This window comes from Adiantum capillus-veneris, chromosome 12, assembly GCF_014529385.1.
Source record: "Adiantum capillus-veneris isolate H3 chromosome 12, ASM1452938v2, whole genome shotgun sequence".
Taxonomy (NCBI): Eukaryota; Viridiplantae; Streptophyta; class Polypodiopsida; order Polypodiales; family Pteridaceae; genus Adiantum; species Adiantum capillus-veneris.
In genome coordinates, this window is record NC_140942.1 from 104,104,472 (window position 1) to 104,176,560 (window position 72,089).

Sequence of the window (72,089 nt, forward strand, 5' to 3'; positions counted from 1 at the left end):
AAAGCTTTATATAGGTTGAAGCACTCTCCTCATGTGTGGTATAAGAAAGTTGACAATCATTTATTTAAACAAGGCTTTCGCAATAGTCCAACTTAAAGTACTCTGTATGTCAAACGTGAGGGTGATGTGTTTCTGTTCATCATTTTGTATGTAGATGATTTGCTAATTACTTGTTTGAATGAGACACACATTGTTGAATTCAAAGCTAAATTGAATGCCACTTTCAAAATCAAAGATTTAGGTGCTTTTCATTAGTACTTGGGCATACACTTTAAGCAGTGTGATGGAGGTATTGCTTTGTGTCAAGCAAGATACCTAAAAACATTACTATGTAAGTTTGAACTTAAAGACCGCAAAACTATTGCTATTCCAATGGAAACACATTTGAAATTGGAGATTGCTAGCCTATTGTTACTCATTGAAATAGGTTAAATATTGAGTCTTCGTGATGGTGGAGATCTTGTTGATGTAACTCTTTATCATACTACTATTGGATGTCTTATTTACGTATGTAATACGAGGCCGGATATTTAGTTTGCAGTCCCATAAGTCAGCAGATTTATGCATAGGCCATGGTCTAATCATTGGGCAGGCTATTAAAAGTATCTTTCACTACTTGAGTGACACTTTATATCTTGATTTTCTTTATCCCAAGGGGAGATCATTGCCGCCACATTTGCAAGCTTTTTTTGACTCAAATTGGACAGGCTATTATGACACATGAGTGTCCACAAGTATTTTTTGTTCATGATCAACATTTCATGCGTATCATGGTTGAGCAAGAAGCAACCTCCTGTGGACACTTTCAATTATGAAGCTCAGTACAAGGCTATCTTCACAACTACCATTGAGTGTGTATAGCTTAGACACCTTATGGGTGATTTGGGTGTCGGACAAGACACTACCAACATCATCTACACTGATAGTTAGAGCGCATTGGCAGTTGCTTTTTTCATGGTCACACAAAGCACATTGAGGTGCATTATCACTATGTCAAGGAGAGACTCTTAGTAGGAGAGATTATGTGCCAACACAAGACGACCTTGGGGATCTATTGACAAAGGCATTGCCTCGTGAGAAGTTTGAATATTTTCACAAAGCTTTGGGCTTGTATCCCTTTGTGGATTCATTGTGTCCTTGGGGCATGGCACTTCCCTATACACTATGTGTCATCTCTCATTCATTGCATCACTCCTAGGGGGGATTTATTACCATATATGTGGTGGTGATTGTTGTGAGCACACTTCGGAGTGTCGGAGACCTTTTCCCTCACTTGGATATTTTTTTCCGCGTGAGTATATATGCACATCACTCTATGACTAACTTATCTTTCTATTTGTGCACTAAGAAATACTCTCTGTGTTGTGTGCCTTGAGCTTCTTTATCTTCTCCAAGTTGTGTGTGCATCTCTGCAACCCTAATTCCAACATGCTCTAAAGAGACGGGTTTAAGCTCACAAGATGGTTTTGATGCCTTGCTGCCTCTTTTCAGTGGTAGGAATACAAACGTGAATCCAAACGAGACAAATATTTAGCCTAGTCAGATTTCAAGTGATGTCACAAATCGATCTATTTTTGATGCAGATGTAAGTGATGTAGTTGATGAGGACAGGACTGAAAATGAGGAAGCAATTTGTATGAAATATGTGTAGCTGATGTATATCTTATCGTTGTTGCGTATGTAACAAATTTATTGCTCATTGGTCCAAATGAGATATATATTACTGAATTTAATGTTGATATGACTACCACATTTGAGACATTAGGTTTGGAGCTTTTGAATCATTATTAGCAAATTTAGTTTAAGCAACGTAATGAAGGTATTGCATTATGTCAAGTACGTGCAAATTTTGCTAAGCATATTTATAGGCGCAAACTTAAGAGGATCTCTCGGCATGCAAATAAGAGGTCTAAGCATCAACATGCAATTAAGAGGATCTCTCGCTACTTGAGTGGAACTCTTAGGACAACTGAGCACTTTTTTCCCTCAGAATGAGACTTTTCTCTCCATGCTCTATATATCCAATTTATGGCTTACTTATTTTGTATTCAAACGCTTAGTAGTAATACATTCTCTGTTGTGTGCCTTGAGTTTCTTCTCCATCTCCAACTTGTGTGTGCATTCGTGCAATGCTAACTCCAATACATATTCTCCACAACCATAGCTTTAGGCCTTGCCCCTAGGAACTTTGCGCTTACCACTCTTTTTCAACCACTAAAAAGTAGAGGTGTATGTTTAGCATACTTTAAGATCTTATTCTTACTCGAGGTGGTCTTGCGCTAACATTCCCCTTTTACAACCAACTACAATTAAGCATAACATCTGGCAAAAAACCACCTGGTACAAGAGCAAAAGCCCCCCCTCCCCCAAGACAACAACAAAGGGTGTGTATACTTCACAAAGTGGGACATTTAAACCACAAGAACCACACCGAGTGCACAAGCATAAAAGGATGATCCAAAAAGACACAAAGTTATCCTAACAACAAGTCACCTAGAGACATAAATAGACTGACAAGGTGGTCTAACCTCATGCACAAGCATGGGCATTGTTTATACCGGTTGAGGTCTTGTATGCCAAAAAGGACCTTGGCCAAACCTAAACAAGAGAGCAGCATGCAGAAGGATTATGCCGATGACAATGAGCTGAAGGTCAAGGCTTTGTCAAAAACTAATCAGCATGCCAAAGCACCGTTGTTAAGCAGGCTGTCATGTTGCCTTCTCCTCTCTGAAAGCGGTTATTCCCGCACAGCAGAACTTGTCAAGGCTATATGTAGGTTGAAGTCGAAAGGACCGTGTTGGAGAATACATGGCAAGTGGGCAGATTGCCACATGATAGAGTGAGCTAATAGTTTTCACACACACACCATGGATTTTGGGTTCAAAATAAAATCCCTCTTTTGGACAATTACACTGAACTAATTACTCTGGAAATTCATTGCAAGTGAGAATGGGTGAGAATGATGTCAGTTTTACAAACACTTGGTTCATGAAGCAGTTCGGCTGCCCATCAAACAAAATCCTGACTTCTAAAGCAACCATTTTTCAAATGCTCTTAAATTCCTTTGGATAGTCTTTTACTGAGAACAGGCTCCATGGAATCTTCACAAGTACATATGGGAACTCGGATTAACCCAGAAAGAAATGTGTGCATGGGCTTGTTAGAGGGTAAGTGTGCGAGCAGATTAGCCCATGCAATGTGCACGCACACATCATGTGTAATGAGGATTCAGCATCACCTTCTTGCACTGCCATTTGTCCCTGCTAATGCTTATGTTCTTTTGCTATTCCTCTTCTCAATTATGGTAATTAGTCCAAGATGCTAATCATTACCCCATTAATCTTTACTATTTGCAGAAACAATATTGTAATCTAAGTTACATTAGCTCAGCTTCTTGAATCTTAGTTCACATAAATCAATGAAAGGGTAAGCCCATGGAGAATGAGATGTGCCTTGTTAGGAGCTCCACATTGTTAGTGCCAGCCACCGGCAGACGTGAACGACAATGCAGCTTCACCTAAGTTTGTCTCGCATATGAAGTTCTCACAAATGTGCACTATAACAGCAGCATTCAGTGGCGCCACCATAGGCGTCTAGACACTTAGTCCCCCACAACCTTCAATCGCTAGCAGAGGGATTTACACACACGATTTGCACCACCACTACTTGAAGCGCCTCCTTGTCTGACCATTCAAGGAAGCAATTGAACCTATGCTAACGTCATTATAAGAATGGTACAAGTGCAAAGGCCCAGAAATTCCTCTGAGGCCAGGGCTTCGTTGAGGACCCTGTTGTCTTCCCGATGACTTCAATGGCCCTGAGCTGCCAATTAATGACCCCGATATTGGGTATGACAACCGCTTCTTCACTGTCACTGTCACGTTCTCTCTTTCCGGTGTTGTAGAGCGTTGTTTTGGTGTGCTTTGAGAACGACTCCTTGCTTGTGCAGATTTCGTGGAGGCCATGTAGCTCGGCACCGGACGAAATTCATCATCATCGTGTGCTGAAGAGCTTGTTGTACTTTGCTTTGAGCTTCCTTTGGAGGCCACAGGGACCAATCCAGAGCTCCTTGTCTTAAGGAATTCACCATCTTTTTTGTCTGCAGGTGTGAAGTTTTGGGAACGAAGTAAATGAGCCGGTGGGCCCTTGGCAGAGATGGCAGGCCTGGAATACTGATGTGCCGACGAAGGAGGCGGAGCATAAGAAAGAGGCTTCGAAATTCTTGATCTGGCCGGACTCATCGGAACAGGAGTTGAAGAAGGTTGCCACTTTTGGGTGCTTGTATGTGTGTAAGCACTATCAGGTTGCAGCTCTTCATGACTCTTAAGAGAAGATACATCAGGTATTTCCTTGGTTACAGCATGACCGTCCCATGACCTTCCTGCCATCCACTTCTCCAACCAGTTCCAATCCCAATGGCCATTATCATGCTCAGCTGCAAGAAGCATAGACTCTGGGATTGCCCCCGACTTCCAAAGCTTCACAAGTACTTACAGAAATTAGTGACCCAACAAGAAACAACAGTTGACTTCGACAAGTGAATATAACTTGAGAGACCTGGTGAGAGTAAGCATATGCCAATGCTCTTTCCCTCCTTGCCATTGCCTCCTCCTTAAACTGGAGCTTTGCCTGAACTTCATCAGCAGAATGCACACTACCATCCCAGCCATCCAGATGGCTAGCATCTGACTGCAAGATCAAATTTACAATTGATGAGAGGTGGATGTTCAGCAAAGTATGGGTATTCACGAGGGACATGTCGAGGCAACGAATTGTGACGTTTCCTTTCACATTAGGTGTCTGTTGACATCTATGCTTAGCATCGAACAAAAGGTGACTGTCAAGGCTTAATAATGTGATATAGCCTCAACATGTTCCTCATGTTGAGTTGTATGCTTAGCATTGAAAGGCTCAAAATGAGTTACATGGTGAAGTCATGGGGTCTATGCTTGGCATTCAAAGGACAAGAAAACTGTTAAGGTGCTTTAGTGTGGGATATGGCTTCAACAGTAGGTACTGTATCAGCACTCCTTGTAAAAGCAGCCACATGGAAAAAGCACCTCAAAACAATATTATTTTAGTAAAATCAATGCTAACATTAGCACCAAGAAGTCATGGATGAAACAAATGTGTAGTTAAGCAAACCGAGGGAAGCATAGAATTGAGGAAAGGCTACACCTACCAAGGATCTTTTGGAAATAGCATCTTGGTGCTGTGATTCTTGCCATGAAAAACCTTTCTCCAAATGCTGCTGCTCTTCAGACTTCCGATTTCTTCTTTCGCGAACTTGCGTTTGTACTCTAACAAGAGATTGCATGCATCTTAAAGTTACAGTAGCTTGGCGACTCACTGTATGGCCCCGTACAAGAGCTTGCAGCCTCATCAATCCCTTCAAAGCTCGAAAGGCACGACGGGCCTGAAAAAAACACAGTCAAAAATCATCATATGCATCTAGATCCCTACCAAGAAAAATCAGCCAGCCAGAACCTCTGGAAGGACTAAAACAACAGCTGCAACTCCCTCTAATTGATCAAGGTATGGTGAAAATCGTTAATGACACAAATCCACCGACACGAATGGAAGGTTACATATAGGGATTGTCAGATTGTTTGAACCTGTCAATGCACAGCACACAATATATGGCTGATTTTGAATTTTGACAATTGAATACCTTCTGTTTTTGAACCTAAGAAACATGTTTTGTCCTCCTGTTTTGGCTTTGTTTCAAACCGTTTTGAGCATTCTGTGCTTCGTTTCATTGTGAGGGGACAAAATGCGCTTTCATGTGGCACTGGTGAGGACGTGGCATGACCTTGACCTGAAAACGGCACCCAGAAAACCCGCCGGAAATCGCGTCGGAATTCCCATTGTGATTTGCCCCACGAATCGTGGACTGACATGACAGCTTTTACGACATCAATTATGAAAACAAGTGACAGTGAGAGCCTCTGGGCGCCCTGTTTTAAGCCATCTGCTTTTGGGTACCATGCTTTTGTATTAGTTGCTTTTGTGAAGGAACAATATTCAACTTATCCTTTTCCAACAAAACCTAATCTCATAATGTCCTAAAAGAGGAGGTTTTCATCGAATTTTCACGTTTAAGTAGACCACCTTCGTAGGAAAGGATGAGGTTCCAATCCTAAAGTGAGGATCAATTAACTTTTAACACTTAAGGTAGATTTGTGGAAGCTCATCACCAAACAAAGAGTTATTTATGCTAAGGAGATCATCCATAAACCCAAAAGTCTGATTAAAAAGATAAACCTTGTTAACTGACTAAACGGAGGAGAGGTGTTTTTTGTACCATTTATACTCAAAGCAAGATACAAGTTGCACATCGCAGGAGAGCAAGAAAAGCCCATTTGTATGCCCAAGAGTTGCATAAAAAGTGAACTACCTGTTTAAATTAAGCTATGCTCAAGAAGCAACAAAATGAGCTTAATTAGATCCAACTGATCTAAGTGATATGGGTTCCTTTCGAAGTTTTTATCCATTTGGGTTCTTGGACTATGAAATTTTTTTGAAGCTAGCTTCTAATTTAGAATAGAAGGTAATATTAATCCGTGCCACATTGACCTCTCAAGGGAATATTCTCATAGCACTGAGTGATATCTATTGTAAACAGGGAGTAGATTTGAGGAGATAAATTAATCAAGACTTCCCAAGCATTCTTAACTAGCCATATATTGTTAATAGAGACGTTTAGAAATCTCTTAGAAAACTCTTGGTTATCAATTGCTTACTATTAAGTATTGCATACAAGTTCAGTCAAGACTAAATTCACACATGCCGTTGTGAGCGGGATGGAAACACACAGAACGCCTCTATAATGACCCGACACACACTCTTGGAATGATACACACACACACTATGGGGCACCACTCGGCTTACACAATCCACCTGGCCGAGACAGGGAACACACCAATGGAGTGAGAGGAGAGAGACTTCCCACTTGCCCACTCAACACAGACACACACACACACACACACACACACACACACACACCCCCAAAAACTCGGCTCAAAAGAGGAGAATTTCTGATGTTTAGGTACAAATGAGCTTGGGCCAACACCAATGGGGCAAATAGTTTACACAGTATTTGAGAAATACACCAGATACAACCACAAAGTTAAGCAGAGGCTTCACTCACCGAAGAAGATTACACAGAAAAACAGCAGAAAAAGAGTGAGGAATTTGGCAAAATGGACAGCGCCATCACGTCCGGAACGGCCCAAAACCCCAGTCTACAATGTCAAAGTGCTCAAATCCGACCTCAGATGAGCAATTTACGACCAAAACAGGCTCCAAAAACCCCAAAAACACACTTGCGACTGTTCCTCCTCTCTTCTCCACGTTTTTTCTGGTCTTCTCTCTATTTTTTTAGTTCCCACACTTAGCTTTATTACTTGGGCACCCTTGGCCTTTTAGATGACCTCAACGGACCCCGAACAAGCCAAAAACTGACCTCGCAGTGCATAGTTGTCACCTTTTTGCATCATCCGCACACCTGGCACTCAGCTTTTTCCAATAATGCGTCTCGCAACCACGTGAAGTGGCCCCAAAATATGGTCCTCGTGATGACCTTTCTGCATAATTATCACAAGAAAACATCCACATTGTGTCCGTACTCATCCACGTGCAAATATTGATCCCATTCGACCTCCTGACGCCACTAGATGCCATCTGACGCACCTGCTTACCTCATGTCGTCGGCCCGCGGATAGCTTCCTCGAGAAGTTTTACGCGCTACCAACTCCTCATTATTATAGAAAAAACACACTGGTATAGGTGATAGTGAAAATCGATGCACTATGTACATACTGTCCTACCTGTACACATGTGGGCCCCACGTAACCACCTGGCTCTGAAAAATGGGCAATTCTTTATTTGATATACCATGCATGTGTATGTACATATGTGCAATCCCTTGCTCCAAAAAACTCTTGACATAATTTGTCCATACCCTAGCCTGCTAGATCATTCATGATCAGCAGGAGCAAAAAGAGACATGACTCCGCGTCACAGGTCTCCTCATCCCTCACAGACATTACTTGTTCTGCAGACAACTCATCTTGCTCCACCATCATTAACCTGGCATGATATAATTTAAGACGCAATCCATTTACCCTTGACTTATGTAAAATCCCATCCAGGTTAGCCAACTGATATGTACCATTTGGAAAACACTCCACTACCTTGAAAGGGCCTTCCCACTTAATTTGAAACTTCTTTTGGAAGGTGTTGTCTAGCTTACTGTTGTAGCGCAAAACCAAGCCATGCTTCTTGATACCCTTACTTTTGACCTTTTCATTTATCTTTGCCAAAGCCTTATCCTGCATCTGCCCATAATGCTCCAATGCACTCATCCTATCCAACTGAACCTCTTGTAACTGTAATAGCCTCTCTTTGAACGCATCACTAGGCGGCCCAAGCAACTTCTCTAGCATCTTTACTGCAAGCAACTCTACCTCCACAGGCAATAGTGCTTCCTTTCCATACACCAAATGAAATGGAGTAAACCCTGTACCTGTCTTCACCGAAGTACGGTAAGCCCATAATGCACTAGGCAATTCCAAATCCCAATTCTTTCCTTGGTGCTCTGTCACTTTCGAAAGAATTTGTACCAACTCACCATTGAACCTTTCATTTAAGCCATTACATTGCGGGTAATAAGGAGTGGTATGCTGGTGCTTAATCTTCATCTTCACGCATAAGAAGTCTAGCAGTTTAGCTCTAAAGCCTGGCCCCTTATCTGAAAGTAGCTCCAGTGGCACCCCAAACTTGCAACATATTTCATCATACACAAATTTTGCCACATCCTTTGCAGTGATCTGTTTTACTGCTATAGCCTCTGCCCATCTAGGGAGATAGTCCACTGCAGTCAAAATATAGCTTTTGCCCCTGCTTGTAATAGGTAATGGGCCTATTGCATCAATCCCCCACTTTTCAAACACATCAAATGCCATAATGGTTTTTCGTAGCTCTGGCTTCAACACTCTCTTCCCAAATGCTTGACACCTATTGCAAGACCTACACCAATGGTGAACATCCTTGTGCAAACTAGGCCGGACATACCCCTCTTGCAAGATCTTATGCAAGGTGATCTTTAGAGCAAAATGGCCGCCACATGCGCCTTCATGATTCTCTTCCAACACTCTATAAAGCTCCTCCCGCCAAGGTACACGTCTCAACACGAGATCAGCCCCTTTCATGTATAAGACATCACCAATCAATTTGTACCTATATGCTCTACGCACAAAACCATACTTCTTACACTTCTGAAACTCCTTTGGAATGATTCCTGTTAGCAAAAACTCCTCTTCTTGAGCCAAACTTTCTCGGCCATGATAAAGAGGTAAAGTGGTCCTCAACACAAATAGCTCCCCAATCATGCTTTGAGCTGCTTCATGTGCCTCTCCATTTAGAGCATGTTCAATGTGTCTGATGCTCCATGCTTCAAACTTTTTTAACAGACCTTTAATTCTGAAACACATTTCCTTCAATGAGCTGTTCTTGCTCTTCCACACACCCAGCACTTGCTTCCACTAACAAGACATCACCTTTTATGCTCAACCTTCGAACCCCGTGCTTCAAACAAATGTGTAATCCGGCTTCCAGAGTAGCATATTCAACCTCATTGTTACTATGAGCATCCAATTTGAACCCCCTCTTGCATACTAGCTTCCCCTCTGGATCATAAAGTGCTATACCCCCTAAAGCTGCATCATGGCTCTTTCTGTATGAACCATCAAAGAACAACACATGTGCATTGTTGATCTGTGGCAATTCTTCAACTACCTTTCTCACCACCTCTTCCTTAACAATAAGGGGATTCTCCTTGTAGGTCAACAAATCAGCTAGGGTAGCCCTTGTACTGTCTTCCACTAGAAAAGAGAACTCAAACTCTTGCAGCTCAATTACCCATTTCTTCACCATATTTGACATGTTAGTACCATTAATTAACTGTGGCAAAAAGACAACTCGTCAAGAAAACAAAAGGTCGTGGTAGCAAGTAATGACGAAATCGTCGACAAGCAAATATTACACTGGCCATCACTAGCTCTACTTCCGAGAACTTTCTCTCTGCTACCAACTTCACTCGGCTTGCACAATACACTAGCCTCATATAATGGCTGCCCTTCCCCTTTTGCAATAGCATGGCTTCAATGGCATCATCCCCTACTGATAGATTTACATAAAACACTTTCTCCCAATCAGGAGAATGCATGGCTGACAACCCCCCTAACACCTCTTGAAACACTTCTTCACACTTGTCATCCCATTGCAATGGATCATGCTTTGCCACTTGCTGTAATGGATAAAGAAGCGACAATGGAATAAACCGTGCCATGTACTTCACTTTGTGTATAAAGGTTGCCAATTGCTTCGTACTCGTAGGTGATGGAAGAAAAATAATAGACTTAACCTTATCTGGATCAGCTTCAATGCCATTTTCTGACACCATATGGCCCAATAACTTCACCCTTGGCTGTGCTAGATGACATTTCTTGGGATTTAGTTGTCCTCCACATTCATCATATCGAGCCAATACCATCTGCAGCTTCTCATGATGTTCAGCCCTACTGCTATAGACACAAAAGTCGTCCATAAAAGCTTTAACACAACTACCAATGAATGGTTTAAATACCCAATTTGCTCTCTCTTGATAGAAAGATGGTCCATTTGACAACCCAAATAGCAATACCGTGTAGCAATAACAGCCCCAAGGCGTAATAAAAGTTGTCTTTGTGCGGTCTTTAAGAGCAATCTTCAATTGAAAATAGCCTGAAAAACCATCACACACACTATACCTCTCATAACCTGCCACGGAATCCAAGATCTGATCAATGAATGGAAGAGGATATGGGTTCTTCTTAGTGGCTGCATTTAAGGGTTTAAAATCTACACAAATCCTCCACTTCCCATCCTTCTTTAGACTGACTACTAATGGACTCGCCCATTCCGTGGTCTCCACTGGGACTATGAACCCTGCCTTCAATAACTTGTCCACCTCTTCCCGCAAGGCTTCCATTTGCTCTTGACCCATCCGTCTTAGCCTTTGTCGCACTGGCTTAGCACCTTCTTTCAGCTCTATATGCATCTCTTCACCCTTGAACCCTCTGATCTCTTCATATGAAGTAATGAACAAATCACGAAAACTAGCCAACATGTGCAAATATATCTCCTTCTCCATAGCTGAGAGGTCTCCACTTATCATTTGTGTCATCAATTCCTGCTTCTTTGACAACTCAACCTTGGTTTGCATCAGCCCTTCAATCACGTCATAAGGCCCTTCACTTTCATCTTCAACCTTATTTGTAAATGCGACTACACCAAACTCCTGGATTCCTTTGTCCATCAAAAGAAATGCAACATCAGCATCCTCATCACTGCTGGTAGTACTATCACTGTCCTCATCAGACACTGTGGAATAGTCTTCATCACTAGACCCATTCTCATCTTCATAAAGCTCCTCTAATCGTTTCCTTGTGTCCATATTATAAAGCTTCTTGGCACCTGTCTTTCCATAGAGGCTAATTGTACCACGTCGCCAATCTTGAACAGCTCCCACTGCACGTAACCATGGCCTGCCCAGTATGATAGGATATGCTCCCAACCCCGCTGGCATCACATGAAAATCAACCACCGCCTTTGCATCATACGCATCCACTTCTAAGCTCTTTACAACACCTAAACATTTTACTTTTTGATGGTTTGTCAATCTGATCCGGAAGCCTGACACCCTGGTCACTGTAAGACCCATCTTCTCAACGCATGAGTGTGTTATGACACATATTTGGGCTCCGCCATCAGCATAGCCATATCCCAGATTTTTTCTTTTATGCCACACATCTACTATTGGACAAATGTCTAGTAGCTCATCCATCGCCAACACCTTTACTGAACCTCTCTCTGGCTCTTTCTCCATTGGGTTAACCATTCTCTTCCACTGTCGCTTTAGCTTAGGCACCATCTCTATAAGCTGCCCAAAAGTAACATCTGCCTTCCTGCTTGTCAGTTCCTCCTTCAAGTCATAGCTTAATTGCCCATCCCCTAGTGGAAAATCTGAAACATGAAACTTGCGACGAGCCCTCCTTTTCCTCTTGGACTTGACAGCCTCGCCTTCATGGCTCTTTCCCTTCTTCTTGCTAGGACCTGGGGCACTTCTTCCTTCCTTTTCCTCTGTGGTCCTCTTCCCAATAGGCATCACTAATGTATCCTCTAGCTTTGATGCCTTCTCCAACGTGACTACACTTAGCACTTTTGTCTTTCCCTTTTCCTCCTAGGTTAATCCACTGGTTCCTTCATCTCCCTTAATTTCGATGCCATAATCACTGGACCTAGTTAACACCTGTCTTGGCAATGGATACATGTCTCCCCCCATCCTTGGTGGCTTATCACATTGCGGGCTGATGTGGCCCAACTCTCCACAACTATAACATGTGGACGTCTGCCTCCAAAACCTACCATTGCTTTGTCCAACACCATTCCTAGGTCTTTCTTCACCTCTTGGCTGATTTGCAAACCTCCCTCGACCTCGATTATTTCCCACTTGACCTAGCATGTTTAGGCTGAGATTCTTCATTAAATCTACCACTTGCCTCATGTCTTGCCTTAGCCCATCATCTTGCACTGCTGTAGTGACCACTGTTGGCATAACCTGAGGAGTAACAGAAACCATCGGTTCATGATGAACCCCTAGCATGCGACCTTGTAAAGAGTCCATAGGCTGAAATTCAGATCTCATGGGCAAAGACTCCACCCCTAACTGGCTCATTTTCCTCAGCTTCCACTCTTTGTTCCTTGCTACCTCTAGTGCATCTTCATATGTCCTAGGCTTCTTTAGCTCCACTCTCCAACGTATATTCAGCCAAGAACCTATCCTTCTTCATCATGTCAAGTGGAGGTACCTGTGGTGCTAAGGCCTTGCACATCCTCTCCCATGCCAATGAGAACTTACGTATGTACGCATCTACTAGCTCACCTTCCTTTTGCACTAAAGCCTGTACTTCTTGCCACACTTTGTCAGGATCTTCTATCTTCACAAACTCCACTTTCAATCCATGCCGTAGATTGTCCCAACTCAATCTTACAGGTGGATCAGCCACACGCAACTCCTCTTCAAATGCTTTGGACCAAACTCGTGCATCACTCTTCAAACAGATTTGGAGAAGACGTAGCATTTGTGCCGGGTCATGAATCTGATTGCTAATGCAGGCAACCTCCATCTTTTCCAAAAAGTCTTTCACATCTTCATCACTTCTTCCATGAAACTCCGGATAAGAGAAAGCCATGGCTACCCAAGTTACGATGCTTTGAGAACCCCTTCGAACACACGTGCAAGAACCTAAAACTTTTCACTACCCAATCCCCAGAAACTTCAATGGAGCTCAGCTTTAGATAAGGACAAACACATGCACATCAACTGAGTTTTCATAGTTAATCATTGGAATTTCAACAGGCAAAGGACATTCCAAGATCTCTCTTACTCTTCTTGGCCCGAACATAAAGACTATGCGCTGCTGGAAAAAAATCTTCCTGGACACATGAACATTTATCTGGATTCTCTGAGTTAAATGAAAAGGAGTGAATTGAGGGCCATTTTGATCATCCATTAAAGTCAACCATGCAGCTTCCAAGAAGGCACACCTGACTTATCCTTTGATTTTGCCAAAATTTCAGCAACATAACAACATAAATGGCTTAAAAGACCAAAAGACCAACCATCATAACTTGGAAAAATTTTGACAGAGTTTCCCAGAAGTAGAGCAGTAAGAACCCAAAATATAGACTGTATATGTATGCATAAACTGCCAACAATAGAACCCGAGCATCAAGTAGGAATCACTAGTACATAGCCTATTGGCGAGGTCACAAAAAGGGTGCTCCAGCTACCTGTATCACCGAAAAGATCTCCACATTTGAGAATCCCACAGCTCAATAAAACCTCACGTTATCGACCCTCACAGGAAGCCTTATGCAAATCTCGTATAGTCAAGTCTCAGAAATGACTATCTTCCAGACCTAAGTTTCAGAAATGGCTGGGACTGCCAAATAAAACCAAGTATGGCTCCACAAAGGCGTACAATGGCAGTTTCCACAAGTAACGTACAATCTAGCAGACAATGCGCTCAAACAGGCGCCAAGTGATGCATACCCACAACAACTGCAAGTGACTCCACTGCTAGTATATCACTGTACTCCAGCTACCTGTACCTGTCTTAATCACCTGTACCTGTACCTGTCCCTGTAACCTGTAGTCTGCAACCTGTAATCCCGAATCTCGAAGCTTAAAGCTCGAAGCAGAAGGTACTCGAAGAAGATCCTCCGTGGGAGCGCCAAAAGAATGTGAGCGGGATGGAAACACACAGAACGCCTCTATAATGACCCGACACACACTCTTGGAATGATACACACACACTATGGGACACCACTCGGCTTACACAATCCACCTAGCCGAGACAGGGAACACACCAATGGAGTGAGAGGAGAGAGACTTCCCACTTACCCACTTGCCCACTCAACACAAAGACACACACACACACACACACACAAAAACTCGGCTCAAAAGAGGAGAATTTCTGATGTTTAGGTACAAATGAGCTTGGGCCAACACCAATGGGACAAATAGTTTACACAGTATTTGAGAAATACACCAGATACAACCACAAGTTAAGCAGAGGCTTCACTCACCGAAGAAGATTACACAGAAAAACAGCAGAAAAAGAGCGAGGAATTTGGCAAAATGGACAGCGCCATCGCGTCCGGAACGGCCCAAAACCCCAGTCTACAATGTCAAAGTGCTCAAATCCGACCTCGGATAAGCAATTTACGGCCAAAACAGGCTCCAAAAATCCCAAAAACACACTTGCGGCTGTTCCTCCTCTCTTCTCCGCGTTTTTTATGATCTTCTCTCTGTTTTTTTAGTTCCCACACTTAGCTTTATTACTTGGACACCCTTGGCCTTTTAAATGACCTCAAACGGACCCCGAACAGGCCAAAAACTGACCTCGCAGTGCATAGTTGTCACCTTTTTGCATCATCCGCACACCTGGCACTCAGCTTTTTCCAATAATGCGTCTCGCAACCACGTGAAGTGGCCCCAAAATATGGTCCTCATGATGACCTTTCTGCATAATTATCACAAGAAAACATCCACATTGTGTCCGTACTCATCCACGTGCAAATATTGACCCCATTCGACCTCCTGACGCCACTAGATGCCATCTGACGCACCTGCTTACCTCATGTCGTCGGCCCGCGGATAGCTTCCTCGAGAAGTTTCACGCGCTACCAACTCCTCATTATTATAGAAAAAACACACTGGTATAGGTGATAGTGAAAATCGATACACTATGTACATGTTGTTCTACATGTACACATGTGGGCCCCACGTAACCACCTGGCTCTGGAAAATGGGCAATTCTTTATTTGATGCACCATGCATGTGTATGTACATATGTGCAATCCCTTGCTCCAAAAAACTCCTGACACCGTTATACATTTTGTGATTTTTGTGACAGGTCCGTCCAAAAGTGCAATAACTCACCCACTTTTTGAGAAAAAATTTCATAGATTGTGTGAGCTATGTCATGTTTTACATCTTCCTCCAATTGAAGTAATCCTGCCAAATCAGTAAAACCATCAAGGCAAAACCATCAAGGCAGCAATAGCCAAGTGAGGATTTAGGTGTTTCTTTGGGATATGGTTTAAGCCTTGTGAGATCGGAGTCCGTATGAACTCATTTTCAACAAAGTTGAATCCTTTGTGCAAACGTGGGATTCAAGTGACCCAAAGTCCTTGCAGACTCTTATTATTAATCGTACACAAGAATTGTCTAACCTTAAGAACTCTGTTCTCGTAAAAAGATTCCCAAATACTTCCACCCAAGAAGTATATTGTTGAGAACACTTGTTTCCAAACTTTATATTATTTGTACTCAAATACCGTCCAATATTTGTCGACCGCATATCATCACTTCTTGCATGTGCAATGGTATAAAACTTTGTACCTACATCTCCCTCAATGACCATATTCTCTTCATCTTCATACCTTGCTTTAGATAGCAGATCTACCATTGGATTATCCTTCCCTACTATATATTTGAACTCCAGATTGTGATTGCTTTTCAGGCTAAGGGCCTTTAAATATAAGGCTAGGGCTCATTCTCTGGCATGCTTCCTGGAGAAGATGCAGAGTCTCGAGTACCAGCTTGTACTTTGATGATGCAATATAAAAAAATACCGAAAGCGGCGCCAAGGTTTGGGGCCAATACTCTCTGGGGTGGAATTCCTCCACTCCGTGTCGCGTGTCGTCTCTCTCTCTCAATTCAGTTGTTATTGAAGTGCTAAAAGTCTGTTTCAATCTGTTCTTTTCTATTGGCACGTGGTGCCCGCCTTGTGACACGTACTCTTGAACATCATGATGTAAGCCCGGCCAATAAAATTGCCGTCGAACTAAGGCATACGTCTTACAAATACCTGGATGACCAGCACTTGGACTATCGTGACACTCAAATAAGATTGGCGACTAGTGTCTGAGTCCTTTGGCACACATACTCTACCTTTGTGGAGTAAGTAGCCATCATCGATGGAAAAATTCTTCCATCGCTTAAGCTCTTCTTGAGTAGGAGTGGAGCTCTGTGTGTTGGAGTTTCTATCTGCGCGTACGGAGACATGTTGATCTCGCTGTTCAGAGACATGTGAGTGTGAGGGATCCCTTTTTAAAACTGCACTCTACACTTTAGCATATGATTGATCTTGTGCACACTTGCCACGTAATGCCTCCAAAAATCCACTCTTTAGATCCGTGAAAGCAAGTGAATTAATCTAAGGTATCCAACTTAATGCATCCGCTTCAACATTATATCGCCCCTTGCGATATCGTAGCTTACAATCATAATCTTGAAGGATTTCTGCCCATCTAGCTTTACGGCCCTTCAAGTCTGTTTGAGTAGTAAACCATTTGATACTCTTATGGTCAAAAATACTTCAAACTCGGCACCATATAAATAGTGTCGTCACTTTCGTAAAGCGTGAATTATGGCATAGAGCTCTCTCTCATAAACAAAATAATTCTGTTGAGCTCTATCTAACTTTTTACTTTCAAAGGCTATAGGTCTTCCTTCCTGGAGAAGTACCGCACCAATGGCTTTATCACTAGCATCAGTCTCTACCACAAACGGCTTAAGTGGGTCGACGATTGCTAGGATGGGAGCAGTGGCTATAGCTACCTTGAGTTGTTCGAAACTACGTTTTTGGGCTTCTTCCCAAGAAAAGGTCTTACCTTTTGCATTAAGTTCATCCGTCATAGGACCAGTGATCTTGGCATAGTCACGGATATACTGTCGATAAAATCCAGCCATGCCTAAAAATATTTGAAGCTCCTCAACTGTGTTGGGATGTGGCCATCGAAGAATGATAGCGACCTTGTCAGTGTCCATCTTGATGCCAGAATAAGAGATCACATGACCGAGGTAATGTATCTCTGTTTTAAAGAAATCGCACTTGCTTTGCTTAGCATACAGCGTGTGAGCTCGTAGCTGTTCGAACATTAATCGTAAGTGTTCTATGTGTTCATCTTCAGTCTTACTGTAAATGAGAATGTCATCAAGGAAAACCACAACAAATTTTCCAAGATAGGGACGTAAGAAACTATCCATGAGTGTCATAAATGTAGCTGGAGCATTGGTTAGACCAAAAGGCATAACCAAAAATTCAAAATGCCCGTACCATGTTCTAAAGGAAATTTTGAAGATATCTTGTAAAAGGATACGCACCTGGTGGTATCCTGAACGATCTATCTTTGTATAGTATCTTGCCTCATGGAGTTGATCAAACAACTCATCTACTCTTGGCAGAGGATACTTGTTCTTGATGGTTATGGCGTCTAATCCGTGAGAATCTACGCACATTCGCCTAGTACCATCTTTCCTTTTCACCAATAGAATTGGTGATGCCCAAGGCGAAGTGCTAGGTCTAATGAAACCACGGGCGAGGTAGTCAGCCAACTGACTCTCAACCTCCTTGACTTCTTTAGCACTCATACGATAAGGTGGTTTACTCACCGGTTTAGTGCCTGGCAAGACATCTATGCCATGCTACACATCACGTGTAGGGGGTGAACCCGGTGGTAAATCACTTGAGAACATGTCACTATACTCCGTGAGTAAGTGAGTCAACTTTTGCCGTGCAAAAGGAGAAAGTAAACTAGAGTTATGCTGGGATGGAGAATCTTGTAATTCCTGTAATGTTTGTTTTACAACAGTTGCACGTTGCTCTATAGAATTAAAATTGAGAGAACTTTGCTCGTTAGATTTGTTAACACTTTGTTTATCAGTAGAATTCATTGTACTTTGCATACCATTACTAGAATTCACCGCACTCTGCTCTTGAGAATTCACAAGACTTGGAGACAAGCAGTAACACAAAAGGACTTCATCTATTAAATCTGCTTTCTGCAAAATAGAAAGTTCGGCTGTACATATAAGTGGTGCAGATGGTATATTTTTCTCACCAAGCAAAAGCACATGTTTACCATTGGCCATAAAGGATAAGCAGTTGTGTTCATAACTAGTGTGCAATGTGTTTCCTAAACCATGCAGCCACTCCCGTCCTAAAACTACATCAGCATGGTCCATGTTCATAACTTGGAAGTCAAGGGTCAGCGTATGATCTTGAACAATAAGCTCAACCCCTTGAACTACCGTGTCCCATAGTTCTTTATCATTCCCAGACATCTGCTCCACCACATACTTGTGAGAGCAGGGAGTTTGTGTAAGCTTCAATTTCTTGACTAGCTTATAGTTCAAGAGGTTATGACTTGCACCATCATCCACTAAAATACAAACACGTTGTCCGTTAATAGTGCCATGCATGCGAATCAAATCTAAGGGGTCAAAGGTGGGCTGCCACATTGAAGCAGGCACACAACACTTGTGCTTTTCTTCCATATGAAGAACCTCTACAGCACAATATTTAGGAGATGAATCTAATGTGAGGCGTTGCACCGTGTGCATGGCCTTTCTTTGCCTTGCAAAAGAGGACAATCTTTCTTGTTATATTGATCCGAAAGACATCTAAAACACAAATTGTGTTTCTTGGCAGGCTAAAAATCGGCAGTGCTGAGAGACCACTATCTCGTGAGTGCTTAGGCTTCTTAGCCTCTTGTGGGCGTGGAGAGGTAGATTGTCTCTTATTCCTCTTGGAACGTGTGGGAGATCTACCTCGCCATTGTCTCTTAGCAAAATTATTCTTAAGTGTAGGGAACATTTCCTTTCCTCTCTTGGTCATCATCATATCTTTGGGCATGACTGATGTCTTCTTCCAAAGTTTTTGGATGTTGAGTCTTGACATGAAGACGATAGTCTTTGTCAAGACCCCTAATAAAACCCAGTATCTTTTGGAATTCATCTAGACCTCTAGTTTTAATATGATTTCCCGATACTTTGAAAGGTACTATGTGAGAGAGAGGCCAGACATGCGGCATGCATCCCATGCTAACCAATTCTTATCTTCTTCATTGGAGTCCAAAAACGCTTTGGAGAAAGAAGCTTGAAACGCAACCCAAGACGGAGGACGAGCATCTATTGGAAATGTCATCCACCACTTATAGGCCTTGCCTTTAAGAGAGAGACTTGTTTCCACAACCGTCTTTATATCCGGGGTGTGTCTCAATCGATGAATATCACTCCATTTGTGTAAGAACGTATTGACCGCATCTTTGTTGCGATCACGCTCTTCCCCGTGAAATTCAAGAATGGTGATATTCTTAAGTAATGCATTGCTACCTTCTGCATCTTCTGCAGCATTTGTCTCTTAGACTCCTTGAGTCGTGCGAGCTTGGTTCCCTTGAACCGTGCCGCTTGTGGCTCCTTGAGTCGTCTGTGAATTCATAAATTTCACAAGTAACTCCGTAAGATTGGTAACATTTGCATGAAGTGCAGAGAGGTTGCGTTCAAGTACACTTTGGCGATTTTCCAAAGTCTTGAAAGCAGCCATATCTACAAGGCCATGATCTCCTAGATCATCGTCATCATGCATATTAGTGTCAGCCGCATCCGTGGTGCCCTGATTTTGATCTACGTGCTCAAAATCAAACGTGTGTGTAGGTGGGATATCCTCACTGGCCATGGTAAACACACACTAATGCAAAGAGAGAAACAAAAACGACAAGTTGTACAATAATTTGAAGTCTTTGTGTTTTGTATGCTCCGCAATTTGCGTTGCATGCGAACCTCGCCTTGCGAGAATTTGAGCGCTTCACTTGTCGTTCGTTGAAAGAACACCTTTGTTGATTCTTCACAGAAACCCGTCGTTTTTGTGAAGGCTTTAGTTTACTTTGAAGCTACCTCCTTGAGAAAAAAAGAATTTTTGGAGGGAAACTTGCCTTCCTCCACGAAGTGAAAAGGAAGGGTGAAGCTACTTCCTTGAAGTTTGAAGCTTTCCCTTTCCTTCTAGTTTTTCTTTCAACACAAGTAGGCTATCTTTCCTTGTTATACACAACAAGAGTCAATAGCTTGATGGTAAAGTGTTGGCCTCTTACCCTCATGGGGTACGTTCAACCCTCCTTCATGCAAGGGTTAAGCGGGCCTTCCTACGCGCGCAGCCAACGGCGCCAACAAAAGCCTTCGGAGCCTCGGTGCCGTCGAGTTTGCCTTGGTCGCCCGTCTTAGTCGTGCATTGTGGAAGGCGTAAATGGGACGGTCGGGATCGCAGTCGGCTGTCACTGTGTGTCCGCACGATGCGCACAGGAAAGCGTGCCCCTGTCTTCTTTTGTTGCACAATGGAGACGTCGCTGTTTGCGGAACGTGGGAGAGAAACAGAACGTCGCACGCACATGCAACCCGCTTTTCGCCTCCTCCCAAAAATAGCTCGGATACCAGTGAAAGGGCAATGGTAATGCGTGTGCTAGTCTCCACCCAACCGTGCCTCCTCCTAGCGTACACACTGTCCGGCCGTGCCAATGGCCTTTCCCATAGGACCCATGTCCTTACAAAAAACATCCTTAAAATCAATCATGATTCCTCAGATAGGATTGGATTTGTCAAAATCCTAAAGTTCAACAGAAGAACATAAAACATTTTTACAAAATTTAGTGACAAAAGTACCAAGCACTAATGAGTCAAACCAAGTAGATGGTATCCACTAATAAAAGTCAACATCGAAAGACTTTGTATCCTTAAACATTTCCAAAGCAATAACAATTGGTATTGCAGAACCATTATTTACAAAAATCTGATTACAAAGCAAAACACATACATGAGGCATGTCCTGTTTAACAAAAACAAGAGTGATGTACATAGTCTATATACAACATGTCTTGTTTATCATAAAACCATGGAATTCCTAAAATACAATATGCTCTATCTATGTGCATGATGTGGAAATCCAGGTTCTCTTTGTCATCAGCTAGCTCAAGCGTCAAATCAGGAACCATACATCTATATCCTTGCCACGAACCATCTTCACGCGACACTCATGGTCACTGTCCCACGTCTGCTGCAGACGCAGTTTCTACACAAATTTTGCATCCACAAAATTGTGTGAGCTTCCATTATCAAGAAGCACGGTCATGTCGTAACCATTGATCTTCCCGAAGAAACGGAGAAGATCGTGCTTATCAAACACTTTGGTGTTGAAAGTACAATTAGTGCATGAACTATGCGCTAGGTGATGGATTTCAACTTGAACATCTGAGTTACCTGAGATCTAGTGAATCTGAACCCAAGACGAAGAACCCAAGGACGACCTTGCAATTTCTTAGGCTTCTTCTTTTGCTCGAATCAAGGTCGCTTCCTCGAAGTGCCTTCGCCGGACTGGTGATCTGAAGTTCTTTTCTTCTCATAATTCGCTCCATTTATCAAATGGAACATTCTGGCCTTTGCCACATCGTCATCGACGTCAGTCGGGGCTTTATCTTTGATCAAGGCCAATGATAGTCTTTATGCAAACCCAACAGATACATGTGCACAACATGCGTGAAATCCACCTTGAGCGCTTCTTTGAAAGCTGTCGTGTATTTATCAAAAGACAGAGTTTTCTTCGCAATTTTGTGTAAGCTTTCAAAGGGTCCATTTTGGCAAAGTCTTTCTTGAAATTCACACAAAAATCAGCCCACGTCGTAGGCTTCTCTATCACGTCGCCCCACCCGATAAGTGCCTAACTGCGCAGATAAGAGAGAAATCGTCTGAATCCTCTGTTCATCATGCTCCCCGTGGAGATCAAAATTGTAACTAAATCAGACTTTGTAAATAATTAATTTATTTACGAGAAAAGAATTATCTAATTAGTTGTGTGCACATCAGAATAGATTTAGCAATTTTTGGGGCCTCAGGTGCGCCCAAGTTTGGACCAGAGCACCTCAGGGAGACCCTAGCAGAAAAATACCCTGAAGCCCTAGTGATTGGGAAATCGGGTCTTCAATAAAGGGGTAGATAGTAGCCTCAGATTTCAGGCTCAAAAAATTACGCGCGCTAGTGCAAGCACAAGAATGAGATGGGGTCCTTAGAATAATAACCCTAAGACCTGATTATTTTACGGCCTTAGGATAAGTTAGTTAAAGAATTCTTAAATGATTTGCGCTGGACCAAATGGCCGGACAAGTGCGAACAGGTAATGCCAGAGCAGTGTCGATACGGCATTGGGCTAGGGAGCAGCTAACAATTTAATTGGTTGCATCTATGTGTGCAGTTGTGCACTTAATTGCACATTTCATTAACTAGCATAGGATTTTTAAAGTCAAAAGTTGAATGGTTTTTAAATTTTAAAGTAAGTGTGCCACTTGGCACACTTTCCCATGCAATCTCTCTCTCTCTCTCTCTCTCTCTCTCTCTCTCTCTCTCTCTCTCTCTCTCTTCATGCTAGCGCCCCCTCTTCTGGGAGGCTATAAGAGAGCAGCCACTCCCCCTCTTGCCAGGTTGGCAATGCACTACCCTCCCTAAGTCGAACGTCCTCTACGCGGTGAAGCTCTCCATTGAAGCTTGAGAGCAGCACCTTGTGGTGTATGTGGAGCCTCTGTGCACCCATCACATAGAACAAGGCCTCTCATGGTCATAGGCAGCCGTGGGAGAAGTTTCATCGCGTAAAGTAGTAGAAAACTCTTTTTCTCTCTCTACTAGCTGCTGCAAATTCTCTGTTTTCAGCCCCTAATCACCTGTATTAGGGTGAATTTCAGCAAAGCTTTAGTAGGAAACTATTCCTCTCTACTTACTATACACACACACAAAGTTTGGAGCGTTTCCGTCGCGAAAAGGACCTCCGTTTCGGCATTGGAACGCGCTCAGGTAACAATTTCTGGTTATGTGCAGAAAATTACAGCAAGCGTGTGTGAGTGTGTTTTGCATGTTTCCTTCGTGGGTTGACTGCAGGAATGATTATGTCCGAAGAGACATAGTTAGCGGAAGATAGACTCTCGTTTTTGAGAGCTTCCAATGAGTTTTGTGGAAGATAGACTCTCATCTACGAGAGCTTCCCAAAATCTCACAGAAGAGGAAAGATCCTCTTAGTAGTCAGGAGAGCAGTTCTTCTACTCTCTCAGTCAGAAGAAGAAGAAGGACAAGAAAGAAAAGAGGACGGGCTTTCGCCCCGTTCCTGTGCTTGTAAAAGAATTCTCCCTTAGTAATAAAGATATTCTCTTTATGGGGGGGGACCAGCCCATCTTCTGGTCCCCAATGATGTGTCAAGCTTTCTCTCTTTCTCTCCAAAGTCTCTTGAGTATAATATTGCATTTAACAGTCAGTTTTCGCTTCCGTATTTTTGTGACAATGGTATCAGAGCAAGGTCATCTCTCTCTTCCTTAAGGGATTGATGACTCTTGGCAGACTGCAGAAATGGGAGGACGCGAGATAGAGTTCTCTCTCCTTCAACAGCAGGTGGAAGAGTTGCAAAAAACTCTCTCCCATCCAGAAGTCCAAAAGATTCTCCATACTCTTGAGAAAGGGAAGGAGAAAATGCCGATGGGGTCGAGAGAAATCCCGCAGAACCCAAAGGTGCCAGCACCAAGGAAAGATTCTTTGATTGGAACCTCCCGCATGCACGAGAGGCAGAGGAAACCTCCAGAACGTCATGTGCGGTTTAACCCAAAGATTCAAGAGCAGGATCCCTCAGTTCTCTTTCATGAAGGATCTGGATGACATTGTTGCTCCGGAAGACATGTTTCTTGACGATCCGTTGCAGCAAGAAGTGCATTCAAGGGAAAAGACTCCTGTCCATAAGGAGTCTAAGCATAGAAAGAAGGAGCACCATAAGAGGAAGCACCACAGGCAGAAAACATTCAAGTCGGGAGACAAAGATGTGAAATTCGACACCTACAATGGACGGCGTGATAATGACAAAGCTTTGGCTTTCATCCGCCAATTCGAAGTTGCATTTTTTGAAGGGAATTTCAAAGAAAGATCCAAGCTTCGCCATGTCAGTATGTACCTGAAAGGCACCGCCAGCAGTTGGTGGTTAACCCTTATCCTGGAAGATCGCAAACCCCAAGATTGGACTGCTTTCAAGAAGGAGTTCTACGCACAGTTCCTTCCTCCAGACTATGAGGAAGAGGTAAAGAAAGAATGGGATCGACTTTCACAGTCGGAGAACGAAACTGTTTCACGCTATGTGGATAGGTTTTGGGACATTCTCTTGAAAGTCGCTCCATTCAAGAAGATTGACGATTCGGAAAACATGCGCAAGTTTAAAGCACGATTGCATGAAGCCTTGCAAAAGGCTATGAAGCTTTACCCTCGAGGTAACTTGCAGATACTTATGGAATCAGCCCGCATAGCTGATGGAATACATGACAAGGGTGGGTACTCCCAGGAAGATGGAGCAAAGCACTTACCATGCCAAGCAGAAGGCTCTCCATGAGCAGCCTACCCCTACTTCTTCTTTCAAAGCCAAATCAGCCCAAGAAAGGGAGATCTCTCTCTCCTGCTGAGTTGCGAACTTACATTAGTGAAGGAAGATGCTTCAAGTGTGGACAAGTTGGTCATATGAAGGGTGACTATCCTACCAAACCTCCACAACCACCCTCTTCCAATGCAGTCCCAGATGTACAGGGAAATACAACCAAGGATGGAAAAGAAAGAGCTCTTCTCAAAGCATGGGGTAGTATCAACAACCAACGGGCTCTTATTTTGTTTGACCCTGGTAGTACAGACAACTTCATCTCTATCAAGCTAGCTGACGACCTGAACTTGCAGCCCAATCGTTTTGGAGTTTCTATTCAAGCACAATCCGCTTTCAAAGGGCAGAACTCAAACTCGACTCCAATCATAGGGAAGTTGAATCTAAAGGTCAACGACTACAAAGATCAAGAGTCTTTCTTACTAGCTTCACTTGAAGGATGCGATGTTATCTTGGGAATGCCTTGGCACTACAAGATGCATCCCATTCCTGACTATGTTCAGAAACCTTATCCTTTGCTCATAAAGGAAAGGAGTATCTTGTACTTGCAGATGCAGGTGATTGGCGTATTCCTATCGCCAATCACATTGCCATCAAGAAAGAAATGAAGAAGTGTGTTTCAACGTACTTGATTTTTGCAAGAGAGAGAGATGTGTCTGTTTCACAACTTTCTTCCTCTTTAGAGCAAAAAAGACTTAAGATATTAGAAAGTTATAAAGATTGCTTTGCAGATGAACTTCACAAATGAACTCCCACCTTCGCGACCTGAGGATCATACAATTGATTTGATCCCAGGAAGTTCTCCTCCAAATCAGCCCCCTCATCGAGTTAGTCTAATGCAACAAGAGGAAATTCTCAAGCAGGTTAACGAACTTTTGGAGAAGGGCTTAATAAGGCCTAGTACTTCTCCATATTGTTCACCTGTCTTGCTAGTACAAAAAAAGGATGGCACATTCCGCATGTGCATAGACTATAGATCTCTAAACAAGATCACAATCAAGAATCGATTTCCAATCCCTCGGATTGACGACATTCTTGACAAGTTACAAGGAGCAAGTGTTTTTAGTCGTATAGACTTGAAGAGCGATTATCATCAAATCCGCATAGCTCCTCACGATGTGCATAAGACTTCATTTAAAACAACCTTCGGGTTGTATGAATTCTTAGTGATGCCTTTTGGACTCACTAATGCACCAGCTACATTCAACAGAATGATGGATAGAATCTTCCACTCATATAGAAGTTTTACAGGCGTTTTCTTTTATGACGTCTTAATCTTCTCAAAGTCGAAAGACGAACACTATAAGCATCTCACTTTAGTGTTTGAAGAATTACGCAAACACAAATATTTGTGAATGCTAAGAAGAGTGAGTTCTTTCTAAAAGAAATCCACTATTTGGGCCATATAGTGTCTCACAATCAGATGAGGATGGACCCTGATAAGATTCAAGCAGTTGTAGAATGGCCTACGCCAACTACAGTACATGATGTACGAAGTTTCCTTGGCCTCTGTTCTTATTATCGGCGTTTCATTCGAGCTTTTGCCGCGATAGCAAGTCCCCTCCATGACCTAACAAAGAAGCGGATTCCATTCCATTGGGGGTCTGGACAAAAACAAGCTTTCGAAAAGCTTAAGTATCTACTCAGTCACGGACCTGTTCTCACCGTCCCTGATCTTCGCAAACCTTTCGAGGTATACTGCGATGCATCTGGAGATTGTGTAGGAGCAATTTTGAACCAAGAGGGTCACGCGATAGCCTATGAAAGTCGGCGCCTTAAAGATGCAGAGTTGCATGTCTCCATATACGAGAAAGAGCTAATGGCAGTAATTCATGCTCTTTCCATTTGGAAACACTATCTATTAGGAGCTGATTTTATTATCAAGACAGATCATCAAAGTCTTCGCTACTTTCTCACACAGAGAAAGTTATCAGAAAAGCAAATGAGATGGGCCAACTTTCTTTCAATGTTCCATTTTCAGATTTTACACACTTCTGGAACGAAGAATGCAGTTGCAGATGCTCTCTCCAGGCGTCCAAAGATCCATGCACTAACAACAATTTATCATGAGGAACTAGAATCTCTCAGCGAGATGTATCCTCAAGATCCCGACTTCGCCACAATTTGGGCAGATCTTCAAGCTGGTCACTCGAGGCCACCTTATTCCATTAGGGATAATACGCTCTATCGTCAACAAGCGATATGCATAGCTCAGCCCTTACGACAGAAGGTGATGGATGAAGCACATAATTCTCCTTATGCCGGGCATCGGGGAATTGCTTCCACCACTAGTGCCCTCGAAAGGTATTTCTTTTGGCCAACACTCCGTGCGGACATTGAAAAACATGTACGTGAGTGTTTAAAAAGTAAAATATGACAGACATAAAGTTTATGGCAAGCTTCAGCCGCTCCCTGTGCCTAACACGCCATGGGAAAGTATTGCCATGGATTTTATTACGGATCTTCCTCGATCCAAGAATGGAAATGATGCAATCTGGACTATAGTAGACAGATTCAGTAAGCAAGCACATTTTCTTCCAGTAAAGAAGACGATCAAAGCTGATCACATGGCTAGAATATTTCTAGCTCAGATTTTTAAACACCATGGATTGCCAAAGACTATTGTCAGCGATAGAGATCCCCGCATGACTAGTCTATTTTGGCAGGCATTGTTCGACAACTTGGGAACTAAGCTTGATTTTTCATCAGCTTATCATCCTCAAACAGATGGTCAAAACGAAATCGCTAATGCCACTGTTTTAGATCTCCTCAAGTGCTATGTTTCGGAACGACAATCCGAATGGGAACAATACTTACCAATCGTTGAGTTTGCGTATAATAATACCATACATTCCTCAACTGGTAAAGCTCCCTTCGAAATTAGTTATGGGAAGCCACTCTTACTTCCTATTATGGTTACCAAAGAAAACATCTTCGCCGCAGATGAATTTGTGCGCAATATTGATATTGCCCATCAACAAGTAAAGCAAGCGATTCTTCGTACTCAAGAGCAACAGAAGAGAAAAGCAGACAAGCACAGAAGGAATCTCAATCTAGCAAAAGGACAATATGTCCTGCTTCGGTTTGAGAAAGCTAGATTGAAAAAGCGGGTAGGCAAAGAGAAAGTTGTCAAACTTTCCCATAGATTTTACGGCCCTTTCAAAATTACAGATAAAGTCAATGACGTGACTTTCAGATTGGATTTGCCTTCTCATTGGCGCATCCATAATGCTTTTCATGTCAGTCTCCTCCGACCATATAGTGGACCTCCTCCAGTGGCGCCAGTACAAGAAGATCCTCCAAAAGTCGAAGAGACTGAGGAAATCCTTCAACCTGAACATATAATACACCACTCGGAGAGACAACTCAAATCGGGGAGTCTACATCGAAAGTATTTAGTCAAGTTCAAGAATTACACTCCTTTAGATGCAAAGTGGATGACTGAGTCCGATCTTAAGGACTACCCAGACATCTTGCACAGTTACGTTGACGCTCTACAGTTGAGGTCAACTGTTTAGAACCAAGAGGGATGTAACTAAGTCAGACTTTGTAAATAATTAATTTATTTACGAGAAAAGAATTATCTAATTAGTTGTGTGCACATCAGAATAGATTTAGCAATTTCTGGGGCCTCAGGTGCGCCCAAGTTTGGGCCAGAGCACCTCAGGGAGACCCTAGCAGAAAAATACCCTGAAGCCCTAGTGATTGGGAAATCGGGTCTTCAATAAAGGGATAGATAGTAGCCTCAGATTTCAGGCTTAGAAAATTACGCGCGCTAGTGCAAGCACAAGAATGAGATGGGGTCCTTAGAATAATAACCCTAAGACCTGATTATTTTACGGCCTTAGGATAAGTTAGTTAAAGTATTCTTAAATGATTTGCGTTGGACCAAATGGCCGGACAAGTGCGAACAGGTAATGCCAGAGCAGTGTCGGTACGGCATTGGGCTGGGGAGCAGCTAACAATTTAATTGGTTGCATCTATGTGTGCAGTTGTGCACTTAATTGCACATTTCATTCACTAGCATAGGATTTTTAAAGTCAAAAGTTGAATGGTTTTTAAATTTTAAAGTAAGTGTGCCACTTGGCACACTTTCCCATGCAATCTCTCTCTCTCTCTCTCTCTCTCTCTCTCTCTCTCTCTCTTCATGTTAGCGCCCCCTCTTCTGGGAGGCTATAAGAGAGCAGCCCCTCCCCCTCTTGCCAGGTTGGCAGTGCACTACCCCCCCTAAGTGGAACGTCCTCTACGCGGTGAAGCTCTCCATTGAAGCTTGAGAGCAGCACCTTGTGGTGTATGTGGAGCCTCTGTGCACCCATCACATAGAACAAGGCCTCTCATGGTCATAGGCAGCTGTGGGAGAAGTTTCATCGCGTAAAGTAGTAGAAAACTCTTTTTCTCTCTCTACTAGCTGTTGCAAACTCTGTTTTCAGCCCCTAATCACCTGTATTAGGGTGAATTTCAGCAAAGCTTTAGTAGGAAACTATTCCTCTCTACTTACTATACACACACACAAAGTTTGGAGCGTTTCCGTCGCGAAAAGGACCTCCGTTTCGGCATTGGAACGCGCTCAGGTAACAATTTCTGGTTATGTGCAGAAAATTACAGCAAGCGTGTGTGCGTGTGTTTTGCATGTTTCCTTCGTGGGTTGACTGCAGGAATGATTATGTCTGAAGAGACATAGTTAGCGGAAGATAGACTCTCGTTTTTGAGAGCTTCCGATGAGTTTTGTGGAAGATAGACTCTCATCTACGAGAGCTTCCCAAAATCTCACAGAAGAGGAAAGATCCTCTTAGTAGTCAGGAGAGCAGTTCTTCTACTCTCTCAGTCAGAAGAAGAAGAAGGACAAGAAAGAAATGAGAACGGGCTTTCGCCCCGTTCCTGTGCTTGTAAAAGAATTCTCCCTTAGCAATAAAGATATTCTCTTTATGGGGGGGGGGGGGGGCAGCCCATCTTCTGGTCCCCAATGATGTGTCAAGCTCTCTCTCTTTCTCTCCAAAGTCTCTTGAGTATAATATTGCATTTAACAATCAGTTTTCGCTTCCGTATTTTTTGTCACAAAAATACATGATCCATTGATGAAGCCAATTATTTACAGCTAGTTTCAAACACTCCTCTTCTTCCCCTAAGAAATTGGTCGTTTTGTAAGGAATCGTGACAGTAGGACTACCCTATGAGCACCGAAAAGCAGCAATCCGCGTCCGCAATTGCTGGAGATGGATATCGTTCTCGGAAATACGCACAGTCGTCGACTGAGTCGTTTTCCAGAGTGGCAAGAGAGCGTAAGCAAATGGGAGAGAGGAGGCTTGGGAGAGGAACAAGGAACTTCAAAAGTGAGTTTTCTGCACAGTTTTCACTCTCTGTAAGTGGGTTTTTTTAATAAACCCAGGTTTCAGACCTTAAACTTAAAAAACTACAGGAGACTTAAAAAATAAAAGGGTGACTTAATAAACTCTTTTAAGTAACTTGAAGTGTAAAAAAAAACTCAATATGCTCGCTGCTGCTGCTGCCGCTCCCCCCCTCGCAACTGCACTCCCCTAGCACTACCTACCCCCCCATGTCGCTGCTCCCCTCTCGCGCCCGCCCTCAGCCCCCACTGCCCCCCTTTTCGTTGCCCTCACCCGCTGCCCTCTCCCTCGCCACGCGGCACTCCCTGTCCCGCACTCCCCCCACCTCTCTTCACCCCCCCCCCCCGGCCGCCCGTGGCTCATTTCGTTCTGCCTTTCTAACGCCGTGGTTCTTCTGTCGATTGGCTTTGGCAGTGTTGGTTCTTTGACAGTGCTTGCCAGGGTCCCTTTGCAGAAAAATTGCTTTACCCACTCTTTCTCCGTCACAGCAGTAGACACAGATGGAGGCTCAAGCTCCGCCACAGAAGGACTCCACTGAAGCCCGTTCGCCCGATCCCGCTGAGCCCACCATTCGACTTGCTCTATCATCGACAGAGCAAGCGAGACTAGCCGCAGAGGTAGAGCACCTGCAAGCGACTTCTGTCCATAGTTACCGGGGAACGCCCCCTAGCCCCCGTTCCGGCGTTCCGGGGGGCAGTTCCCTTCCCAAACGTTCCGAAACGTCCCGGAATGTCTGACATTCCGGGTGGCCAATGCAAACCGGAACGGCCGTTCCGGAACGTTCCGAAACGCCCCCGGACCGTTCCGGAATGCCCTTGGAACGGCCAATGGCTACAAAGAAATTTGGCAAAAATTGAAAAAATTGAAGTAAATGTTTGGGCTTCTTTTGAAAGTGTGCAAGGCCTCAAGGACTCATAAAATGCACCCCCCTTCCCCTTTCTCTTCACAAGCTAATCCTCAAGGCTCAAGCTCTCTCCCTCTCACTCTCAAGATCTCCCCCTCTCAAGGCTCAAGGCTTCAAGCCTTCAAGCTCTCTTCCTCTCCCTCCCACTCTCTCAAATCTCTCTCTCTCTCTCTCTCTCTCTCTCTCTCTCTCTCTCTCTCTCTCTCTCTCTCTCTTCATCTAGTCATAGCAAGGTTGAATGGTCTTCAAAACGAGTTTTTTGTGAGTATTAGAGTCAAAGCACTCTAATACTCCTTGTATTTAAACACAAGGAGCTAAAAATTGCACTATTTGGGTGTTTTTTATACCTCCCGTTCCGCAACGTTCCCGTTCCGGACCCCTAGCCGTTCCCCCGTTCCGCGGGGATCCCGTTGTCGTTCCCGTTCCGCGTTCCGGGTAACTATGCTTCTGTCATCTGCAAGATTCTCGGTACCAAACCCAGCAAAGGAGAGCTACGTGATCTTCTCCAGGCCCGCCTTCTCGCAGATGTGGGCAAGATCTTGGACGTTCAGATCCTCGGATGAGGCTACTACCAGATCGAGTTTGAGACCCCCGAGATGGCATCCAAGGTCATCGCCATGAGTCCATTGACCATCTGAGCAGCTCGAGCCCACTTTCGACAGTGGAGACATGGTTTTGACCCTACTTCAGATGTTCTGGTAGAGGAGGCAGACATCCCCATCTCCGTCTGCTTTCCTAGTTTACGGAGGGGGTACCTACCACTTTTGTCCAGGATAGGCTCAACGATTGGGACTGTCCTGGAGATACCTCGCACGGTAGCCTCAGTAGCTGCCAAGGCGGCCGGCATTCCCTCAATTCGCGTTCTGGTTAGGGACACTCACACTCTCTCGAAGGTCGTTCTTCTGCCTCGGATGAGTGGGGGTTGGTTTAGACAGAGCGCGGAGTATTCGGGCCTCATGAACCAGTGCTTCATTTGTCGACAGATGGGCCATCTTGCGAAAGCCTGTCCACGGAGGAGACCTCGACCTACACCACAGACTCACCCCCAGCCTACAAGGGCTGGCCAGCAGCCACAGGCAGAGACACAAAGCACTCATGCAGAGCCACCCTTCGAGCCTGGGGCTCCGGCGGAGGAGGGATGGTAGCACGTTTGTGGTCGACGACGGCAGGGGCCACAGCGACAGCCTGGCACTCAGAGTGGTCCTCAGGCGCCTGCCCAACAACAGTGGGTTCCCACGGGGAACCGTTTCGATCCTCTTGAGCAGGAGGAGGTCCCTGCTCCAGCCCCCACCTTAGCTTCACTCTCAACAACCCCTCCTCCTCATCATCCCCCCCCTCCCCCCCCCCCCCTCCTACTCCTGCCGCCTCTTCCCCTCGCCCCTCTGCCGCTCCCTCCGCCCCTCTTCCCCCTGCTCCTCCACCCCCCCCTCCCGCTCCAGTTCCACAGTCGACCCAGGGGGCAGGGCCATCTCCGGCTGCTAGGAGATCTCTTGGCAACGCCTTTGCCACGAGTCGCTTGGCGAGAGAGGGACAGCCTTTCTTGCGACCCCCTCTACAAGTACAGATGTCTTCCTTTGCAGCAGTCCCTCGTGGTCTGACGAGCTTCGACATTCGGCATCGATGGGACTTCTTTGACTACAACTTTACACGTTTTCTCGGTGACCCCTCAGCAGACCATGAGGCAGCTTGCTTGAGGGTTCATGTTCTGTTCCTTGCAACTAGGGGGATAGAGGCCTTGGAGAGCAGGAGGAGGTCCCTGCTCCAGCCCCCACCTCAGCTTCACCCTCGACAACCCCTCCTCCTCATCATCCCCCCCCGCCTCCTACTCCTGCCGCCTCTTCCCCTCGCCCCTCTACCTCTGCCGCTCCCTCCGCCCCTCTTCCCCCTACTCCTACACCCCCCTCTCGCTCCAGTTCCACAGTCGACCCAGGGGGCAAGGCCGTCTCCGACTGCTAGGAGATCTCTTGGCAGCGCCTTTGCCACCAGTCGCTTGGCGAGAGAGGGACAGCGACCCCCTCTACAAGTACAGACGTCTCCCTTTGCAGCAGTCCCTCGTGGTCTGACGAGCTTCGACATTCGGCGTCAATGGGACTTCTTTGACTACGACTTTACACCATAGTAACAGGGAACGGGCGGAACGGACCCTAAATGTTCCGAAACGGCGTTCCGAACGGGTCTGGCTCTCGAAACGGAGTCGGGAACGGAACACCGTTCCGGAACGGGGTGTAACCGGAACGGCGACCCAGAACGGGGGGGAACGGGGCGGAACGGCGGAACGGGAATCCAGAACGGTCAAACCAAAAAGTCAACTTTTTTCACTAGCTATTTGGGGGCATGTTTGGGGCTATTGGGGGCTATTTGGGGTCAGATTTGGGGCTATTTGGAGGGCTGTTTGGGGGCTATTTAGAGGGCTGATTTGGGGCTGTTTGGACTCTGGAGGCTCGTCTCACCTCCTCCTCAAGCTCTCAACATCTCTACTGAGCTACTCTCCTTGCTAAAGCTTTAAGCTTGGACATGGAGCTCTGGCTTCTTTCCGTTCCTTTTTGGCGGAAAGCACAACACCCTCAAAGAACAAATGTGGCTTCTACCTCTCTTTCTCAAGCTCCATCCCTCCCTCTCGTGTCTCAAGCTCCATTCCTCTCTCTCTCTCTCTCTCTCTCTCTCTCTCTCTCTCTCTCTCTCTCTCTCTCAAGAGTCAAACTCCATCCTTGTCTCAAGCTCCGTCATCGTACAACATGTGTAAATATGGCTCTAATTAGGATGGTCGAATTCAAAAGCTTAGCTTATAGTTTTTCACTAACATATGAGCCTATAATACATATAATATATATAGTTTCTTTGGTCTACCGTTCCGGCCCCTCTCCTCCCTCCTGTTCCCGTCCCGTTCTACACCCTACTGTTCCTGTTCCCCGTCCCCGTTCCGGGTAACTATGCTTTACACGTTTTCTCGGTGACCCCTCAGCAAACCATGAGGCAACCTGCTTGAGGGTTCATGTTCTGTTCCTTGCAGCTAGGGGGGTAGAGGCCTTGGACTCAGCTCTTTTCCCCTTTGCGGCAGGGACCAGACTGAGTGGACTCTCGACTCAGTGTTGGAGTGGTTGCATACACAGGTCCTAGAGTTCTCTCACCACATGGGAGACCTAGGAGTTACAGACATGCTTCAAACTTTCTCGCCATTGGCCAAGTTTGCGGTGACCCCTCCAGATACAGCAGGATGTAGACACATTGTGGTTCACTTCTTTGCTGATACGCAATGCTTGCCATGCTATGTACACATTCATGAGGACTCCTGGACAGAGGAGGTTGCTTTACGTACGGCTCGCTCTACTTGGGCTTGGGCCGGAACTCGTTGCAGTCACGCCTATCTAGAGGACGCTCGGATACGGATTACTCCCCATCCAAGCCAACCTCGAAGATAGCACATTTAGTTGTTGCGGCAGCATCTGTTCTCTCTCGCTCTCCATGAGAATCGTCTCATGGAACGTGCAGGGACTTGGTGGGCCCCAATTTCAGCATCAGCGGGGCCGACTGCGTCAGGAGCTTCAGCGTTGCCTTGTGGGAGGAGAGATTGATTCTCTTATGCTACAGGAGCATCATCTGGGTGAGAGCCGCATTAGACGTTGTGGTCGGCTCTTGCGTGGACGATATGATACTTTTTGGTCAGCTGCTTTTAGACCTGGAGGCATCCAGGGTGGGGTATGTATGACTATTGTGGATTCTTTGCAGCAAGCCATTGTGGGCAGAGGGATAATTGTGCCAGGCAGGGCTCAGTGGATCACTATGCAGGTTCAGGGTTGCCTTGTGGGCTTCCTGAACATATATGCGCCCAATGTGGCGAGTGCACGAGCAGAGTTTTGGTCACAGATTGTTGTGGTCACAGATTGTTGAGTCTCTGCCGCAAGCAGAACATTGGTGCATAGGGGGTGACTTCAACATGTTGGAGGACCCTTCTGACAGGATTGGTGGTAGCCATGCTACTGTGCATGGAGTTGAGCTGGCAGCTTGGGAGAGGTTTTGTATGACTCTGAGGGTCTCGGATGTGTGGCAGCACTCTAGTTTTGTGAGGCCCCCAGACATCCTGGCCTTCTCTCGTTCGGACCGCAGAGTGGGAGGAGTGAATCTATCGCGGATAGATCGCTTCTACACTAGTGACCATTTCAGTGACTTAGGTGGGACAATTGGCATTCTGGCAGGGACTTCCTTCTCGGACCATGCACCAGTGATCCTCACAGTGGCAGACAGACAGAGAAGGGGGAGCACGATGCTTCGCATCCTTGAGAGGGTCTTGCTAGACTCTACACTCAGGGAGCGAGTAGAGGCTCTCTGGACAGAGAGCTTGGACATGAAGGATTCTCCTGCTGACAGAGTGGCCTCAGGACTAGCTCAGATTAGTCGTTTCTTTCTCCAAGAGTCTTTGGCTCGCCTGGCTGCAACAAGAGAGGAGCAACGTCTCAGACGGGGCGTTGCTTCCTTGCAGAGGATGCAGGAGCAACATCCAGACAGTCCTTGGTTGGAGGAGCAGCTACAGCAGGCTCGCCAGGAGCTTGTTAGCACAGAGGAGCGGCGCCATGAGTTTGCTTTCCATCGACAGGCATCTTAGTGGACACAGGTGGATGACAAAGTGACTGGTGCTTTCTTCGAGGCAGTGGGACCTCGACATAAGCATGCCAAGGTCAGTCAGTTGAGGAGGCCCGACGGGTCAGTTGTTTCAGAGCCAGAGGACATGCGTGCAGTTGCTACGGACTTTTACCGTGAGTTATTGTCTGCAGGCCTCAGTCAGAGCGTCAGGATGCATGCAGGGAGCAGGTGGGGGCACAGATGCCTTGCCTTGTGACTGAGGAGATGTGTCAGAGGCTTGAGCTGCCACTTCATCTTGAGGAGTTGCACACGGCTCTTAGTGCACTCCCCCGTGGTAGCTGTCCAGGTGAGAATGGCTTGACTCCCAGTTTTTTCTTGGTGTACTGGGACTTGCTTGGCCCAGATCTCTGTAGTGCTTTTCAGTACATCTTTCACACAGGAGAGATGCCTGACAGCATGAGTGAGGGTCTAATCTACCTCATTCCCAAGGAGGGTGGCTCCTTGGATGAGATTCGACAGTGGCGCCCCATCACCATCCTCAACTCAGCCTACAAAATTCTTGGCAAGGCTCTGAGTTTGAGGATCCAGCCACTTCTAGAGAGCCTTATACATGGGACTCAGACAGGTTTTGTCAAGGAGCGCAGTATCCTTGACAACATCTTTACTTTTTGGGAGGCTTCTGCCCTTGCGCGACTCCGTGGTGAGGATCTGGTGATTCTCCTTCTCAATTTTGAGAAGGCCTACGACAGAGTTGACTGGGGCTTTCTAGAGGGCACTCTACGCAGGATGGGCTTCTCAGATGCTTGGATCAGAGGGGTGTCAGCTTTGTACAGACGGGCACACAGTCAGCTACTTTTGTCAGGAGGTAGAGGTGATCGTTTCATGCTCACGCGTTCGATCAGACAGGGCTGCCCTCTTGCCCCCTTCCTCTTTCTGTTCTATGCTGAGGCGATGAGCAGGTTTTTGGTGTCGCAGCAGGTTGGTTTACGGGGCTTAGCACTCCCTATTCGGGGAGATGAGCTACTGGACACTGAGTTTGCTGATGACTCAGCCTTGTACTTGGATGGCCAGGAGGCCAACCTTCACAGGTGTGAGCAGGCTCTTGAGACCTTCTATTGTGCATCTGGCGCACTGATCAACTGGAGAAAGACAGTGGCTTTCTCGGTTGGTAGTGCTCCAGTGCCCGACTGGATGCCACGCAAGGGTTTCAGGTGGATTCCCCCAGGAACTGCAGTTCGGTACTTGGGCTGTCAGGTTGGTTTGGACTTGTCTCTCGAGCAGCAAATTGCTCCCCTCCTCCTGTCTATCAGGAGGAAGTTGTTACATTGGAGCTCCGCACAACTTTCTTTGGCTGGCAGAGTTGTAATGGCCAACCAGGTGCTAATGGCTACTATGTGGTACATCACTTCTTGTTGGATCTTCTCGAGTTCTTGTATCAGCCAGGTAGAGCGGCTGATCAGGAATTTCCTTTGGTCAGGGCGAGACACTCTGACAGCCCGTGCCAAAGTGGCTTGGCAGGTCATCATTCTTCCTTGTTCCCAGGGAGGGCTTGGGATCATAGACCCAAGTTGGGAGCTGGCTGGTGCATAGTGGCCTCTCGTCCGCATGCACAGCTTGTGACCATCTTGTGGAGAGTCAGCATCACTGTCTTTGGGACTGTCCCTTGGCACAGCAGGTGTGGCTTCGTGTTCTTCGGCTGATGTCCGCTCTTTCCACGGCTCGGCAGTGCACTTGGGGGGCAGCTGCTTGGTCCACTCTCACGGGCCCGGCACTTCAGTTTGAGCTATCATCCACCAGCAGGATGATAGTGATGCAGGGGGGGCGACCTACACTCCAGCCTGCCCCACGGAGCTTACTCCATAGGAGTGGTGCAGTGAGAGAGAGGTGTGTTGGGAGCTCATCAGTGGCCTGACACTCTGGTTCATCTGGCGGGCCCGTTGCTTCCACATCTTCGAGGCTCGCCCTGTACCACCAGCAGAGACTTCGGGATCTTTGGCTTGAGCTGTTTCATACTCTCAGAGGACAGTTCGAGAGACTCCAGGGCAGTTTTGACCGCATGCGGGAGCGCAGATAGGCTTTCCTTCGACTTTGGCGTCCTGGGCCATTCTTCACCATGATACAAGGTGTGCTCCGATGGCACTACCGTCCACCTGTGTGGCTCTTCCCTCCTCCCATCCCCTGATCTAGCCTCATTGTACATATGTTGTTTTTTCATTGGGAGAGTCTCCCCATCATGATTGTTGTAGTCCTCTCTTGTAGAGGAGGTTGTAGCCCTAAGGGCAGTTTCATTAACTAATAGAAGGATCCTTTTCTCGGGGGGGGGGGGGGGGGGGGGGGGGGAAACTCAATGTAAGGCTCCAAGCGAAAAAAAAATCGAGCGCTAGCGAAGGCAGCAGATGACACAGGGAGAGAGAGAAAAGAAGCGAAGCGCATACCCACTTGTGGCCTTCACATGAAACGCAGCCCACATCAGATGCCCGCGCAGCATACTTCTCCACATTGGAACATTTGCAAAATCTCCACTTCGATTTCTCTGCAATCCCCAACACTACCAGAGAGAGAAAATTCTCTCTCTCTCTCTCTCTCTCTCTCTCTGAGCTTCAAGAAAATTACTGCATGCTGAATTTACTCTAAAATCAGTAAATTAATAAAGAATTCACTGATTTACATCAATAATTAGTAAAATTAATAATAAGCTTCTGATTTTCAGCATTCCCATTTTTCATATTGCTGATTTTTATAAAAAATCAGCAAAAGAACGCTAATTTTCACATGCAAACATACTTATAAGAAGAAAAACAAACAATTTCAGCAATTAGTCAATAGAAATTACGCAAAATCGAGGTTATCCAACTCGAACCAATCTGTAAGTGTGCACGTGGTCCTTCCTGCAGCCAAGCCGGCTCTGATACCATGAAACGAGCACGTGGAGAGGATCTCCCTGCTACACGGACCACCTACAGACACGCATCGGACGAACCACTCGACCATAGCCACCATCCGGCAGCACCCCCATGCTGGACCAGCGTCCGAGGACGTAGGCATGCACATGTAAGTCCGAGCGTCCCATACCACCCGACCTCACCTCCTCGAGGTGACCTTGCGCGCTCCTAGCCTCACGGGCTAACCATTGGCACTCGAGGTTGATAACTACAAATGAGGCCTTGGCCTCCCTTTTATAATAGTAGCCGACCACATAGGTCAGGTTCACACTACGTCCGCTTGGACACCGGACACCCATCCCGACGATGTCTTAGACCAGATCTCCTCTCTTGTGAGTAGGACATAAGACTTGCCCATTGATTTAGGCGAGATTTCTCACGAGAAATCTCTCTAATCATCATGTTAGGGTGTGTACCTGCTTTGAATCAGTGATTAGCTGATTCGGTGCCTATGCAGGAGGCTCTTGCCTTGGCAATCAAGCATAGACATCCGTGAACACATCAGTGCAGTCTGAATGTGATTGCTAAATAAGTTACAATAATCATGATTAGTAAACAGAATCTCGACAAAAATGTGATGTAATTGTTTAGTGACTTTGTTTCTTTGTGTAAGTGCTAGATGTATGCAGTCTGGTGCATGGGAGCATAGAGTCGGTGTCTATTGAGCTAGTTTTTGTCATTGTCTATTTTACAGTCATAATCGAGGGCAATTACTCGTCTTTCAAGAGGGGGGTATGTCACAAGTTGTTGACGTGGCATGGCCCTGAATGGGCTTGGGCCCCTGGTATGTCACAAGTTGTTGACGTGGCATTGCCCTGAATGGGCTTGGACCCCTACTATGGACCCCTGCTATGAAGAAACCAGTCAAGAAGCAACAAACCTTAAAACTTACGCAGATTCTTGCACATGGCATTTCATCTGAAGAGAACCTGTTTTAAGAACCCGAAAGTGGCTAGATCAAGTCGGACAAGTTTGTAACCTCAAAATATGATGACATGGCACCTGTACGAACATGCCGGAATTTTTGGCAGATTTTGTCTTTGGACGCTAGCTTTTCATATCTGATGCTTTTGCATACACACACGTGTGTGTGTGTGTGTGTGTGTGTGTGTGTGTGCATGAATGTGTGTGTGTACCATGTAAATCAAGAAAGTTAACACACTTGCACATAAATCAAGAGACAAAGAAAGAGTCTGATTAAGGAAGGTTACTACATAATTGATTTGTTTCAAAATACAAATACACATACAAACACACACTTAAAATGACCAAATTGTTGTTAAGAAGTCGTCTGGCAAGAAAGGCCAAAATATAAATTTTAAAGCATACCAAATAGCCTCTGAAGGCGGCTTGTATCTTCAAAGCTGCTCGATCTTCCCTGCTCCGGCTCAAAAAATATGAGGAAGAATGGGGCCCACCTCCTGTCAGCCTTACCACCTCAGCTGCAGCCTGGGCAGCAGCAACAGCTGCTTCAGCAGCAGCTGCAGTTGCAGCTGCTACAGCAAGTGCATGGCTGTTCTGCTCCTCCTCTGCCACTGACATTGACTTTTCTGAGATCGAGGTCATCTTCTCGCTCCTTGAAGTTGCATCTACATATGCTTCTTGTTGTACCATGAGAGCCTCGCCTGGCGGTGGGGATTTTCCAAATCCCCATCTCTTCCTCTCTCTGGCCAAGTTCTTCTGCATACATGAGAAAAGATTAAAATCGCAGGTAGAGGCTGCATTGTAATTTGTTTTCACAGGGCCTCATGTGAAGGTAGAGCTCATTACCAAAAACCCTTTTTCTAATGGGTTAGTATAATCACACCACCTTCAATCATTGAAATGGAACAATACTGTAACACAGCGGTGATCCTCTCTTATGGCTGAAGACTTGCAAGGATTGAGCTTCAAAGCTCAATCGGACATCCCTACCCACTGCCCTGTTGCCTCCCTCTTACAATGCTTATTCCATGTGAAAAAGACCACTAAACTGGTGAGCTATCATCTCTAAAGTCATATAGGTATCAGACATAAGTCATACATACACACACATGTATGATATTCACAAGTTTCAACAACAAGATTTATTATTGAGCAATAACAAGAAGTACTGATTCTAGCCGATGCGATCCACTCACAGGTTGTCGGTCCTTCTGTGGTTTCACCTCTTTCTCGACATCTCTTGAAGGAGAGAAAGCCTTCTTGACAGCATTGAGCCAACCACCTTTTTTGCCCATGTTAATGTACCTGCTCTTCAGCAGAAAATCTCTGCAATAATAACCTAATGAGATCTATGCTATTAGCCTCTGCTATGATTGAATGCAACGTTAATTCCCATTAATACCACAATTGGACACTAGTTTCACAGTGAAAGCATGGAAGATCACCAAGCTCTAATCAGCTGAAGTCCACAGCAAGCCAAGCACTTAGGAGCTACCTGAGATCACAAATGGACCCACATTCTCTCGTAGCTCAATGTCTCGCCGAACCCAAAAATTCTGCCCAGATGACAGAAGAATAGCTGTATGTCCATTGCCCGGATGCAGAAAATCATGTAAGCAGACGAAGAGAGTCAACCAATACACGAAATCAATCTCTCTCTCTCTCTCTCTCTCTCTCTCTCTCTCCTCCTCTCTTCTCCTTCTCTCTAACACACGCACGCACGCACGAATCAGCTATCGCTATCACAGCAGTCAAGACCCAAGATTCCACTTACAAGTTCTTCTGCATGTGAAGGTGAGGCCCGCTAACTTTAGCGGGGCCTGGGAGTGAAAAGAGCTTGCATCATTAAAAGGAAAACATGCGAGCAGGGGCACTTTTTGCATGAAGTTTACACAACAAGAGAGGACGACACACATGATATGATGATCCTCCACACCTTGTGCACGTTGCATATGCCAGGTTTTATCTATTTCCTATACACCACACAACAAATCATTTACAATTGAGACGCCATTTTGCATGTTCAGTTCTGTAGTGAGAGTTGAGTCACACTAGGTGTAGCGAGGGAAAGAGAAAAAAGTATGCCCTCGGGTCACACCCGTTGAGAAAAATAGCTTGCACTACAAAACATTGGCGAAAAGGAACATGCTCATTGGCCAAAGCTATACCTGCTTCTACGTTATTTTCCAGAATTGTAGCTTTATCTCTTGAAAAAGAAGTGGTTAGGGTAAAGGGGCCAATAAAAAGTTGGGTCCCTCACTAACCCCCATTTTAAGATCACCTTGCACCAATATAAGGACATGAATAGAGAGTAATTAGAGCGGGAAACTTTTCAATCTCCATCGTGAGATCTCGAGATCAAGCCTTGTTGGCAAAATGGCCCATTACTCCCGCCGAGGTGTCTGGCTTCAAACCCCCAATTTTGTTACACTAGAGATCTTTGGCAATGTCGTGCGTCGTCTCTGCACTCCTGATCACGCTCAGTTTTTTCCTACATGTAGATCTCACCTTAAGCTTCGTTTTCCGCTCCTCCATGCTTAAAACGATGCACGATGGGCTCTGCAATCTCTGGCGCAGCTTAGGCAGCCTTAACTTGGCCCCTTTACCATATCCAAGTATTAGCAGAGCTTCTATGGTCCTACACAGAAAAGTGAAATTTCTAAAGTTGGGCTCGTACCTTCCCCCACTAGCCCCACTACCTCTAGGTGTGACTCAGCTCTAAGGAAATCCTACATTTTGAATATTTTTGTTTAATTCAAAAGATTCTTGCCCCTTTGCCAATGGTCAACCCCAACTTGTGCCATACAACTTTTGCACAAGAGTGAGGCAGTGGTCACACGATGCATAGTTATCACCTACTTGTTGAGATCAATGTGTCTCTTGTATGGTCACACATGCACCAAGTAATCATCATATATGCAACTATGGAGTCTTCTTATAACTATGCCGACTTTGGCATAGTTGCACCAATTATATATTACCGATAACTCATTCACACGTGATCACATCCTAATAAACCCTCTTCATTACTTCGCACAAGGTTCCTAACTCCTTCGTGGGGGATATACGATTTTCATCAGCCACCTTGTGGGTAGTCCACCATCCCAACCTCACCAACTTGATCCAAGGTTGCAATTGCCCCACATCCGCCATGCACATCCCAACCATTGATCCTCCCTCAATGAGCTTATGTCCTTTGGAAACATGGAGAGTCTACATGTGCTTCTCATTTGTACCTCACTCCTAGTCTTCATGCCAAAGAGTTTGGAAAATATAGGCAGTGTTAACACTCCCTCCGCCTATAAAAACATACAAACCATAGAATCTCTCTCTCTCTCTCTCTCTCTCTCTCTCTGTGTGTGTGTGTGTGTGTGTGTCTTGGGTTGCAAGTCTTTAGCTCAAGACTCGTCAAAAAGATATATGAGGTCTAATGGATTGTTCCTAATATGACGATAAAAATTTCTCTTCTTCTCTCTCAAAGTTTTAAAGCACAAAATTGGTACCCTATTTTTGGCCAACTAAAAACGTATTGCATTATATGCCAAAATGGTGGTCAAAGCGCTTAACACCTCTCCCTATCTCTCCTTCTTTCCACCTCCCTAAGTAGGTCACATTCTCTCCAAAAGTTTTTTTTTTTTGGGGAAGGAGTAGAAATGTATCAAAAAAAAGACTCGGCAAGGTACAGAGTTCCCACAAGAAAGGGGTGGGAAAGCCTACTATTGAGGATCAAGTTATAATAAACTGAACATTCTGCTTCTAGCAGGATGGTAGAACATAGGGGCAACAGATCTCCATTTTTGCTATCTTATTGATTGATTGTAGGATGGAAGAGACAGAAAGATCCTTAGGGAGAGCTTCTTGGACTTTATTACAAAGAGTAAGGGCAGAGAGCTTTAAGTCATGCTTTAGAAACCAAATTGGGTAAACAGACTGGTTCTTGAATACAGTTGCATTACTCTGATTCCATATACATCATAGCATGAAACCTCTCCAAATGTTCCATAATGGGATGTCCAGCCCTCTGCAGCTTCCCAATATGAATACCTTGAAGTCCATAGCTTTTAGATTAATTTGGTTGGTGATATTCTGCAAAGCCCTTAAAATGTCTTCATTTGCTTTACATTAAAACCATAGGTGCAGGCTATCTTCCACCTCTTTGTAGCATTTGTTACATCCTTTTTGGCAAACAAGCTCATATTATTGTACTAGCAATGTAAAAGGCATGCATAAGTTTATGAGTACTAGCATGCATAAGTTTATTAGTAGCATGCTCTCCACACTCACATGTGCATAACTCTCCCAATTCTCTTCAAATTGTACAATCGACAAGTGGTCGATCACACACAACAACCAGCAACACATGAGGCGATAGAACAATCACATCTAAGACAATGCAAACCAGTGGCAACGATAATTTGGCAACGCCTTGTAGAAGACACAAAAAGTAGGGGAAAGCCGATTTCTAGCATGAAGCAAGAAACTCCTTCCCCACTAATTTCACACTACACCATACATAGGACTACTAAAGGCAAGCATGACACCACACATGGCAAACTGCGATAGGGTATAGGTTTCTTCTTAAGCATCACTACGAGTGCTCAGTGTTGGTGGTTCAAGGTGTTAAAGAGGAGTGGTTGGTCGGTGTTCGTCACACAAATTGCAAGCGTCAAAAGCAACAACCTTACTGTAAAGCTTGGCATTCGTAAATCGCTTATGGTTTCTTATAATGCACAATAATAACAGTAAATGCTAACGTGGTTGAAAATCTAAACATGCATGATTTGATTAGAGAGCAAGGACAACGAATACTAGACAAGTTGTAGGTTGCACAATCATAGCAATGAATGCAATAGGTCCTCATCTCTCTCTCTCTCTCTCTCTCTCTCTCTCTCTCTCTCTCTCTCTCTCTCTCTCTCTCTCTCTCTCTCCCATGATAACTGTAGAGAGAGAGAGAGACGCCTTTCCCTGCCCATGCATTTGCTCACCGTTTGGCCAAAGAACTCCAAGCGTCCACACACACAAAGATGAAATGAAATGTTATATTAAATGGCTTTAAAAGGCCAAAATGACCTATGAGACCAAACTGCTACAATGTTGGTGGATCTATTAGAGTGTCCGGGCCATTGTAGAGAGAGAGAGAGAGAGAGAGAGAGAGAGAGAGAGAGAGAGAGAGAGAGAGATGGGGATGACCCTCAACAGTGGTAGATTCCTTGCTCACAATGGAGGAAGCCCTTTTTCGCAAAACAATGGATGTGTTTCTTGTAGCAATGGAACTGGCAATGGAGTTGGCAACAATGGCAGAAACTTGGATAACTGGGCAGCTCCCCACAACCATGATTCTTGCATCGATGCAGGACAAGAAGATATGCAAAATGGTTGTGTGCTCCACACAAATACGAGGCGTGATCTTCACAACAATCACATGCAAAATCATTCAGCCAATCGCAACAATGGACATGTTATACACTTTGATGGCATGGAAATGCACGTGTACAAGCAGATTTCCAAGCTGCAACTATCTGCAAACACACACAATGTGCACACAAGTCAAACCCTAGCTATGAGGAGGAGGATGATGTAGATGATATTGATGAAACTGAGAGGCAACACGAAGAGGACACTGCCGTGCTTAGAGCGAAGGAAGAGGAACAAGCCCGTAGATTAGTCCCCACTCCCTCCTAAGCATTGTGAAGCTATTTGGATTGCCATGCACAATATCTCCTTAGGTGGTTATCCAGACCAATGAGAACATAAGAAAGTTTCGCATAAAGCTCAGAAATTTATTTGGAGAGAGAGAGAGAGAGAGAGAGAGAGAGAGAGAGAGAGAGAGAAGTTGCAAACATGGCAACACGTCAGTAGAAGCATGTATGTGTGTGTGTGTGCCTTTGGGGCAAAGCCAGAGACGTGCATGGCATTCATTTGGATTGGAAAGAGCAGTACCTCATGCAAGAACTTCATCCAGACATTGTGCGCTAGAAATTTATTTGGGGAGAGAGAGAGAGAGAGAGAGAGAGAGAGAGAGAGAGAGAGAGAGAGAGAGAGAGAGAGAGAGAGAGAGAGAGAGAGAGAGAGAGAGAAGTTGCAAACATGGAAACACGTCAGTAGAAGCATGTGCGTGTGTGTGTGCCTTTGGGGCAAAGCGAGAGACGTGCATGGCATTCATTTGGATTGGAAAGAGCAGTACCTCATGCGAGAAATTCATCCAGACATTGTGCCCTCTCCTATATGAGCATAGCTACTACTCACATGGGTCATCCACGCTACAAGAGGAGCCGAGCCTTGCACTCTCGGCATCGGTTGGTGCATCATATTGTGTGCTACCCTATGGGGGGGGGGGGGGGGGGGGGGGGGTAATGCGTGTGCTAGTCTCCACCCAACCATCCTATCTTATAGCCTCCCCCTAGCGTACACATTGTCCGGCCGTGCCGGTGGCCTTGCCCATAGGACCCATGTCCTTACATTACCCCCCCCCTTGGAGAATCGTTTTCGTCCTTGAAAACGAACATAGGAAAACATTTCTTAAGTGCGGAGACATTCTCCCATGTAGAACCTTCTTCAGGTCTATCTAGCCATTTTACCAGCACCTGTCGTCTGACATGATTTCTGGTGCGAAGCTCATGAGAATCCAAAATCTTTTCGGGCCATGAGGAATGCTTGGCGTTATCATTCTGTCCTAGCTGTTTTCGTAAATGGCTAACATGAAAAACAGGATGAAATCGTGAGTGCTCTAGGAGAGCTAACTATAGGTCACTTGACCTATACGTTTGAGAATGGTAAACGGCCCACAATAGCGTGGTGAAAGTTTAGCAACTTTTCCCATCTTCAGACTTTCTGAATGCTTCGGAACTTTGAGGAAAACCTTGTTTCCTTCTTTGAAAGTAGCAAGATGATGATGCTCATATGCGTACTTCTTATATCGATCTTGAGCTTGCTTCACATTCTGTCGAGCAACTCAGAACATGTCAAAATGGTCTTGGAGAAAATCCTTCGCTTGTTGTATCTCCTTAGCCAACCCCACCGTAACGGGTGATTTAGGTTGAAATCCATATAAAAGCATAAATGGACTAAACCCTGTAGTCACATGCTTTGAACTATTATAAGCAAATTCCAATATAGGTAAGTAGTCTTCTCAATTGGTTTGCTTCTTGCGAACATACGCTCGTAGCAGATCCTCTAGCACTTGATTAACTCTTTCTGTTTGACCATCCATTTCTGGATGATCAATCGTACTTAGATTAAGTTTAGTTTCCAACTTTTGGAACACAGCTCTCCAGAAGTGGCTAGCAAAATTTTGATCTCTGTCACTAATGATACTAGCTGGAAGACCGTAGAGTTTATATATATGCTCTACAAATAGACATGCTAATTCTGGTGTTTTAACCGTAGTCTTAGTGGGAATGAATCGACCCATCTTTGTGAGACGGTCTACAATTACCCAAATGGCATGATGGCCACGATTTGTAGTAGGTAGTCCTACTACAAAATCCATAGAGATACTCTCCCACTTACCTTGTGGAATCTCTAAAGGATGTAAAAGGCCACCTACCTTGAGGCGCTCCGCCTTACTAACTTGGCACTGTTGGTAATTTAGTACGTTCTCTTGAACATCATGATGTAAGCTCGGCCAATAAAATAGTCGTCGAACTAAGGCATACATCTTACGAATACCTGGATGACCAACACTTGGACTGTCGTGACATTCAAATATAGTGTCTGAGTCCTTTGGCACACATACTCTACCTTCGTGGAGTAAGTAGCCATCATCAATGGAAAGATTCTTCCATCGCTTAAGCTCTTCCTGAGTAGGGGTGTTGGAGTTTCTATCTGCACGTGCAGAGACATGTTGATTTGGCTGTTCAGAGACATGTGAGTGTGAAAGATCCCTTTTTAAAATTGCACTCCACACTTTAGCATATGATTGATCTTGTGCACACTTGCCATGTAATGACACCATAAATCCACTCTTTAGTTCCGTGAAAGCAAGTGAATTAATCTGAGGCGTCCGACTTAGTGCATCCGCTGCTACATTATTTCGCCCCTTGCGATATCGTAGCTTACAGACATAATCTTGAAGGATTTCTGTCCATCTAGCTTTACGGCCCTTCAAATCTATTTGAGTAGTAAACCATTTGATACTCTCATGGTCAGAAACTACTTCAAACTCGATACCATATAAATAGTGTCGCCACTATCGTAAAGCATGAATTATGGCATAGAGCTCTCTCTCATAAATAGAATAATTATGTTGAGCTCTATCTAACTTTTTACTTTCAAAGGCTATAGGTTTTCCCTCCTGGAGAAGTACCACACCAATGGCTTTATCACTAGCATCAGTCTCTACCACAAACGGCTTAAGTGGGTCGACAATTGCTAGGATGGGAGCAGTGGCTATAGCTACCTTGAGCTGTTCGAAACTGCGTTTTTGGGCTTCTTCCCAAGAAAAGTTCTTACCTTTTGCTTTAAATTGATCTGTCATAGGAACAGTGATTTTGGCATAGTCACGGATATACTGTCGATAAAATCCAACCATGCCTAAAAATATTTGAAGAAAAATATTTGAAGCTCCTCAACTGTGTTGGGATGTGGCCATCGAAGAATGGCAGTGACCTTGTTAGTGTCCATCTTGATGTCAGAATAAGAGATCACATGACCGAGGTTATGTATCTTTGTTTTAAAGAAATCGCACTTGCTTTGCTTAGCATACAACACGTGAGCTCGTAGCTGTTTGAACACTAATCATAAGTGTTCTATTTGTTCATCTTCAGTCTTACTATAAATGAGAATGTCATCAAGGAAAACCACAACAAATTTTCCAAGATAGGGATGTAAGACACTATCCATGAGTGTCATAAATGTAGCTAGAGCATTGGTTAGACCAAAAGGCATAACCGAAAATTTCAAAATGCCTGAACCGTGTTCTAAAGGCAGTTTTTGAGATATCATGTAAAAGGATACGCACATGGTGGTATCCTGAACGAAGATCTATCTTTGTACAGGATCTTGCCCCATGGAGTTGATAAAACAACTCATCTACTCTTGGCAGAGGATATTTGTTCTTGATGGTTATGGCGTTTAATCCGCGATAATCTACGCACATGCGCTTAGTACCATCTTTCTTTTTTACCAATAGAATTGGTGATGCCCAAGACAAAGTGCTAGGTCTAATGAAACCACGGGCGAGGTAGTCAGTCAACTGACTCTCAACCTCCTTGGCTTCTTTACCACTCATAGAATAAGGTGGTTTACTCACCGATTTAGTGCCTGGCAAGACATCTATGCCATGCTGCACATCACCTGTAGGGGGTGAACCCGGTGGTAAATCACTTGAGAACACATCACTATACTCCATGAGTAAGTGAGTCAACTTTTTCCGTGCAAAAGGAGAAAGTAAACTAGAGTTATGTTGGGATGGAGAATCTTGTAATTCCTGTAATGTTTGTTTTACAACAGTTGCACCTTGCTCTATAGAATTAAAATTGAGAGAACTTTGCTCGCTAGATTTGTTAACACTTTGTTTATCAGTAGAATTCATTGCACTTTGCATACCATTACTAGAATTCACCGCACTTTGCTCTTGAGAATTCACAAGACTTGGAGACAAACAACAACACAAAAAGACATCATCTATTAAATCTGCTTTTTGAAAAATAGAAAGCTCGGCTATACATATAAGAGGTGCAGATGGTATATTTTTCTCACCAAGCAAAAGCACATGTTTACCTTTGCCATAAAGGATAAGGAGTTGTGTTCATAACTAGTGTGCAATGTGTTTTCTAAACCATGCAGCCACTCCCGTCCTAAAACTACATCAGCACGGTCCATGTTCATAAGTTGGAAGTCAAGGGTCATCGTATGATCTTGAACAATAAGTTCAACCCCTTGAAACTTTGAGGACTGGTAATATGGGTTTTTGAATCTTCCTCTACATATTTTGTTTAGATAATATTTGTAGTTTTGTTACAAGAATTGTGCTCTTTGGACACAAAAAACAATATTTATGCTTACCAAGATAGAGAACAATAAATTCTACAGGTGGGATTGTAGAGGAGAATGGAGCACAACAGCAAGAAAGAGCAGAAGAGATGAACTCCCTTGGGCATGGCAATGTGTGATTGGGTATACATGGAAGGCATGCACTCGTGAGGGCAAGGGGACGCCAAGAGGTGTTACCCTCTTTAAAAGGAGGCCACCTCTACCAATGTATTCATCAAGGCATTCAATTATTCACAGTGGTATGGCTTTGGACGTTTAGTTATCTTGCAAGCTTTATGTAGTTTTCTCTCTCTCCCCCCTTTTCCACACATTGGAGCAACCACCCCAACAAGAAATAAAAATTACTTTCCATCTCATCACCTAATTGAGTTGGCATTACCTCATTTACACGTATTCCTAGAGCTGCTAGAATTTGACACTTCTTGTTGGAATTACGGTTGCAGAGAAACACACACAGCTTGGAGAAGACGAAGGAAGCTCAAGGCACATAGTAGAGAGTGTGTTACTTAGTGTGCAATGGAAAAATAGATAGCCCTAGATTGATGGGCGTATTTATAATGCACGAGGGAAAAAACCTCCTAAAGAGGGAAAAAATGCCTGGCGGTCCTAGTGTGTTCACACACATCACTACCACATGTATATGGTAACAAATCCTCCTTGGAGTGATGCGGTGAACGAGAGCTGGCACATGAGTAAAGGGAAGTGCCATGCCCTGAGGACATGATCAATCCACAAAGGGGAGTAAGCCCAAAGCTTTGCGGAAAGCTTCAAGCTTCTCACGAGACAATGCCTTTGTGAAAAGATCTGCAAGGTTGTCCTTTGTTGGCACATAAACCAAGCTGATCTCTCCTGCTCTGCTGAGAGCCTCTCCCTGACATAGTGGTAGTGCACCTCATTGTGCTTTGTGCGAGCATGAAAAACTAGGTTCCTCCCAACTGCCAATGCGCTCTAGTTGTCAGTGTAGATAGTGATGGCAGTGTCTTGTCCAACACCCAAATCAGCCATAAGTCGTCTGAGCCATACACACTCAACCGTAGCTGTGAAGACTACCCTGTACTCAGCCTCACAACTCGAAGTGGCCACAGTAGGTTGCTTCTTGCTCAACTATGATATACATGAACTGCCAAGCATGAAACAAAAACCACTTGTGACACTCGCGTGTCAAAACAACCAGCCCAATCGGAGTCCGAAAAAGCATGTAAATCTGGCGGCAATGATCCCCCCTTGGGATAAAACAAGCCAAGATATAAAGTGCCACTAAGATAGCAAAAAATGCTCTTGATAGCCTGCCAATGCTTAGACCCTGGGCTATGCATGCATAAATGGGGCATCCAACAACAGTTTGGTAAAGAGTGACATTAGCAGGATCACCAGCGTCATGAAGACTCAATTTCAAACGTGTTTCCATGGGAGTGGGAATAGGTTTGCAATCCTCAAGTCCAAAATTACATAGGAATGTCTCTATGTAACTTTTTTGACACAAGGTAATACCACCATCACACTGCTTAAACTGTATACCCAAGAAATGATGCAACAACCCCAAATCTTTCATCTTGAAAGCAACATTCAAATTAGCCTTAAATTCAGCAATATGTCTCTCATTTGGTCGAGTGATCAGCAAATCATCTACATAAAGAACCAAATGAGAAGTACATCACCCGCATGCTTTACATAAAATGTGCTTTCTATTGGACTGTTACGAAAGACTTGTTTGAATAAATGAGTGTCAGCTTTCTCATACCAAGCACGAGGAGATTGCTTCAACCCATACAAAGCCTTGTTACATTTGCACACTTTGTCCTCTTGTCCTTTCTTGACAAAACCGCGAGGCTGTGTTACATAAACTTCCTCAAATATGTCACCATTCAAGAAAGCAGTAACAATGTCTGATTGATGTATATCCCAACCAAAATGAGCTTCCAATGCACATAGAAAACGCACAGTAGTCATACGACAAGTGGGAGCAAAAGTCTCTTCATAATCTATTCCTTTTTGTTGTGCATAACCCTTTGCAACAAGTTGAGCCTTATGGTGATCGATCTCACCATCTGGCTTGCGTTTCAACTTGTAAACCCACTTCATACCAATGGCCTTTTTTCCAGGAGGCAAATCACATAAAGTCCATGTGTCATTTTCTATAAGTGCATCATATTCTGATTGCATGGCAACCATCCAATTTTCCGAATTCTGTGCTTCATCAAAAGACAGAGGCTCCTCAACATCATGTAAGCTAGACACAGCCAAAACATAACAATCTGATGCATAAGATGCATGGCAAGAGTCTGAATGAGTATGACTAGACAAAGGTGCATCCAATTTACTGTCACTCAAAGTGTGCACCAGCCATTTTGACTGGAGTAATCATCAATGAAAGTCACGAAGTAAAGGTAATTGCCCAAGGACGGAATTTGCATGGGCCCACAAACATCAGTATGCCACAAGCTGCAGGTTCATGTGGCCCGAACTAAACCATCCTTTGGAAACTTAGAACGCTGCATCTTACCCAAAATACAGCCTTCACAAACATGTTTGACAGGTGCTTCAAGAGGTGGCAAAGAAGCAACCATATCAGATTTTTGCAAACGCAGCAAACTTGCAAAATTTAGATGACCATAACATGCATGCCAAAGTTTTGCATGTGAAATAGCTCTTGAATCTGCAACTGCATTTGCAAAATTTTGTCCACACTTGTCATATAAAGTGAGCTTATACAGCCCACGACACAAAAGCCCAGATGCAACAATTTCATAACCAAAACTGAGATCATGAACTGTACATCTCTCATCCACAAATTTGACTACAAGTCCAACTCTATCAAGTGCAGATACAGACAAGAGATTCTTCTTGATCCCAGGTACATAAAGTGCATCAACAAGTATGAAAGAACTGCCATTTGCAGGACTAAGCACAATCTTTCCAACTCCCTGAACCGGATAAGAGGCATTGTTGGCACAAGTGACTGAATTCCCATGAGGGACATACTAGAGAGAGGTGAACAATTCACGATGTGAGGTAATGTGCTTTGTAGCACCACTGTTGAAATACCACACATGTGAATCTGTAGCACAACTGACAAGCATGCATCGTGGACAACAGGATTGTAAATGCACTTTGCACTAAAAGCCCATTCTGCATCAACATCAACATTACAGTCTCCTTTTACAATGCATTATTGCAAGCATGATTACAAAGCTTTGTCAAGGAGCAATGCCATGCTTTCATATGGCATGAGGTGTCCTTTGGAATCAAATGAAAGTTTAGGCTAAGGGGACCACAGGAAGACTTTTGCTGCCAGAAATGGACCCTATTTTTATGATTTTTTTGCACAAGGTTCCAATTCGAATTGGAAAATGCATATAAAAAGGAAGTTGTAGGTAATGAGCTGAAGTTTCTGCCCATATTTTTACTTTTTTATTTGGAGCCACGGTTGAGGAGGTATGATCAAAATACTGGACCCCAGTCTGCCCACATCATGCAGGGACATCTCATTTCCAACTTTTCCAGTTTCTGTTCACACTGGCTCTTCTCTTGTTGTGTAAACCCTTGGGGGTTCCCTTCACCTATAAAAGGGGACCTCTTCTTCGTTGAAAAGAACTCAAGCATTCAAGCCATTGATGAGAGGAATTCATGAGGGAGTGTGTAGTAATGCTTAATTATACTTAGCCATTAACATACGCCTAAGCCTACACTTTCTCCTAGAAGAAGACTAGCCATTCTTGCAAAAAGCTAACGTTGGAAGATCAACTCTAATCAAAGAAGTTTTTGCACTTGGTGTATCAATCAAAGTGGAATTATCCACTCTTCTTCTCTCTCCATCAATAATGGTGCCGAAGGGTTTGTCAAGTAAGATGTGTTCTACATTGATGTTTTCTTGATTTCTTCTTGTTTTCTTTTTCATCTCTAATCCAACATATATATATATGTATCTAATCTCATCTCCTTAACCAAACCTATCTCTCTCATTCCTAGTAATTCATCCTCTCTACAAATTCTAGGTTCTCTTTGCTACAGGTACATCTCTCCCCGCAGTATCCTTATTGCCTACGGGCAAGAATAGGGCTTGGGAGGGAAACTTCTTATCTCTTCACTTCTCTCATATCTACATTTCTCACATACTATCCTAGATGAATAATCCACATGATGATAATTTCTATCGCTTTCACTCTGTACGATCTATTAGAATTAGCGTATGGATTAGCCGTAAAATACACTTTCAACAACGTATAGTGTTTCTTTTTGACCCAGAAAGGCTCAATGAAATACTTCTATCATCGGATCCCATCATACTACCTCTCATAGACTATAATTTTTCTTTTGATGCAAGCGTACTTATCTTGCTATGAACCAAGAGGATTTGTACACACAATTAATCCCAATCACTAGACAAAAAATATATAGTATGGTAAGCACAAAACTACAATTCCAAAGAACAATTCGTAGCCTATTTGGTCAGCCAAGATTGAATGCCATTAACTAATCTATTAACCCTTTCATACTACCCATGATACGATATGACCATAGCCTTGATGTTTTCATCTTTGTGTTGTTTTGACATTCTCTTTTGTGTTCTTTCTTTGTGTGTGTGAGTGCAAGAGAGAAAGAGTGGGTCTTCTTTTATTGCACTTCTTTCCAAACCCTAGTCTTCATGGCATCTATGGTTTAACTCCTTCATATAGTTTGTGTTGAGTTCTCTCGCAAACTCTCACATCCATAAGCCCGATGCTTTCCTGGCAAGACCGCAAATTTCTCGACATATTTTTGGTGAACCCGACGCGAAACTGCCAGGGTGAGAGTTTGTGGGTAACCATGGGCGATCATGTTGAGCAACAGGGTATGCATTTTGACCCAGCAACAATGCAAATGTTCCAAGCATTTGCAATGTTCATGCAACAACAACATGCTACTGAAAGAAGGGAGATTTCAGCAACAAAGGCCATACAAGCGGTCGTCAACAGAATGGATCAGTTCAATGGCAAAGATGTAACCAAGTACTTACGCGAGTATGTGAAGGAGATGGAGCTACATCGCGTGTCAGAAGGTGAGATTATTCAAAGCTTTGAGCTGGTTGTTGCTCCAGAAATTAGAGAACATGTTAGGGGAATGAAAGATGGGCATGGGAGAAACTGGGAAGAACTCAAAGTAGCTTTAAAGGAGGAATATTTCATGGAGGACTCTGATAGAGTGACCAAAAGGACATTCTTAGAATGGGTAGTCAAGCCAAAGCAAGGACTATCAATAACAGAGCTACTTAGGGAATTTGAGCGGCGCTATGCACAACTCACAAGGATAGAAAGGGCCACACTAGATGCAGAGAAGACAGATCTTTTCTTACAAGCTGCAGGTAAAGAGTTTCAAGAAAATTTGGAGCTTCTTCTTGAAGATAAAGATGCTAAGCAAGGACTAAAGACCGACTGGAATGAGGTTGAAGGTACTGTCTCACTGCTTGCCAAACGACAAAGAAGAAGGAACAAGATGGTAGTAAACACTACAAGTCCTTCCACCTCAACTTCTGACAAAATGGTAAAGCCTACTTTTATCGCTCCTAAGTTTGATGAGTCCATGCTAGATGAGCTTGTGAAGGGAATGCGTGACTTGAAGGTGAAGCTTGCAAAGCTTGAAGAAAAAGGCCAACCATCAGGACCACTTCCTAGGCAAAGACAACAGCCCAAAGAAGGGTTTGTTAATAGATGTATTTGGTGTGATAGTACAGACCATGTAAGAAGGGATTGTGATGATTTTAGTGATGCTTTGTCAAAAGATGTTGTCTTTTTTAAAAATGGTAAAATCCACTTAAGAGAGATAGGTCTACCCTTGAGAACTAACTTTGGGAAGGGGGGAATGCAAACCTTAGTTGAAGATATGGCAACTAAGCATGCCACCTCTTCAGTTGAGGCAGCTACTTATGGAGTAAAAATTGATTATTTTTGTGATGAAGAGGTGAGTGACCATCATGGTCAAATTTGGCCAAAGGTCATGCAATTAGCTAAAAAGGGAAAGCTTACAAAAGAGATTCTACATGAAGCAGGTGATTGCATACGTCTAGAAACAAGATGGAATGATCCAGTGGACTCATTGTCAGTGCATGCCTACATTACAAAATGCCAACAAAATGAGGCAATTGTAGAAGAGAACCGCAGACATGAAAATGCTGATGAAGGACCATCAAAAAGAGCTTCTAGAAGTGGGGGAAGAAGCGACTCGATTCCTCTCAAACACCCTCAACACAAGGAGCATCTCCACCTGAAGTACTCATGGAGGAATCTACCATAGGAAAGAAGAAAGAGCCAACAAAAGGTAAGACAAAAGGCCCAACTTATAAACTACAATCTGATATTGAGGTTGCTACAAATTTAAAGAAAGTCTTGGAGGAAAGGATCTTGAATAGCAAGATTGAGTTTACTCTGGGAGAAGTTCTTGGCATTGCAAAGCGTGGATTCCATGAGGAGATCATTGACATCATCAAGAGGAAGAGGCAAACCCTTGCTGAAGTTTCTCGTCCACAGGTTGAAGGGGAAACCTCAAAGACACAAGGGATGCAGCTGCAAAATAAGGAGGAGGATGGAGATGTGGTAGGATGCTACCAATCTAGTGGGAGAGTGAAGCAAGTGCATTTCTCAAATGATGATGAAGAAGTTGAAGATATTCCTAGGAGCTACTATTCACGAAGTCACTGGTCAAGGGATACTACAGAAACTTTGGTCGAGGTAGGTGACCTTGAAGAGCCATTTGTTGCCTTGATTGACCATGGTTCAGAAATAAACATAATGTTAAAGAGTCTCTACAACAAGTGCAAATGGCCAATGGACACAGATCATGGCTGGATGGTAAAAGTGGAAAACAATTCATCCGGTGAATTGTATGCAGCATGTCCAGGTGTGAAGGTGACAATAGGTGATGTAAAGATTGACCAAAACTTCTTTGTACAGGATACATCTTCATATCATCTCATCCTTGGACAACCCTACATCGTGGGAGTTCGAATGGAAACAAAGGTAATGGATGATGGTTCAGTATATGCTAGGATACGTAGCAAAGATGGTAAACGAGCTGTCCAATTTCTCACAGTTTGTGTTAACCATGAAAGAAATCGTGACAACCTCAGAGAACATCCTCTACCAAAGGTGAGCAAAGAGTTTCATGATCATAGAGAAATGATGGGTTTTGGCCAAGTACCATTGTAAAGCGAGATTGCAGTGGTACAGAAAGAAAAAGGGTCTCGCATGATCCAAAAATAGGTGAAAATTTCTCAACGAGCTCCTTGGTAACAAGGAATGGATCAGTATGTTTTACAAAACTTGAAGATTTGAAGAGATGTGAGAGGCAATATGTGCATAATGTACAAATAGGCATGAAAAAGAGTGGGTTGCTAGAGCCTACTTAAAATGTTTTGGGTTTGTGTGAACAAGTTTCTTTTGTAGATACTATGGGTGAGCTTGATGCTATAATGGGGTCTAGTTTGCATCTTGAAAATGAAGTTGTGGAAGTTTGCTCTATGGAAATTTATCAAGTAATAGAAGCTTTTAAAGAAAACCAAACAGTTGGCCCAGAAGTCCATGTTGAAACTAAATACAAGAGTGTAGCAAAGAAGGTGAAACCAGTAGCTTCACCCTTACCACCCAACAATAGGGAAAAGATTGAGCAAGCTTCTTTACAACCAAGTTTGAGGAATCCTAAAAATATTGGGCATACCTTCACAAAGGAGTCTTTCTAAGAGTTGCAGATTGGTCGTGAGGAGTTTCTAACACAGGAGGAAACAAAGTGCTTCAAAGAAATGCTTTCAAAGCATGGTAAGGCTTTTGCATTTGAGCCACATGAGATAGGATGTGTTGATCCTTCTATTGTAGCTCCTATGGTAATTTTCACAATACCTCATGTACCTTGGAATCCACGGCCTATTCCGATTCCAAAGGCTCATTTCCCAAAGTTAGTAGAGCTACTGAATGAGAAAATCAAAATGGGAATCTTAGAGCCTTCTTGTGCTCCATACTCAAACAGGTGGTTCATAGTTCCAAAGAAGAATGGTTCTCTACGCTTCATCCAAGATATGCAACCACTGAACAGGGTGACAATTAGAAATGTAGGTATAGGTCCAATTGTGGATGAGTTTGCAGAGGCGTTTGCAGGGAGGGCAATCTACTCAATGGGGGATCTCTACTCAGGGTATGATCAATTTCAGCTTGCAATCGAAAGCAGAGACTTGACAACCATGAGGACACCTTTGGGTTTGATAAGGATGTGTACCTTGCCACAGGGAGCAACCAACTCAGTTGCACATATGATGAATGGGATGAATAAGGTCTTACGTGACTTTATTCCTCAAATCACAATGCCTTTCATTGATGATTTGCCTATCAAAGGATGTGAAGAAAGTGACAAAGATGAAGCTTTGGATCTCAAGGGATGTCGCATGTTTGTGGTAGATCACATAAATGATTGTGATAAAATTCTATCTAGGTTGGAAGAAGTCAATCTTACCTTGTCAGGGAAAAAGTCTATGTTTGGTGTCAATGAAGTGCTCATTGTGGGGCACATGTGCGGGCCATATGGTACGAAACCTTGTCCAACAAAGGTAGATGCCATCCAAAGAATGAAAGAAACATGCACTAGCATCACTGAGGTTAGAAGGTTTCTGAGAGCATGTGTCTTCTATGTTATTTGGATTCCACATTATGCATATGTAGTTGATCCTCTTTATCAGATGCTTAGAAAGAATCAAAAGTTTAAATGGACAGAAGCACATGTAAAATCCATGAAAAAGCTAAAGGAGTTGCTCCAGTCAACAACAACTTTGAGAAAGGTAGACTATGAGTGTCAAAGGCCAGTAATTGTGACAATAGACACCAGTCCTCAGGGATTGGATGGGAAATAGGGCAAGATGACAAAGAAGGACACATGTATATGGTAAGATTTGGAGCAAAGGTACTAAGTGCTCGCCAAAGAAACTATCCACAGATAAAGAGAGAGTTATGGGGTATGGTTACAACCTTGAAAAGTGGGAAAGAGTACCTAATTGGTGCATGTGTGGTTGTAGAAACAGATTGTCTACCACTTCTTGGGATGATTACAAGCTGCTCAACGCCAGACATTGCTATGTTGCGATGGATTGCCTACATTAAGTCCTTAAATCCCGAGTTCAAGCACATTGCAGGTAAAGACAATACAGTGGCATATATGCTATCAAGGGCAAGGTATGAAGATGAGTCACAGATGATTGATGAGGGAGATGATGTGGGAACAAAGTTCTATTCCATCTCTCATGTCAAAGGTAACTATGTCTGCATGACTAATACACTTGAATTGTTCTTGAAAGATCTTCATGAAGGTGATTGGCTTCTTATTGGAAGCTATTTGAGTACTCTAGCAAAACAGGATGGTTGGTATGAACAAGAATTCAGGAGGATATGCAGGAAAGCATATGGGTACTTTTTGAGGGATGGTTACTTGTGGAAGCATCCTAAACAAAAGGGTGCTACACCACAACGGGTTATATGTAAAAAAGAGACTCAAGTAAAGCTCATGCAAGAGTTTCATGAGAGTCTATGGGTTGGACACAGGGGTGTGTGGGCAACCTTCTCCAAGTTGAAAGAAAAATACTGGTGGAAGGGTATGTATAAAGATGTATCTCAATTTGTAGAGTCATGTGTAACTTGTCAAATGTATTCAAATGTCCGACATCGTGATGGATTGCACCCTACATATCCACTAGCCATGCACTATAAATGGGTTGTGGATCTAGTCACAATGCCTTTAGGACTCTTGCAGATGAGATACTTGGTTCTTGCAGGAGATGACCTAACTAACCAAGTTGAAGGAAGAGCATAAAGAGATAAAACCACAGAAGCTGTGTGCAAATTCCTTCTTGAAGAGGTGATTTGCCATTATGGTTGTGTGGGAAAAATCACTGCAGATCGAGGTAAACTGGATGCTGAAGAAGCAAGGGAGTTCTTTTCTAGATTAGGAATCAAGCTTTCTCTTACTACAGCTTACAACCCTGAAGGCAATGGAAAGAGTGAAAGAGGGCATCCTCCTATCATCAAAGCTTTGGCCAAGGCTTGTGAAGGGAGAGTTGGTGAGTGGCTAAAACTGTTACCATATGCTTTATGGGCTGATCATACAACACATAGCTCAGTAACTGGCTACATGCCTGCGGAGCTAATGTATGGTCAAAAGCCAGTGATGCCGATTGAAGGTACAATTCCCACATGGAATGTACTACCTTGGCAAGAGGGGCTTAGCAGGGAAGATCTCCTTGCATTGCGCATAAGGCAGCTAGAGAGAAGACTTGGAGACATTGAAGCTGCAAAAGAACGACTCAAAAATGCAAGGTTGAAAAACAAGGACTACTTTGATAAGCGACATCGACTCAGGAGCAAATCAATTCACAAAGGTGACTGGGTTTTAGTGTATGATAGTAGCCTTGATAACCAGCACACAATCATGCGTAAGTTCTCAAAAAGATGGTTTGGAACGTATGTTGTAAAGCATGTGAATGAAAATGCTACTTACAGCTTGTCTGAACTAGATGGTACATAAGTAAAGATTCCCATTGCAGGAAAAAGGATCAAAATGTTTAAGAGAAGAGGAGACAATGATCCAGAAGATGTTGATGAGGAAGAAGAGAAAACCACAGGTAAAGATCAAAGTGAAGATGAAGCTTTGGAATCATCCAGTGAAGAAGAAAGCAAGGAAGATGTACAAGAGGGCTGATCTTACAAAGAAATAATGTGGCACATACCGGAGGATGTGCAGGTTTAGAGGGGTGGATGTCGTGCTGAGACACGTACATAGTGGGAACGCATGCTACAAGAGTTATCTTGTAACTTTTTAGATACATAGTTATATTTTCTATAATGTACATATGCATATTTAAGTATAATAATATTCTTTCTATCTCATCCTATTATTTATCTTAAGGGTAACCTATTCTTACTTTACCATCAGAAAATACTATGGGAAAAGCGTCAATAGCTCCGCCTCTTTAATTTGGGGCAAAAAGCATTGATTCTTTATTTCTACTATCTCATTATCATCTCACACCCTAGCTAGATCCTATATCTAAGGTAAACTTCAATATATATATATATATATATATATTCTATGTAATTTTCATATTTTTCTTATATTTCTTTTTAAATAGCTATTAGGGGGGAATCAAATCCTAGTGGGACACTAGGTGGCATGATTTCAAAGATACACTTATTTTAATGCATTATTACAAGCATGATTACAAAGCTTTGTCAAGGAGCAATGTCATTCTTTCATATGGCATGAGGTGTCCTTTGGAATCAAATGAAAGTCTAGGCTAAGGGGACCACAGGAAGACTTTTGCTGCCAGAAATGGACCCTATTTTTATGATTTTTTTGCACAAGGTTCCAATCCGAATTGGAAAATGCATATAAAAAGGAAGTTGTAGGTAATGAGCTGAAGTTTCTGCCCATATTTTTACTTTTTTATTTGGAGCCATGGTTGAGGAGATATGATCAAAATACTGGACCCCAGTCTGCCCACATCATGCAGGGACATCTCATTTCCAACTTTTCTAGTTTCTGTTCACACTGGCTCTTCTCTTCTTGTGTAAACCCTTGGGGGTTCCCTTCACCTATAAAAGGGGACCTCTTCTTCCTTTAAAAGAACTCAAGCATTCAAGCCATTGATGAGAGAAATTCATGAGGGAGTGTGTAGTAATGCTTAATTATACTTAGCCATTAACATACGCCTAAGCCTACACTTTCTCCTAGAAGAAGACTAGCCATTCTTGCAACAAGCTAACGTTGGAAGATCAACTCTAATCAAAGAAGGTCTTGCACTTGGTGTATCAATCAAAGTGGAATTATCCACTCTTCTTCTCTCTCCATCAATAATGGTGCCGAAGGGTTTGTCAAGTAAGATGTGTTCTACATTGATGTTTTCTTGATTTCTTCTTGTTTTCTTTTTCATCTCTAATCCAACATATATATATATATATATATGTATCTAATCTCATCTCCTTAACCAAACCTATCTCTCTCATTCTTAGTAATTCATCCTCTCTACAAATTCTAGGTTCTCTTTGCTACAGGTACATCTCTCCCCGCAGTATCCTTATTGCCTACGGGCAAGAATAGGGCTTGGGAGGGAAACTTCTCATCTCTTCACTTCTCTCATATCTACATTTCTCACATACTATCCTAGATGAATAATCCACATGATGATAATTTCTATCGCTTTCACTCTGTACGATCTATTAGAATTAACGTATGGATTAGCCGTAAAATACACTTTCAACAACATATAGTGTTTCTTTTTGACCCAGAAATGCTCAATGAAATACTTCTATCATCGGATCCCATCATACTACCTCTCATAGACTATAATTTTTCTTTTGATGTAAGCGTACTTATCTTGCTATGAACCAAGAGGATTTGTACACACAATTAATCCCAATCACTAGACAAAAAATATATATTATGGTAAGCACAAAACTACAATTCCAAAGAACAATTCGTAGCCTATTTGGTCAGCCAAGATTGAATGCCATTTACTCATCTATTAACCCTTTCATACTACCCATGATACGATATGACCATAGCCTTGATGTTTTCATCTTTGTGTTGTTTTGACATTCTCTTTTGTGTTCTTTCTTTGTGTGTGTGAGTGCAAGAGAGAAAGAGTGGGTCTTCTTTGATTGCACTTCTTTCCAAACCTTAGTCTTCATGGCATCTATGGTTTAACTCCTTCATATAGTTTTTGTTGAGTTCTCTCGTAAACTCTCACAGCCATAAGCCCGGTGCTTTCCTGGCAAGACCGGAAATTTCTCGACACAGTTACGGTGGGGTTGGCTAAGGCGAAGATACAACAAGCGAAGAATTTTCTCCAAGACCATTTTGAAAAGCTTTGAATTGCTCGACAGAATGTTAAGCAAGCTCAATATTGATATAAGAAGTACGCAAATGAGCATCGTCGTCTTACTACTTTTGAAGAAGGAGACAAGGTGTTCCTCAAAGTTTTGAAGCATTCAGAAAGTCTGAAGAGGGGAAAAGTTGCTAAACTTTCACTACGCTATGGTGGACCGTTTACCATTATTAAATGTATAGATCAAGTGGCCTATAAGTTAGCTCTCCCAGAGCACTCACGAGTTCATCCTGTTTTTCATGTTAGCCGTTTACGAAAATAGCTAGGACAGAATGATAATGTCATTGACATAGGTGTGTTAGCTGACCTGATCAAATCGGCAAGCATTCCTCATGAGCCCGAAAAGATTTTGGATTCTCATGAGCTTTGCACCAGACATCATGTTAGACGACAAGTGTTGGTAAAATGTTAGATAGACCTGAAGAAGGTTCTACATGGGAGAATGTCTCCGCACTTAAGAAACGTTTTCCCACGTTCGTTTTTGAGGACGAAATGATTCTCCAAGGGGAAGGGGGGGGTAATGTAAGGACATGGGTCCTATGGGCAAGGCCACCACCATGGGGAGACAGTGTGTACGCTAGGGGGAGGCTATAAGATAGGACGGTTGGGTGGAGACTAGCACACGCATTACCACCGCCCTTTCAGTAACCATTGCAAAATCCTCTATAAATGGATATTTTGATATTGATGTAGATGTAAAATGGGTATTTAGTATAGATTGCACTTATGATCCTTCTGTCCATGATGCATATATTATAGAGTCACATGTTTGGTACTTTGATAATGGTTGTACAAAAAACATTACTTCACATTGTGACTTGTTTACCTCTCTTGAGGCTGTCCCTCATAGGAATATGATCACTTGTGCTAACAGTGCCTCTTACCTGGTCAAGAGAGTTGGCTCAAGGGGATCACTATAATTAAAAAATGCTTATCACATGGGTTCAATAGTAGGGATTATTTTATCCTACATTTCCTCACAATTTCATATACAAAAGGATATTGAAAAAATGCCCTTGAGATAGAATTTATAGATTGAAAAGGGAAAGAGTCCTTTTATTGGTGAGAAATTTAAAGCTAAGGGGTTTTATAAATAGTCCTTGAACACATGTGATATATAGGTTTTACATATAGTGACCCCCCTAGAGGGAGTTGGAAAGATTGTGCTTCCTACTGTGAATGGAAGTTCTTTTAGACTTGTTAATGCACTTTATGTACCGGCGATCAAAAAGAATCTTTTGTCTGTATCTGCACTTGCAAGACTTGGCCTTCTAGTCAAATTTGTGGATGGCAGATGCACAATTCATGATCTGAATTTTGGTAATGAAATTTTTGCATCTAGTATTTTGTGTCATGGGCTAAATAAGCTCAATTTTTATGACAAGAATGGGAAATTTTTTGCAATTGCACTTGTGGATTCAAAGGTTGTTTCATATGCAAAACTTTGGCATGCATGTTTTGGACATCTAAATTTTACCAGTTTACTACTGATGGCCGGAAATGACATGCCATATGGGGTGGCCTCTACACCACACATAGCCTGAACATCCCCAAGCATCATCTCGAGGTAGGAGTGATACTATGGGTAGGAAGGGGCACCACCTAGCATAAATGCGGCTAGGACGCAAACATACATGACCTAGGGTAGCAAACATGAAATGCTCTCTAGGTAGTCAACACGAAATGGTGGTGTAACAACCATTCACATGTAGAGAAATTCCTCATCACAAGTCATTAGTATGTGCACGAGAGAGAGATGTGAAAAGCTCGGAACAGGGCACTTTGACTGGCGGAAGAGATTGCACATGATGGAGCACGACAAGAGACGAAACATCCCGTAACCATGTGAATTCAGAATAGAGGATGGACCCCAAAGATCAAGCCAAATTACACCCCTTTATTGGTGATGAAGATACTTACAAGTGGTGGTCTTGATGACTACAAACCTGGCTCTTGGCATTTGGGATGCAACATGAGATACGAGTGCCATATGGTGCACGACGAGGTTGGAATTAGCGGGAGGGTTAGTTGAGGGAGAACAACAAGACGATGCAACCACCGACGACCTCAATCACCAACATTGAGAGCGGGCCAAGGTGGCATGGTGTTGATACCTTCAATCCAAGCGTGCTCATGTTGCTTGGTGGGAGAGTAACGACTACCTCACGTGCATAGAGTGGCCGTGATTAGTAACTCAATGAGGTGTGGTGGATCATGGGGAGAATGGTGATGCTGCCAATGCTAAGTGCCCAAAGATTGCAACCAAACATGATGCCATTAGCTCTCAAGCATGGGTGCACTACGTGCTTAGTGGTGCTTACAATACAGAATGCATGGAGCTAGTATGCCCCTCCTTCACTTGAGTGTTCTCTCTTGGGTGTCTCCTCTCCCCTGTGTATTGTGTCTTTGTGCTAAGCGGAGGCCTCTTTATAGAGGCTTGAGAGGTGTTCCTTACCCACTGTTCATTGCAAATATCCTTTGGTCGCTGTAGAAGGGCTAGATGCCTCTTTAGTAAGAGAAATACAGAGAGAGAAGGTATAGATAGAGAGAGAAAGAGTGGGGTTGGGAAAAGTTTTTTTACAATCCACTAGCCATGGCTAGGTTATTAGGGAAGAGTGGGGTATTAGGGTATTTACACGGGTTTTGTCGATAGTTCGGGTGGTCGGTGTGAGGTTTTAGTGCTGCTGGAGTCGGTTTTTGTCGTGAGAATCCGAGATGTTTTGAGTTACCTCCTTTCGGTGCTGGCCGGGGCATGCCTTCGGCGCCTTTGCTTGTTTTGGTGTTGGCGACGCGAGATTTGGTCGCCCTCTTTCTTTTGTTGATGTCGATGTCGTTCAAGTTTTCATTTTTTATGTTGTTTTTGGGTTGTGTGCATATACGCGTGCGTGTACTGTGTATGGGTGAGTGTGGGTAGGCGTGTGTGTATATGTATACGTGTGCGCGCGAGTGTGTGTGTATGTGTATGGATGTATGTATGTGCATATTAGCGTGCGTGTGAACGAGGGGGGAGTATATTGTGTGTGTGTGTATATATATATATATATACATATATATATATATATATATATAAAATTTTTTTCTTCCCGATTGTTTACCTGCTGAAAGCAGGGAATGCGAGGATGAGAGGTGGGGAGAGAGACGAAGAGAGGGCGCTGTGTGTGGAGAGGGGAGGGTGTGTGTGTGTGTGTGTGTGAGAGAGAGAGAGAGAGAGAGAGAGAGAGAGAGAGAGAGAGAGAGAGAGAGAGAGAGAAGCAAGCCTACAGAGAGAGAGAGAGAGAGAGAGAGAGAGAGAGAGAGAGAGAGAGAGAGAGAGAGAGAGAGAGAGAGAGAGAGAGAGAGAGAGAGAGAGAGAGAGAGAGTGGGGTGAGGTGGTGAGGGAGGGAAAGGGAGATAGGGTGTGTGTGTGTGTGTGTGTGTGTGGCTGTGGTGATGCTGAGGGCGCGCAAGGGTGTGTGGGCGAGCGCGAGGCCCGGAGGCCTGGAGCGGACAGAGGGCGAGACGAGGGGGGGGGATAGTCAATGAGGGAAAAAAAAGGGAACTATGGTTGGAGAGAGAGAGAGAGAGAGAGAGAGAGAGAGAGAGAGAGAGAGAGAGAGAGAGAGAGAGAGAGAGAGAGAGAGAGAGAGATTTTATTATCGTCCTCGGAGGTCAAATATGACCTATGGGACCAAAGTTACATGTGATGTAGTATGTGTATGGCTGATGAGTGACTCTCGATGCTCCAAAATTGTAGTGATGAGAGTCGTAATGGAGAGCCCACACTTTGGCTGGGAGAGGAAAGTGTGTAGGTCTAAGTTATGGCTGAAAATGTGAGAGAAGCAAGTTCGGATGTGATCAAAAGCTGAGCACTCTAGTAGTGTGTGGTACTCAGACTCTCGAACTTGCAGTGAGCATGATGTGCACAATCGATTTGACTCTTCTCCATTGCCCCAACGCCCTATCTCGCATCGAAGGAAATGGGAGCTAAGCCGAATTGCTGCGATAGTGCGTATCGCGGACAAGGGAATAGGCTCAAGCATGTAAGTGTGAGTACGGTTTCCTCTCTCAGCGAAGAACATGGTTTTGTAGTTGGGGGCAATATAGGTGGTGTAATGTATGAAGCGTGACCCACCGGATTTCTCCCAAGCCGTAATACATTGGCGTTGTAGAAAAACTTCATTCACTTGAGAGTCAATTGAAGCATCATGTAGCAAGTGTAATGCATCCCATCTCCCAAACCACTTCTTTATGTCTTGCATCCATCCCGTGCTCAAGATCTTGCTTTTATGCGTCTTTTGAACTTTTTTGCTTGCTTCCCATGCAATTGTAGGAAGTCGATGTGAGGGGTTTTGACGCATCTTTATCATGTACTCCACAACCCTTTCCATTCCCATAACCTCAATTGGAAGAGATCCCGACTCAAGAAGTAGGAGCATATATGGTGTTTGTGTCTTAACTTGGAGAAAGTTTGTAAGCAAAGGCTTTTGGACATTCTCAAACTCTTTCCAAGTAGACTTTGAGATGCTCCCACCCCACACTTCAACTCCATAAAGAAGAACCGGTGTCACCAATGCATCAAAAAGATACTTCTTGAGAACCCAACACTTGATGTTTCCCGCATTACACATCTTCTCAAATGCATAATATGCTCTCTTTCCCGCTTCCAAACGACGCATAGCACATTCATGCCACTTGTGATTGGATGGAACCTCAAGGCCAAGGTACTTAAAGCTCTCAACAACTTCAAGTGTCTCGTTGTTGTACACAATGCATGGCTTCTCCTTATGGTTGGTTTTCACAAGCATAACCTTTGTTTTGGATTCATTTACAATCAGCCCACTATGCAAGCAAAAGTTCTCAAGGACAACCATAAGCTTTTGTGCATCTTCTAAAGTGTGTGCTAGAAGCACTACATCATCCGCATACAACAAAAGCATGATTACCGCATTGCAAATAGTGACCTCTTCAATGCCTTCTTCTTGTATAAAGTCAAGTACCATTTGTTCCAATTGATCGATGCATAGACCAAAGAGAGTTGGTGACAATGGACATCCTTGTTTAACCCCAATAGTGCTTACAAATTTTTTTGAAATTTCTCTTCCCATGCACAATTGACAAATCACCTTCTCATAGATTCGAGAAACCGCAAGCATAAACTCACTTGGCACTTGGAGTTCTTCCATCCTTCTCCACAAATTGTTACGTGGAATCATATCAAAGGCTTTCTTAAAGTCCACAAAACAACAATACAATCGCTTGCCTTTCAACCGACTTTCCTCCATGAGAACACGAAGAGTGACAAGATGATCAATGGTGCTATGGCATCGACGAAAACCCGCTTGTCCCTTTGCACGCTTGTCATTCTCTTCAGCCCAATCACTCAATTTCATCTCCATTATGCACCCAAACAACTTTGCCATAAGAGACCCAATCATTATAGTCCGGTAGTTGCTTACATTCTTTACATCCCCTCCTTTATGCAAAGGGTTAACCCAATTAGTACTCCAATCATAAGGCATACCATGTTGAAGTGCAAGGTTGAACATATCACACATCCACTCATGGGTAAAATCTCCCGTCCATTTGATCATCTCCGGCTTGATACCTTGAAGATCTCCCGCTTTGCGAGTGGCCAACTTTTCAAGCCCACCACATACATCCTCAATAGTAAAAAAAAAGACGGCATACATGGGAGTGAACCATAAAATGACATTTTTTCAGTATTTGCTTGCTCATATAATTGCCTACAATGTGTGTACATATCCACTAGACTCAAGTTACCAAAATTCTCAACCCGCTTGCCTCTCAAGTTTCTCCAAAATCTTCCACATGCATGTGTCTTTTCTTGGACTTGAAATTCTTGTTGCTTTACTTCCCATCTTCTTCTCTTCTTTTGAATCAATGCCTTGTATGTATGCAAATGACTTTGATAGTTGTCTTTGTCCATAGTTGCATCAAGCTTTATCAAGGACTTTTGAGCATCTTGACATTCTTTATCAAACCACCTTTTGCGTGATCTATCTTTGTTGATACCATGGAGATGCTTTATGGCAAACCATTCTTTCGCACAAGAACAAATAGCTTTCTTGAAAGCTTTCCATTTAGTTTCCAATGGTGCATCACATTGAAGCTTTGTCATCCATAATTTTTGCTCAACCATTTCAATGTACATTGGTGCCCGTTTGAAATCCATACATAGTGATAACTTCTCTTTTCTTTGGCTGAGATTATCATGCTTAGTGGCTTCTCCACATGAAAGGTCAATACATAAGGTGCGATGGTCGGATTCCGGGGTCCATTGACCAAACATAAAACTCTTTATGCGATACATGATGGCTTCAAAGAGTAGTATATAGTCAATCACACTATCCCCATTATGTCTCCTACATGTAAATCCATTGGTTCCACTCCACAAAGATACACCATTGGCAATGAGCATACCCGTGCTATTACACATGTGTAAAAGTAACTTTCCATAGTGATCCGGCTCTTTCTCATCCATTGAAGTACGATCATACAAGTGAACTTCCTCCAACTCCCTTGAAATGTATGGCATATCAAATTGTTGAGTATCATGTTGCAATGTTTTTGTGCGAGCATTCATATCCCCAAATACAATAACATCACCTTCACCTTTAAAATAAGCAATGTCCTCTTCAAAATCAAAAAATGGTTGATCTCTATCCATGCAAGCATAAAAGGGAGAATCATGATGAGGAATGTAGCAACCGGCTACAAAAATGGGTGCTCTTTTTGGTGTCATAATTTTCAGCCATACATAACGTTTGTACTTGTCATCTTTCACAATTGATACAAAATCTTCCAATCCTTTCTTAACCATACATGCTAACCCTCCTTGTCCTCTTCGTTGCTTGAGATTCTTTGACCACATCAATGAATGTACATTGTAATCCTCCAAGCCGTTAATCCTTTGTGTATCATGCTCCCAAGTTTCAACAAGAAGTACAACATCGGCTTTGCTTGTTAGTTCATCAATGCCAACCCCCGCATTCCATGGGTATCCATTACAATTCCAAAAGCATATTTTCAATTGTAACTCGGTCTCATAGGTCACGCATCCCTATTTTCTTGAGAGACTTGCCTCCTCCTTGGGCACATTTTCTTCATGAGAGATATCCTTGTTTTTATTATTCTTTTCCTCATATGCCTTGCGACGCATATTTTGTTGCTTAATAGTGCGGTCTTCACATACAAAACATTTTGTATCCCTCAAATAGATCCAACTATTATCAAGGATAATCTTTCCCTTGGTCTCATCCGGCATGGTGCATACAATTGGCCGTTCTCCCTTTGCTCTACTTTGCTCATCCGCTCCTTCAAAGCATTCAAGTCCACAAGAGAGCGATTACATTCCTTGACTTCCTCTTCAAGTTGCATCAAATGTGTTGTTTGCATCTCAAGTGTCCTCTTGAGATTCTCATTCTCAACCACAAGTACCCTTAGTGTGCCATTCTCCATTGCAAGTGCTCGTAAGTCTTCGCCTTGTTTGTTTACGGTCTCTTGCAATGATACCAAGTACGCCATGATCATGGTTTCCGATGTCGTTGGTTGGGTGGTTGTGTTGCTATCTCCACACTTGGGAGATTTTGGATCATTTTCCACAATGGTTGTGGACCTTGTTGAAGAAGAAGAACCCTTGCGAGTGCCGGAAGACATTGTATGTAAAATAGGAGATGAGAATCAATTTTGTTGAACCTGTTCACTTCGGAAATGCTGCTACAGAAATGCCTTCCATAACTCTGAAAATTTATGTCTTTACATCAATGCATAGAGGACTTTGTGCTCTTCGATTGAGGCTATAGATCACCCAAATCGGAGTTCTCTCTCTCTCTCTCTCAAAAAACGCAGCCGTTTTTTGACCTAGTAGACAGCAGTCCACTCTTTTGACCTAGAGAGAGAGAGAGAGAGAGAGAGAGAGAGAGAGAGAGAGAGAGAGAGAGAGAGAGAGAGAGAGAGAGAGAGAGAGAGTCATGGTGGGTTCCCACCGTGGGTTCCCACCGAGTGAGAGAGAGGGTGTGAGTGGGGTGAGGAAGATAGGGGGAGGGGGTAGGTGGAGGGGAAGTGAACACACACACACACACACACACACACACACACACACACACACAACAGAGAGAGAGAGAGAGAGAGAGAGAGAGAGAGAGAGAGAGAGAGAGAGGAGAGAGAGAGAGAGAGAGAGAGAGAGATTCTCTCCTATTGCCTACGTGGCCGCTCTCTCAAGGGGAGGGGAAGATTAGGGGGGGGGGGGGGGGGTGGTAGGCTGGTGGTCCGCCAGAGGTGGGAAGAAAACAATGGAGGGGGGGTATGGGGAGGAGAGTGAGGCCAAAGGGATGTGGACGAGAGGGGAGATGGAGTAGTGGGCCAGGGGAATGGGAAGGTAAGGCTGAGTGTGTGTGTGTAAGTGTGTGTGTAGATAAGAGAGAGAGAGAGAGAGAGAGAGAGAGAGAGAGAGAGAGATGGTGAAGAAGAGAGAGAGAGACTTAGGCTTCTTGCAGGCAACGAAGGAGATAGAGAGGGAGGATGGCCGAGCACTGCGCCATGTGGGCCGCCACGGGCTGAGAGAGAGAGAGAGAGAGAGAGAGAGAGAGAGAGAGAGAGAGAGAGAGAGAGAGAGAGAGAGAGAGAGAGAGAGAGAGAGAGAGAGAGAGAGAGAGAGAGAGAGAGAGAGAGAGAGAGAGAGAGAATATGAATGACGAGAAGGGAGAGAGGGGAAGAGGGAGGTGCATAGGGAAAATGGCGGCCTGCTAGGCTGGGGTATGAACGAGCTAGGGCCGTGAGGTGGACCAGGGCATTGCCGAGCCTTCCGACGGTGTTGCCAAGGCTCCCGCAGAGGAAAAATAAATTTTTTCCTTTTTTTTTCTTTGATTTTTTGAAAATCGGCTATCATTAACCCTCCCCTTTGGCTAGAGGCATTCATGCCTCTAACTCATCCGTTTGATCATTGTCGTCGGAGGTGGCGATTGATGGTGTATCCTCATTTGGAATGTCGATAGGTGGAGCTTGGTCAAATCGAAGAAAATAAGGTTTGAGTCGCCAACCATTTACCCTGGTTTTATGAAGTTTTCCATCAGCTTCCATAAGCTGGTAGCTTCCATTGGCATACTTTTTCCTGATGATGAAAGGGCCTTCCCATCGGAGTAGGAGTTTCTTATCTTTGCGTGTGTCGAAGCGATTGTTGTAGCGGAGCACCAACATTCCTTTCTTCAAATTTTTTTGCCGAAGATGCTGGTTAAAGCTAAGCTGTCTGTGCTCTGCTTATGCCGCATAATAATTTATTGCTTCTTCTCTATCCAGCTGTAGTCTTTCCAAGTCGATGATGTGATCTCTCAAATGCATGTTGGGCCGTTGAAGTTGGCTTGCCATTACTCTGAAATTTTGTAATTGCACTTCAATGGGCAAGATTGCTTCCTTACCAAATACCAGATGATACGGTGTGAATCCCAAGGATGTACGGAATGAGGTTCTGTAGGCCCACAAAGCTGGTAGTAGGTACTTATCCCAGTCTCCAGGATGATTGTTTACCTGCTTGGTAATAATTTTAGAAACCATTCCATTCACCTTTTCAACTAGGCTATTACATTGAGGGTAATATGGTGAAGAGTGCCTCCTTGTAATGCCCAT

The 72,089-nt window shown here is 43.8% G+C and overlaps 1 protein-coding gene across 3 annotated transcripts; it reads right to left on the bottom strand.

The window, feature by feature from the left end:
- Positions 1-3,328: 3,328 nt before the first annotated feature.
- Positions 3,329-41,507, bottom strand: LOC147446249 (protein IQ-DOMAIN 3-like). 3 transcript variants are annotated; one of them, XM_086525507.1, is made up of 7 exons: positions 41,358-41,507; positions 41,079-41,162; positions 40,780-40,909; positions 39,989-40,339; positions 5,183-5,416; positions 4,558-4,689; positions 3,329-4,478 (listed from the first exon to the last, which is right to left on the bottom strand). In XM_086525507.1, exons 3-7 carry the CDS (start codon positions 40,876-40,878, stop codon positions 3,663-3,665), a joined length of 1,632 nt encoding a protein of 543 aa, XP_086381633.1. In that variant the 5' UTR covers positions 40,879-40,909; positions 41,079-41,162; positions 41,358-41,507; the 3' UTR covers positions 3,329-3,662. The 3 variants fall into 3 exon arrangements, with proteins under 3 accessions (XP_086381633.1, XP_086381635.1, XP_086381634.1); XM_086525509.1 differs by lacking the exon at positions 41,358-41,507 and having other exon boundaries at positions 39,989-40,336; positions 41,079-41,290; XM_086525508.1 differs by lacking the exon at positions 41,358-41,507 and having other exon boundaries at positions 41,029-41,289.
- Positions 41,508-72,089: the final 30,582 nt, after the last annotated feature.

What these genes read in the sequence shown, in the direction of transcription:
- LOC147446249 (XM_086525507.1), bottom strand. Translation starts at nt 40,878, where the DNA reads ATGGGCAAAAAAGGTGGTTGGCTCAATGCTGTCAAGAAGGCTTTCTCT. An exon ending in CACAGAAGGACCGACAACCT is followed by an intron (nt 40,340 to 40,779) that starts GTGAGTGGATCG and finishes TCATGTATGCAG; the next exon opens with AAGAACTTGGCCAGAGAGAG. An exon ending in CCGCCTTCAGAGGCTATTTG is followed by an intron (nt 5,417 to 39,988) that starts GTATGCTTTAAA and finishes TGTTTTTTTCAG; the next exon opens with GCCCGTCGTGCCTTTCGAGC.